Raw genomic sequence first — 69,927 nt, 5'->3', positions numbered from 1 at the left:
AGGAGGCACGGTTAAGAGAACCCCATATACACTAGCACAGATATCAAGACAACTTGAGAGCATTTGTTCCCACAGCTGATAAAATGCAGTAACCAAAATTTGACCTATGAAACAATCAGCATCCTCAACACCCCATGGTTCATGACACAGAACCATAGCTCCCTTCTGAGAGCTCTCAGTTTCCACAGAGTAACAGTGCTCAGAGAGACCACGAGAACAAGGATGCTGGCCCTGATCATGTCCTGACTAATTGAGCCCAGGTTATGCAAGCAGAACTAAATGGAAGTTTCTCTTTAATTGTGTGACCTGTCCCTCTGGATCAATACAGATCACCTGAAAATATGGTGTCCCACTGGCATCCCCAATTATGAGAAGAAAATTAAGTATTTTCCTTTATCTGAGTGCCATTTGGGACTGAATGATATTTAGAGTGCTCTCATGATAGCCAATGTTCCAAACCAGATTTATGGTGCAACCTTTTGTTATGATCATGTTCAGGCATATTGAGAAAGGAACAAGACTTACTCAATATGATGAATATGTTGCAATATTTTGTTGTGAGTCAAGAAGGAACGTCATGATGGCAGCAAAAAAAATTAATCTTTCACAGCTGCACAAAAAACAAATGAGAGTTTCAGACAGGGAATGTAAATATAGCCTATATTCTTTAAAGTAAATGTGGCATAAATAAACAAAATATGATTATTTTGATTAAGTTCTCAAAGTATGTGACAAACTGAAATGTTGACTGTTCGCATGGGAACCCTTAACTCCAGATCCTGAGTGAAGTTCCAGATTCTTCCACCTGTTCAATCAGTGAAATTAATGTCCCAGTCTACACACACGCACGCACGCACACACACACACACACACACACACACACACACACACACACACACACAAAAATGACATTTAATATTTAATATGCTCAAAGAGGGTCCATTAGAGTTAAGAGAAACATGATGCTTTTAAAATGCTCTAAATGTAATCTCTCTGTAAGAAAGTGAATTACAATGATTTCTTAAAGCAATTGTGACAGAGACCAAGAAACTCAATGCACAAGCTATACTAAAATTTGTCCTACCAGACTCCAGCAAAGTTACACATGACACATCTCAAAGCCACATCTGCCCTAGTTGCCCCCCAGGATTGGCAGAGTACTCCATGAGACCCAATCAGCCAGGAAAGGCCTACTGCCAATGTGGTGAAGCCTGATGTCTTTCACAGACATGCAGAAGCAGCAAACCGGGCAGCTCAGAGAAGGGTGCAGAGGTGCTGTGCCCAAGACAGAGGCCTTATTATTTCAGCAGCATGGTGCACGTTTGCCTTGGCTGACCTTGTACATGCCCAACCCCCCGAACAATGTATGAAGGTTACCCACTTTCCCACGTTTTTCCAGTAACAGCTCAGTGGTTCAACCGTTAGGTGAAAGGGGATGTGTGCGTGTGTAAAACAACGCACCTCTCTTACACACCTGCTGCAGCCTCCACAGCCCTGGTTTGTAACCTCCCCGAACCATACTAGGGTTTATGCAGTTTTTGGAACCACACAAAGCAAACAGCCTAATTATGCTACCTAATTGCTCCTTCATGAATGGAGTGTGCAAACTCAAACTGAAAAATAGTGACAAAATCTGTATTTTCCTGACAGTGCCTTTGAACTCATATTTCCATGCCATGGAATAACAGAACAAGAAGGAATTTTGGTTGCACTTTCCAGAAGCATCAAAATGCATTTTTTAAACGACAATGAGATTACTAATCATAACTGAGTGATCTGTAGACATGTGTTAATAAAACATCTTCATCTCTGAACATCCACAGTGTTCTAAAGATAAACAGTAGTGCAGTATCTACATGAAGCATGTACATCCTGGCCTCCATTCTCTAATTGGTTAATAATTTCCTGAGTCAAAGCAAGAACCCACAGCACAATTCAAATCCATTCCAGACTCATTAGCCCACTGCAGGGTAGTTAAGGCAGGCTATTAGAGTATTTCTTAGATAAACATAAGGCACTCCATGTATGCAAGTAATGACTGACCAATATCCCTCCAAAATGCCAGAGGAATTTCAGGTTCTTTCTGGAGTCTTTTTAATTTGGTATAAATTTGCAAACCAATGTGTATTAGTAAAGCTGACCAAGTGGTGACATGAGTTGCAAGGAAATCACTATATTAAAAATGTTAACATAAGGACCTTGCTCACATTACAGAAAGGTGAGAACACTGAACTTGAATTTTCACAAAAGGTACCAAGTAGCATTGTTTCAAATGGGGCATTGTGTTGTCATAGATATGAGCAACAAAGCTTTTTGGCACTGTCACATCCTTTGTTATTTTTCTCAGTGCTACAAACTCGTGGGTTACCCAAGTTCCACTTTTAGTATAATGGCAAGATCTGCTATCAACACTGATAGCTTTGCAACATTTTTTACTTTTGCATCTAGCTCTGGCAGTCGTAAAGAAACCATAACCCTAACACTCTGACATGCAGAACTGAACTACAGGAGAATGTTAAGCAGCCAAGTAAGCTTGAGCCTTTAAAAAATATGAGGTCCAATTATACCATGCCTAGTAAACTTGTGCATCCTCTCTTGTTAAACTAGATGGGGACGCGCGCACACACACACACACAAGAATTAAAGCAAAATCTGCCATATTAAAAAATAGATCTAAATAAATCCATTTGTTGCACTGCACTATAAAGCATGACCCCTAACTTGTGCTGCACTTGTGAAGAACTAGTGAAATTTTCAACCATTTCACAATGTTCACATTAAAGTCAATGTCACTTGTTGCTCTAGAAAATGATATCAGGTGACAGCTTTTACCACTTTGTGATCATGTATCAGAAAACAGGGAGGAGGCTGTATTAATCTGAGTGTAAATAAAAATTAAAAAAAAGCAGCCAGTGTCACCATATAAGACTAAGGTATGTGTAAGAAGAATATCACCAACTTCATAGCAGATAGACCTTAAGAATGTAAGAAGCTTGTTTACATTCATGTAGACATTACTCCAATCTCACTGACAAATTAGAATTGTATGTTTGGGATGCATCAAGTTAAAGAGATGTGGCACTGGTTAAATTCTGGAATACTCATATTCAGAAAATTCATACTGCACACATTAATAGTTAATTGATGTGCAAATGTAGGTCCAGACCTGACCAAAGTTCAACGGCAGAGAAATGTTTTCCTTCGTAAAGTAAACACTGTTTATCAGTTCTGCAATTTCTGGCCTGCAAACTTCACTATACGTGGACATAAAGTATTTTATGATAAAAGAGTGTGAAATGGCAAAAGTGAGAACTTAACATCTGTTAAACGTCTTAAAACACGAGCAATCAACAAATTACGGCGAACTCGTCAATAGGAGGCCGCAAAGCTTACTTTTTTAACCTTATGCGCACAAGGGTGAAAAATGCTCACGTCACTCAACAAGTCAGTTTTAGGCCAGCGTCCATCTTCCAAGTTTATCTGGTCATCTGGAAGAGACGAGTGCAGCATGTATTTCTGGATGGTGTGTCTGCTTTAGGTTACCTCAGCACAGTCAACAAAAGCCACCGTTACAAATCTGCCAAGTTAGCTCGATAGGTTATAATTTTCGTTTCAGAGCTTGTAAGGGGTAAAGGGGAATTCCTAATTTAAAATGGAAAATGCAGAAGTTCTTCAACTTCTCATTCTAGGAATACTCTGAAAAAAGCAAACACTACGCTTAACAAAAAGAGACGCTGGAGCAAAGAATCGTTTAGGTGCAATAATAATATGCCTGTTAAAAACTGGTTACAATAAATGCTGTAATGTTCCAAGTTAGTCATCAAAAATGTCACGCATGAGGTGTAGCCTGTGCAACGGTTCTTGAAATAAATTCATCTTACCAACTGCTGTTCTCGTTCTCCACAATAACTAGTATTTCTCTCTGTATTCGTACTTCGAAAACATTTGATATCACTTGTTTTAGGTCCTTGGTTCATACAATTCCGCACGGATTTAAGTGCCCCATTCCACATGCAGCGCACACACTGTAATTCCTAAACCTTCGCGTGAACTCCGCCTGCTCATGGTAAAGGGCGTGTTTAAAACTGCACTCGACACTCTCTCGTAAGCATTCCTTGGAGAACTATGATCCTTCTCTGGTCACACAACGCCATCAAGCTTTCTTGATAATCGACACCTTGGCAATGAAAATCATTTAAGATTTTGTAATGCTAAAGAATGAAAACGGATGATTTAATACATTTGTTGCCTTTATCAGACATGTCTCTGATTTGGTCCTTATAACGTGTATAAAAATGATAGCGTTTCTCTAAGATATAAAGTCTGTACTCAAAGATATCTTCAAAGCGGAGCTTTTAAAGTATGAACAGAGTAAGTTTTCGCGTTGAAAAACTAATATGGATTCAGTCAGGCTTGCCAGTTCCATCGAAATAATCGTAAACCGAAACAACATATATAATGGGTAATCACAAATGTTTGAGGAAACGGGTCATAGATTGCCAGTGTTTGCGATTAGTTTTTAATCTTCTTTTAATCTGTTAATTTTACTTTTCCTTGTACAACTTTGCGACCATGTTAGTTTTTTATCTTTATATCATTACGAAAGATAATGAGCGGCATTATAAAATAGATGTCCATTGAAATATTTTCACTCTCGCATCTTCCCGTCAGCTTTTAACTTTAGTTCTTTACCCGCTCGCCTTCAACTTTGAAACGGTCAGTCGGGAAGTCGCTGTAAACTAGTAACCGATGACATGAACTCTTCTCCCTCTCTGCTGGTCTACTCTGTTCTCCCTTTTTTATAGACTGAAAAGCAGCCTGTATAACTTGCATCTATATACATTATTTAAAAAAAAAAATACCAATACAAACAGTACAGAAATAAGTTAAAGTATGTTTTTCCGCCGCCGCTGTACTTTCGAGTCTCAAAAAACAAACAAACAAAAGCCCCCGCCCCAATTATATTTGCACCTGACTATTTTCAATCTAGCTCAATTTGGATGCACAACCACGAACCTTGCACTTACAAGCTCACTCTTTCCACCCTTAGTACTTTTCCGGAAAAAGAGGGAAACGTCTCCCTCTGTCGACGCCTCCACGAGAGAACAATTTCTCTCTGGATGAAAAGATTCTTTTAACTAATTTATATAAAAGGGGCACACCTACCCACACAAAATACACCCTATATTTTATTGAAGCTTTAAAAACAGAAACACATATCTTATGTACAAACAAGAACAGTAGAAATTATTTCACATGGTTTTCTTTTAACTAAATGCACAACACTATCCGCTGTTATCCAAGTATTTTTTGTTTGTAATGTTCCTCTCTTTAAATTATAACTACACAAACTGTGGTATATACAAGTCTACCATGAAAAACTGACAAAAACAAAACATAGAAATTCTAAAACAATGCAACATGTTAGGCTACCTCAAGGCCAGGCAGTGACCAGAACTAAGGAACAGATTTTCAGGCAAAGCCAAATCATATAGAAAACTTTCCATTGATTCACTTTGTGTTAAGTTCACAAAAAACAAGCACCTGACAAAACAGCCCCACATCCCATGTCAAATCAGAACTGACTAAATAAATAATCAGTTTTAACCCTGAGTACAGATCACTCAATAGCAACTTGGCAGAGCAGTATAGTAAAACTATATAGTAAAAACACTATACACATCCAGTGTTAATATACAGAGCATGACCATCAAGCTTAAAAAAGGGGGTTATGATGAGATACAAAAGTCAGTCTGCCTTACTTCTGCCAAATGACCAGTCAAACAAAAAATTAATTCTAAAAAAAATTTCACACCATCTGATAACATTCCAAAAGTTGGCTTTTGGGTGGTTAGTTGGGGGTTCCACTCTTAGTTCTGGTGACCCACTGATTTGCATGGCTCCCCTTTACTCCAACACATCTGATTCATTTCTTTAACAGCTCAGTAAATAAGCAATGAGTTGAGTCAGTGGTATGACAGTAGGCAGAACATTAAACTGTGTAGAAAAGTGAGGTCCAAGCAGTGTGGAAGGAGGGATGAATGGGAGTGGGAATCAAATGGGTTTGGTGGTGCTGTTATAGACCAGTTTTTCTGTATCCTCCACAGGAAGCAGATGCGAGCCATTGGCTGTGATGCGCTGGTGCCTCGGCTGGTGTTGCCGCTGCCTCTCCTTTAAGATGCAGTAACCAATCACAGCCAGGATGACCAGGATGGCTAAGCCCAGTGCCACAGCTATGCCAATGGATGCTGAATGAGGGGAAAGAGAAGGAATAGGAGAGAGAAACAGGACAGGAGAGGCTGTTACTGATATTTCTAATTCCATTTGTGCATTTAAGAGATGTTGAGACTTGCAGAGATACATGTCCAGTTCATATACAGTACTTGAGGGAGGGGTACCTTTTGTGGGGGGGGAGGGGGAGAAATGAAAATAAATGTGATAATTTACTGAATTTTCATAAGGTACACCTTCATAAAGCATGATTCCTAGATTGCCAAATGCTAGAATTTCAAATGCAGTTACGTCAGCAATGTAACATTCAATAAAATTTTATTAACACTATTTTATGTAGAAATATGATAAAGAACAAAATGTTTGTAAATTGTAAGGTTTTTTCACATATAGTTTTTGATAAATGAAAAACTCAGTTCTGTTAAAGTGAACCAGAGGGAACCAGATGCAACTGACCTCAGTTATTTTTATGTTCCCAGTGTATGTACATTTTTAAAGAGGACATACTCAGTTCTCTTGCTGGTCCACTTTATCAATGAGATCTCAGACCAGTTTTTGTTCATGCAACAGTTCCTTGAAAACGGAGACCACATATGTGTACCATTGAATTATGGGTAGTATAAGATGGCCATTTTTCATAAATGGCGGTTATCTGGGTATGCTACATTTTCATGAAGCGGATGAGAAACGAGGGCGAAAAACATAACTGACACGAAATACCAAAACAGTTCAAGTGGAGAAAAAGTTTTGCTTCATAACCATACAATGCCACATGCAGCCATTTTTCTCAAGTTGGTATCCATGAAAATTGTCACCGTGTATGGAAAGCATTAAGGATCGCCAAGTAACAAAGAAAGTTGTTTTGGTTTCACAATGGGCAAACTAGGCCGACTACAATACAAATCACAAAGGAATCGGACTAAGACCACCTTGGAAGGTGTTCCGAGTTTGATCCACTTTGGGGTCTGTTCAGGGGGGTCTCAGTTTTTCACATATGCAAAAGAAACCATGACTCAATGATCTGAGACCATTCGAAATGTTCAAATTGCCCAACTTTGAAAATGTCCTTATGACTGAACTCATTTACTGCTCACGGTTAAATACAGTGGGTGGTAATGTTTGCCTGCATTTTACCTGTTTTTCCCCTGACTTTAAATATGTGAACTAGAACCCCTGCAGTTCAGTATAATGGTCTATGAGATCCTGCAGGACATATAGCATAGCATAGCATGCTGGGAGAGCTCTGCCAAATGCTATAAATATATGTAGCTACTTTGCACTCTGTCAATCTCTTTCCTCTGGATGTAAATAAAGTATGTGACTATTTTCATCCAGGTGACTATTTTCATCCAGGGAAATGTCCTGCATGAATGGCAGTGTAAATGACAGAGTGCAAAGTAGCTACACATATTTATAGCATTTGGCAGAGCTACCTCATACACAATTATCAGTAGACAGCATGTGTACTCCCTAGGAATCAAACCCATGACCATGGTGTTGCTAGCACCTTGCTCTACCTGATTTACAGGAGTACCAGTAATACCATGCAAAAGAAATTCTCTTCAACATCATGTCTAAAAAAAAAATTCGAATCATCCAGACAATTAAATATGTGCAGAGAGTGCAGTTACCTGAATGTTTGCTGTCTTCCTGTTTCTCAAAGTTTGCCCTTGAAAGGAAGACATCCATCTCTGCAAGTCACAGTTTCAAACATTAGCCACAATGAGATCCATCCTAAGTGATCCTCACAGGTGGAGGTTCTTTTACATGCCTCTCAAAAAACATCCATCCTGTTCTAGGCTACTGTGACCTCCATGCGCAGTACTGTTTGCAGAACAGTTGAGTTAAAAGGCAAGGCTCCCTGGTGCCAAAAACTCACCGGTCACATCCTCGCAGACCTTCATGCAGACCTCCTCAGCTTCGAATCGGTTGTCGTTGCCGCTGCAGCCCCCGTAGTTGAAGCGGTTGCACTTTTTGTCATATGGGTTGTAGTACCAAAGTGTGAAGCTCGCCCTGCAGGGGCCTGTGAGGGGTGGCTGTGTGCAATGGGCTGCAAACGGACAGAGATTCGGTATGAGGAGTGGTGGAGGAAGAGGGCCAGAGGGTAAAAATACTAAATTGTCTGCAGCACACATCTACAGATGGTAGTGATCCTCATAATCGTGGCAGAACACACAAACCTCTCTCTTTGTCCACAGGTATGTTAAGCAAGATGCGAAAATTTGTGCCCACTAAAAAGGAAGTGAAAGCGGTTGTCAAAATGAGCTGAAGACAGAAGCAACTGCTTGCCTTCCACCTTCCGCATATTTCATTTGGGTGAAGCTCATTGCTAAAATTTTAAAGCCAAAGAAATATGCATAAAAAAAGAACAGATTCATAAGGCTGAAAATACACCATCTCACTTTATCATCTCGGTGATAATATTCGAAGTCCAAACATGTCAGAACATCAAATGCATTTTTCTGTGTTTTAGGCTACATGATTTGAATATTGGCACCTACATTTGTCGCACTGCTCCTCGTCAGAGCCATCACTGCATTGCTTAATTTGATCACATTCAAGCTCTTTGTCTATGCAGCAACCATTGGTACATGTGAACTGGTCCGGTCCACATGTTTGACCACACAGCTCAGCTGAGAGACAGAGAGTGTTAGAGACTTTCAGTGGCTCAAAAGGTATGATATCCTGGGAAGCAAACATTAATAAATAACTAATCTATTAATACAATGCTCATCTTATTGGGCCCAAAGTATTTCATACTTAAAAATTTCCCTAGCCAAAACAGATATTCAGCTATTCTGAACTCCCAGAATGCAGACCACAATGGCTTTACGGCACTGATGTAACCAAATAAAAAAGGTTATAAGAGTTATGGTGTGTGAAGATATCTACCTTTGAGTGCCATGGAATTCAATAAGCATAAATATCAACTTTCCTTCAGAGTTGAGTTCCGTCCCTAACCTAGAACACTGACTGCAGCTACTCTAGATCTTTTGGAGAGAAAACAGATTTCCAAGAGAAAGGCTGGTAACCACTGATATAATGGCATTAGAGACTTACGGTCCACAACAATGGGGCCATGTCTTCCTGTTGAAGATATCTGTGAAACTGCAACAGAAGGGAGAGCAGTTCATAAAATCTGGCAGCATCAGCAGTGGCATATCAACAGAACTACTGCTTCCCGTACCTAGCACGGGATGGACAAGAACCTTAGTATTTTTGCTATTACAATGGCATTCGCAAGGAAATACTCATACATACATTCCATTCCATTCACAGCATGCGATCCTAGTTCTTTTAGGATCTCATTCAACAAACTATATAAAGATCAAATTCAAAAATCACTTGACATTTTCTAGTGTTCAGATCTTCAGCATCACCACATATTGGATTAGTCTGACCTTCATAGCCTCATGAGTCAGGAAATGAGTATGCACTACCTGACACCTTGTTGCAGGCTTTCATGCACTCTTCAGCAGACAAATAGTTATTGCGGTTTTCTTTGCAGCCCCCATAGATGAACTTCTCGCACTTTTCTGATGCCGCATTGTAGTGCCAGCGGGGGTAGGAAGCACGGCATGGCCCCACCTTTTTAGGCACCAGACAGTGGTCTGGGAAAAGAGAAAATGAAATGTGGACTTTGAAACTAAAAACAGCCAACCTAACAAGTGCTTCAAGGTTTTTGTAATTAGGCTATGTGTGCCTCATTGCATGATCTCAAGACTCTCAATTCCTGATGATAATGCTTCAGTAATTTCACATAATATTCACCAATATACTGACCAACAACTGGCAGCGACCAATAATATGAAAACTTTTCAACTTTTATCTATTGAAAGATAGATAATGTTGACGGTTGGAAGCCAATCAATAGAGCAATGGGAAAAAATGCCACCCATCATGCTTCAGATAGGCTATACAAAAAAGGACATAATTAATACACATTACATTGAAGGAATGTGAGAAATAAGGGGGGGGGGGGGGAGTCAATTACATCCAACCTAATTATTATTAAACGTCCAACTCAATTACTAAACTATCAGTACTTTATTTTAATACATTCAGGCAACAAGTTTCATACAGGCGAGTCACTAATTCAACAATCCTAATTCAAAGTTTCATATCAAAGATTTTATACACGGAAACATTAGCAGGTCATAAATAGAGAAGCATTTCTAACCACAAGTTTCAAAAAGGAAACTGCTGGTTTCAAAGGCCAGAATCAATTATACAGCAATCAGTCTGACACCCCATCATTTCAAATCATATACTGTGGTAGTGACAGACTGGATTTCACAACAAACATAACTAAACTAATCATGACAGGAGACGCATTCCAGTCACTGGTGTGTCACTGGATGTGTTGATTGTAAACCATCCTTGGGCTTTGAGAAAGGGCCTTCATTTAGATGAAGTGGGTGTTGTAAACCTATGAAGCATTCTTAACAGTTAGGGACGACAGTGAGGAAAGATGCCCCCCCCCCAAAAAAATCACCAATTGAACATTGAGCCTGAAATTCAAGTGAAACTATGGATTCTTCTTTAGAGGAAAATGTCAAGCAAGTATTTTATTCAGCATTCACAGTAGTTCAAAAAGGTTTTTAGTCTATTTTTGTCAACACCTTGGTTTTAGCTACAGACAGTGCATGCAATTCCATGATTCCAGGCTTTCAAAAAGTAAATATATTGCTAATTCAGTTTGATCAACAGTTAGGCTAATACATCCATATAATTTTGAGACACAAGCACAGAATGCTTGGAAATCCTATACTTTACCTGGAATTATTTACAGCCCAGCACTCAATGCTATGTGACTAGTGATACGTTTCTGCACATGACCCACTTTGACTGCAAACTAGAGCATGTGGCAGGCGAGAAAAACAAAATAAAAATGGTGCTGCCTCAACATGCCAAATGAAAGGAACACCTGAATGCCCTGCAAGTTTGCGTTGACTCCTTTACAATGATTCAGACGGGTTTCAGTTCACATGTTTAACATTCCACTGAGCATGAAGCAATGGAAAAATATCAGGTGAATAATAAGCTAGCTAGGGTTACCTTGCCCTAAAACCCTTCCTATTTAAGCGAATATGGGCGAAGGGCATTTGTTTAATGAGGACAGAGAAGATGGATGTTGATCTAGAACCTTTATGTCAATATGTTCTTATTAGTGTCTAAATGCAGTATGCAAACAAATAACAATAAAACTATTATATCAGTGATGCATGCCTGACAAAATGCTGTAGCTAGCTAGCCAAATATCCTAATGTAGCCTTTACGGCACTTCAAGCACCAGTGGTTAATTTATAATTTAGGACAACACAGTGTAGTGATACATATGTTTACACTAAATTGTCAGGAATTATGGTGACATATTGGTTAATGGACATAATGTTTTAATGTTTTTATGTCAAACATTTTAAAAAGGTAAATGTCTGATGGACACAGTTAACTAGAAAATTCTGCTAACTAAAATTTTATTTAAAAATGAGAAATAGTGTTATTTATATTACAGCAATAGAAAAGTAGTAGAAAAACAAGGATAACCAATACATAGGTACAGGTACAACACTGTCAAACCAGTGACACTAGCTATCCAAACCACAATGATCCAAACAATCAAAAATGTTCTCGCCTAAGAAAAAGGTAGTAAGCAATTGTGTGTGAAGACAGGACTATGAAGTCTCACTAATGAGAAACAAGTGTCTGCTTTTGGTTCCTTCTCTTGGTTTGTTCATCCCAGCCATAAACCAGCTGCACCAGTTTTTTTTTTTTTTTTTTTTTTTTTTTTTTTTTAAAACCCCAGAAACCAGCTAAGGCAATTCCTACTTTTGTGGAACTCCGGAATACTATGTTTTTGTAAACTCAGAACTCGAGACAGATGTAGAGGCAGAACAGTTAATGACATCATCTTAAACCTCTCATCATGGGCATAAAAGTGAAACTTTCCAATGTAACATCAGTGGCCCCAGGATAAAGGTAAAGCAACTATCACACCAAAGATAAAAATAATAGGAACATGATCACAATAACACCAAAATACATAAGTTGTCTCCTTGACGACTAACAGCATGATTTATCCCCACAACAAATAGAAGGGTTTAAATCTTATTCCTAACCGCAAGCCATTAGTGTATAGGCAACAAAATATGCACAATCACCATATGGATGATACATGCAAGATGTGAGAACACGGTCACTTAGTTTAAGATAAACAAAACATTTTAAACGATTTATTTAAAAAAATAATTGCAAATGACCAATTATTAATGGAACAATAAACAAAAGTGATATTCATCTCAATTATAGTTTGGCACAATATCTAAAACTCAAATGTTTTACTCAACAGCTTAAATAAATTAAATGTAAAATAAATCACAACAGTTTGACGTTTATAATTATACATTTTAAAAACACTTGTAAACACAACTGTACATATTCTGATATAAACTACAATAGAAAAACCTGACTATTCATTTGTCATAGAACTTAAAACTTCCCAAAGCCAAGACCAACAAGCCAAATTAATGAAAAACCTGTAAACCAGTTTAGAAAAACTAGTTTTAGTTCCATACAAATCACTTAAATATCTGTGTAACTTTGCTGCACATTAAAATTAATTACATTCTTTGCTTAATTCTTCTTTTAAATAACCAGACAATGATCCAGCCATATTTGAAGATCAGTATGAAAACAGTACACATAAAAAATGAATACTAAAGCTTAGAAAATAAGTTTACCATTCACATGCCTCACTGACTTCTCAAACCATTTCTTTAAAAACAAACAAACAAAAAAAACTGATAAAGATCAACTTCAGCAAATATTCTCTGCTGCTAATCCATGGTGCAATTGCACGCATCTATAAATGGAAATCACTCCTCAGGATCATTAGCATAGCATGAGATCAACCCCAAACACATTTATATTAAAGCAAATACTCACGATGTGACTGTTCAGGTGTAAGGACCAAAACTGTGACCACTGTCGAGTCAGATTGTCCAATGCTGTCAGTTACAGTCAGGTTGAACTTGTACACCCCGGCAGACAGGTTAGACACCCTCACTTCATCTTCAAATGTTGTTTTCTGAGAATACAAGGAGTTGAAAACAATGAGCTTTGAAATCTGGTCCTCTGAGGGGACCAATTTTCAAAGGAGCATGACCTAGGTTACGACTTGGTTCTAAATTTGTGGGATGTAGGACAGGCATAACCTCGGGGCCATCTTACATAATATTGTAATAATTGTTTATGTAATTGTTTACAAAATGTAGCATGTTGGTTCAGCAACTGATGCAACCTACCAGAATCCATGAATAATTAAAGAGAAATCTAATATTCAAGCATGGTTTTAGAGTGCTTCTTACATTTTAGTCTTAAAAGCAGGTTATGTCAGGAGAAGCTCCCACCTCAATGATGGCTGAGGGGTTTCCAGACACCATCTGCCATTGGTACGTTAAATTTTTATGGTCATCCTTGCTCTCAATGCCATTAAGGACCACACTGTCATGAGGTTGAACCACCCTGTCCTGCCCTGCTATTGCAACAGGAGGGTGGTCTTCCACTGTTGCATGTAACAGGAAAACAGGAAACAATGTCATAATGGGATAACATCATATTTAACACAGAAGTAGTTAGTATAAAAATTAAAAAGGGGGGAAAAATATATGATCTACAGTAAATCACATCAGCATATGTTTGAGACATTTAGGCAGGCAGGATTCATTAGAATTTCTTCAGGTGAGTAAGGAGAAGCTTGCATAACATGACTAACAGGAACATATTCCTTCCATTCTTGTAAAATTGAAGAGGCTCTAACCTGATTAGTAATAATATTTCACATTAGCCCACAACTGTGATCTATATAAGTAATGGTTATGTAGCTTAGTGGATAGAAATCAATGCAAGTGGGAACTTACATGTTTAGTTTTAACAAGTCACGTGGGCTATTTTTCCGCTCATTTGGGAAACCCTGACAACTATACAGATGTTGATTTGAAAACCTTAACTGAAAAGTTGGTAAGCTATATAATACAAGCATTATGAAAGCGTTTTAACTACCTATAGGACAACTCATAGTATGTCGGTCGATAGAGAGAAACGTTACAGTCGAAACTCTACATCCCAATTACTACCACGTTTGTTAAAATAACTACGTCAAAACCCGTTTTATACTTACTTGGAATGTAACTCTCCAGGTAATTTCCAAAAACAGAGTTTAAAACGTAGTTGTCAAATCCATTTTTCCTTACAAATTGGCACACTTTCTTTTGCTTGTATAAACAGTTAAAAATGAAGCAAGACTTTATCACACCGTCCTCGGTCCCCCTTTCCATCAGCGCCAAATTACAGTCCGGAGCGCTGCAGCAGGCGGCAATGCAGTCTGTCCTGCGCGTGACTTGCGGAGAAGCGATGAAAGTGGCACCTTCCTTCACGGACTCATCAGTATCTAAAACAAAATCTTCTTTCCCTTGACTAAACCTTTTAAGACATTGTTCTTCAGAGCCCTGGGCCTCTGTGATTTCGAGTAGAATACTGTGCAACAATGACGTTGTGGCAAAAAACACACACATCCGACAGAAAGTCATCCTATTCCGGTAAAGTTCCTCTGAGTGTGCTGAGGCAAATCTGCCGACACAGACATCAGTTTTTCAGTATGTGTTTCGCAGACTGATCAAGTGAATGTGAAGCTTAGCATAATATTCAACATGTTGGGCAATAAATTGTAACATATAAATTAAGTACTTAAACAGATAATGAGTATTATACACCATTACCGGAGAACAAAGGGCCTCTAGGCCTTTAAGGTAAACGAAAATTCACCTTACCAATTAAACTGAATTAAAAATGTATTCCTCCTTCTTCATTTGATGTAAACACAATTCGAAGGCTGTACCAGTTTTCAGTGGAAATTACTATTTAGATCTGAATTTAAAAACTTTGTCCAGGAGTTTCAAGTTGGCAAATGGCTGTGACGTTCTCCTTTTTCAAAGGTGTGGTCCTATACCTGCGAAACAGGAAGTGAAATGCGATCTGAACCAAACTTGCGTAACTGGACCGCTCCCCTCGGACGCTCGCATGGATGCAAGTTTACCATAGTACCATAGTTACCATAGTTAGTGACTAGCAGGTGAAATATTTCTAAATATTTTGAACTAGGAGTTGGAGGCCAACAGTTTATCTGTCGCTAAAGAGTAGAATTTAAAACAAAATATTTAATCTACCAATATTTGCAGCTGTGTCGAAATATTAATGCTGCAAAGACTGTTTACTCACAGCCAATGAAAGCAACTTAGTCCAAATATATTTTAAGATTAATAATTGTACAGATGCATTTTTAACATTAATAAAAGGTTGTTTATAAGGTGGCCACAAGGTGGCAGTGATACATAAAACATTATTAATCTTAACAACTGTCATACATAAAATCTTAAAAACTACTCCGTAATGCGATGTAGCATATTTAGCTATGTATTTATTTGATAAATAAATATACACCGCATAAAAGTTAAACTACTCGTTTTGTGATTCAGCTTCGTAACGCAGCCAACTTCTAAGAGGTTACAAGATAGGACCACAGATGTGATTCACGTCAAACTTATTGGGAGGCATCTTATGAGACAATTCTCTACTTTCCCGATACTGCCAGTTTTTGCTGACACATACACACGAAAATACATTGCAGCACTATAACATGGATGACAGTGCCACGGGCCTTGCACATTTCAACTTAGTTGAATTTAAATATCATTTCACGAGATGAGGTAGGGAGCAAGAAAAATACTGAATTCTGAAGTCCTGTCGCAAAGCTTAGCTGGATTTGGACTAGTGTGTGTTGTCCGAGTTAGAAGTAGTCCTCAAGCGCATTCTGTCTGGGGCGAAGCTGCCGGGGCAATACCTGTGCCTGAGCGGGAGCCGGAGCTGGAATGAATGAATTTTTGGCCGTGAAAGTGGATCTCCCACAGCGCTCAATAATTCAGAGTTCGTAACAGACGGTACATCAAACCCGCGGATGGATAGGCCATACCAAAAAACAAAAGATAAAAAGATAAATGAAGACGTTGTTCTCGTAATCGGAATGCTAGGAGCTCCATAATCGTGCTCGCCCCCTTGACAAGCCGTTGTATCTTATTATAACTGATTGGCATATGCTACAATTCTGTTTCCAACTTGAGGTGATGTTTGGTCCCCTTTTGACACTGCATTTTCATCAATGTTTTATGGATCTAAATTACTATAGGTGCTTTGTCACGCCATTAGGCCTACCTTTGTCTCGTACATAATTTCCTTTCTCTGTGCGTGGTCGCGTCCTAGCACACGTGGTAACGATAAATGAACATGGACGGATTTTAATGCATGTCAAAGGGAAGTCCTTTATCTTACGGGGAGGCACACGTACTGTCACTCGTAGCAACTGTCAGTATATTCCTTTCTTTATGCACTTGTACAATTGATACAGTCACAGCAGTAAGCGCCAACAGCCATTATAAAAAGCATTTAGGGCTTTATTAATTAGCTTCTCAGTGTGACAAACAACAAACTGCTATGAAAAAAGCTATCGAGTACCTGTATACAGATTAAATAGTTAGTTATTCTAAATTTAATATCATTATTGGTTCTATATGTCTCTTACACTGAGTATGATCATACTAAATACATTTGATGAGGTATACGTGTTTTTGGTTGAAATCAGCAATCTCCTTAGAGATGGATTATGAATGTATGGATAACTTGCTAAAAATGTTCCCTCTTCTGGAGATGTGTATAGTGTGTGTCATATTAAATATCACCAAAGCCCAAAACCAACCCTTCACTGTAAATATGTTTTCTGCATAGTCAACATTAAAAACGAATGCTGTTCTGTATACACCATGATTAGTTTTGATACTGGGAAAATTCCTATAATTATTGGCTAACACAGAACTCAATTTGCAGTAGGCATCAATGTGCACCTCATAATAACGATGTGGTTTGCTTACCCATCAGCTTTCATTTGCAGAAATACATTCTCTCTGTGGGACTGATTTCCGATTCATTACTCTCCGCTGCTTCCCAGCATAGTGTATTAAACCTGTATAAAATGCTATTAGCTCTGAAAATTGGACAAAACCTCCAAGATAATATTGAATACACTGTGCACTGTGGGCATACAGAGTAAGCGGAGATATTGGAGAAACATGCAACATTTTCCCCTTTCTTAAAATCTCTGCAGTTTTCCTATGTTTCCGTGTGACCTGGAATATGGTGGATATAACACAAAGTCCTCAGTGCAGTGGCAATATATACATAAATAAGTTTCCGTATGATCCTGACCTCTGTCACTCATCTTAAACTCTTTATCAGTCTCTGTGTGATCTATGCTCACTCACTCTCTTAAAACACCCTGGAAGAGAAGCCACACACACATACACACACACACTCACAAAAAAGCCGTCTTTCATTACAGCCGTCCACTGGGAGCAGGCAGCGAGAGTATAGTGGAGGGAGAGAGGGTGGAAGAGTGCTGAAACAGAGAACCAGCTACAGGGACTGTTGGAAAAAGAGTGAGGGACGGTTGTGTTAGATCCAAGCAGAGAGACAGAGAGAGAGGGAAAGAGAGAGAGACGGCTTCCCGACTTCTCTCCTCGTGTTGTGTGTGGCCGTGGCAGGCATGGCGTCGGAGCCAAGCACCCAGTCCAGGGTGATGTTTCAGACCAAAGAGGAGGAGCCCCCCCATCGCAAGCTGGGCAAGCTAACAGTGAAATACAACCGCAAAGACCTCCAGAGGAGACTGGACATTGAGGAGTGGATCGACGGGCAGCTGCATCTACTTTACGACTGTGAGGTGAGATGGAGACAGGGAGAGAGCGTGAAAGACAGAGAGAGGACGCTGGTATTGTGTGTTAGATTGGTTTCTATTGGTCCTGAGGGTGCTGTGCATTTTCATCTGGTTTGAGTCCATCTTGAAATAGGGAAGGTGTTCAGTACTCACTCAGAGAAACATGGCAGCTCCACTTCTTGCCAATGAGTGATTCACTGCTAGTTTGTGCCAGTATAATTATGGATAGCTGAGACTAATTATTTATTACAGCACCTTAAAGTTTATAGTAAAGACTAGTATTGATGCCATATGGCATGTCATGTTTGATATTTGAATGACCCTAAAATATGTATGTTCAGATTAAATTTGATCGTTATGCGTTCTTAGAACATTTATTTTCCAGCAAATCCAACAATGATGACTTAGACAGAGTTGATGCCACTTTTAAAGTGACCAAATTTATGAAAGTCTGTTTATAGTTATTTTACAGATGATTAAAACAGCTCATTCTCTTGGCTAAAGATTAACAGTTATCCCTGGGGTGACTCAGGTCCAGACATACTGTAAGTAATTCCTATTGCTGATGTTGGAAGTCTGAACCCATCAAAGAACTTGAGAAGTTTACTGTTGCCATTTCAGCAGATTTGCCCATGTGAGTGATCATTTATACATAGACACAAACAGCATTTACTTGTTCCCTTTCATGTGTTTCTACATATTTCTTGTAACGTAGAAGTTAAATGATTTTTTTAACACTAGAGGCTGGATCACAAAATCGCTCCATGTTTCTATTTGGGGAGGTGAAAAAAAAGAAACCCATCTAATCATTAGAGCTGCACCAATGCACCCAGCTGTCTCTGGGGATACCATGGCAACAAGTCTCTGGCTGCCATGTGAGACAGACAAAACAGATGCACGATGGGGCATGGAGAGCACAATGACTGCTGTAAGGCATGTGCGGAAGATGATGAAGACAACAGAATGCAGGCAGACACCTTTTCTTACTCTCAACGCACAGTACAGATAATAACATAACATAATGCACAATTTGCTATTTCAAAATGCAATTTGGCATTTTAGAGCTTGGACCAGGGCAGGAGGGTGGAATTCTGCTCTGAACTCCTACATGGAGCTGTGTTGTAAACATCGGCTTATCTCGCTTCGCCTCCCCTACTGGTGATTACTGGCATGCTCTTTACAGACTGAAATTGCTACGTAGGCGGGCTTGTGCCAACGGAATGAAGCTGCCTGCCCACTGTAGGTGGCCAGGCGATCAGGGTAAAATTTTGTTTGGAAGAGAGATGGACAGAATGCTTTCTGTGGTCTGATAAAAGCTGGATGGCTTCAGTGAGCATATATCTTTTTAAAACAGTTTCCCTTTTGTGACTGATTGAAGCAGGTATTCATGTAACATCATTATTCATTTTAGTCTCTCTTAGAGAGGTCTATGTTTTTGACACTTGAAATTTTCAAAGATATCCCCCCTAAGCATTTGTGACAAAGTTTAGCAACATCTTTAATTGTGTGTGTGTGTGTGTATGTGTGTTTGAATATGAAAATAACCTTGAATTGTATGGTAAATTTCATAGAAAACATAATAACCACTTTACCACAATATGGTAACTTCATGGTAACAAGATAAAAAAGCATTCAGGATAGTGCTCTCAGCTAGAGGCTGTCTGAGGTTTGGCAGGATCCCTTTTCTCACTGATACCTGTGCGGTGGTCCAGACCACTCAGCTGCTGCTCTGGCAGACACCCACCCTCTCCCCAGCTCTGTGTTCCCCTGGCCCATGCTCTGTCGGCTTCTCACACCTGAGACAGGCCCGACTGATTTCTAATAAACACACACTGGAGTAGCCCAGAAACTGTGCCCAGAAACTGAAAAACACCATGCGCCCTTAGCTGTGGCATTAAAATGAAGGCTTTGTTTGTACCCTACATACAACCAGAGGCACACTGAACCTGGGAGGCGTTTTTGAGTTCCTCCCCTCAAGGATGGCATATACAAGTCATTTTGTTGTAGGCAGAGTGCCATTCTTTGTTGTACTGTATCCCATCATTAGGATGTTCTTTCAGGCCATATGAGTAAGGACTTCACTCCAACAATATGATTAAATGTTCAATTTATTATCAGCTTAATTCCTATCAATATAGTGCAGTCAATATAGTGCATCTTTTTATTATTTTTAGAGGAAGATTGTATGCTACACAAAATGAACAAAGGCAAGTTGTCCTTCACACAGTACATAATATAATTGCTGTAGGCTAAGAATAACCTTCTCCCAAACACACACACACACAACCGGGGGGGGGGGGGGGGGGGGGGGGATGCTGCTCCTCTCCCTGTATAATAACAGCTGTAATTAACTGTTGAGAGCTAATCCTGTTTTCTACTAAGAACACTTAGCTAGGTGCTAACTCTGCTTGCTAGTCATAGAACAGGAGTGTGGCCATGTGCTTGTCCACATGGTTGGTAAAGTTGCTGAATTTTGCATGGCTTGGCTGAAAGGTTACGCAGTGGCTCTGCCAATTCTTCTGTGTGGAAGGGTTTACAGTCAGCCCTCTGTGTCACCAAGTTAATTATTCATGTTCATCTCCAATGTATGTGGCCACTCATTGGATCTCAAAGCAGCTCTGTGCATCTTAGACATCACTAGCATACCTCAACATTAAAATGAATAAATCAACAATATTAACAAAGAAGAGTTCCTACTTGCAAGGTCATTAGGAGACATGGCAATATGAGAGTATCTGGGTGGAGACATTTATAAAAGTGCAGTTAAAAGGCACTCCATTCATCTTTATTCAAAGCATCAAACCTAGGAAATGTCCTGTATTCTAAACATCAATATTGTTGGCACCCAAAAGTGCACTTGTCAATATGGAGCAAAGGGCTACTATCCCAATCCCCATATCAGAAATTATCATTGCTAATGGAATGAGAAATATAACCTTTGTGCCCAGTGATGATTCAGTGGCAACACCCTCTGATTCGTTGCCAGGGAGTGCTGGAAGAGCCATGCATTTAGTAATGGATCCACTTGAGCCAGTCACCCTTGCCCAACTTCCCATGTGCTGTCATTCAAACACTGAACAAAGACAGTGATTAGCCAGTGATTAGCCTCTCTGGCTTGCTTTTCCTGATAAACAAGGCAAGTGCTGCGGTTTGGTACCATTCCACAGTGCCATTTCATGGATTCTCTCACTGGAGATTTTTCTGTTGAAAATCTTGTTTTAGCTGTGGTAGCAGGTTTCCTCTTAACTGGCTTTAAATAGCTTAATCACTAATCATGGTGCATAAAGGAATGAATGGCAGAACCTCAGGTATGTTTTTCAAGGGTGCGGTGGTAATGGCTGCTGTATTACCTCAATAGCCAGCTCTGTTTTGCACAACAAACAAAACTGCCTTCAGAAGGTGCTTAGCATTGTGTTAACACAACAAGTCTGACCTCTCAGACTGCACAATATTTGCACAGTATTCAGGAATGTGAAAATAGAGCTAACATGACCAAGTAGAGGTTGCAACTCTCTTGCTCATGAATGAATAATGAATTAGATCATAACTAGCTACAATTTCCAGGTACTGGAAATTGCCTGGAGAAACAGAGCCACTGCCAATAAATTAGCCCTCCGGTGAGTAAAGGGATCATGTCACTTATGTTGATCATGTTCTAATGAGTAAAAACAATTATGAACTACGAAGTTATGACAATGTTAGATTACTACTTTTTTCTTTGGGTACACAATCAGTATATGTGTATATACTGTATATGTGAATATAATTTCTGGAGACTGGGCAGTGGTAGCTCAGTGGTTAAGATACTTGAATTGTAGTCAGAAGGTTGCTGGTTCAAACCCTGGCACTACTGAGTTACTGCTGTTGGGCCCCTGAGCAATTGAGGGTTAAGGGAACCCTCAATTGGTCAAGTTGTAATCAGTCATAATTGTAAGTTGCTTAGGATAAATTTGTCAGTTAAATGCTGTAAATGGACACCTCAAGGACTTGTTGAAGTCATAACCACTCAAGGTTTAAAGAAAGACTGTCAACACTTTTATTTTAATATAATGTAGAGATTTGTACAGCTATGTTGTATAAAATATCTTTTAGTGAGTCTAAAAGTATAAGAATCTGTAGCATAATTTCGCCTGACTGCTGCCCTTTGGGTCACTTAGGACTCAGTGAAGCTTCTCTCTAATTGATTCCCTCTTCACTGAGCCATAGAAGCTGCAGGCTCAGCCATAGAAACTGTCTAACATGGAATACTGCATTAAACTCACTGGGTTTTGAAATGGGCACTTTCCCTTAGGTCAGTGTACTAAGTGTGCTGACTGAGGATTGGGGGTTGGGAAGTAGTCATAAGTTACCCATTGATGTAATCAGCAATGATTTTCAAATCCAATCATCCAAAATTCCTCTTGAAAGGGTGAAAATTTCTCAGTCAACCTAAGAGTCAGTTCAGAATAACTAATTTAATTAGAGTATGTTTTACTAAAGCATTTAGCAAATATGAAACCTGAAAATAGATATGTTATATATGATGGCTGAGGAGGCTTCGATCTTTGATGAAGCCACATTTTAACACAGATTAAAAAGCTTTGATAAGTCTCCTATTTGTATACAGCTGATATGACTGATTGAGTTAGTGTATGAATGAATGCTCCTAAAACTACAAGTGAATCTTAATGAGATTAACTTAAAAATTAGGGGGAAGCAGCATGTTTCATAGAATTTCAAGCAGCTGCACTGTGGTAATAATCAAAAAGGTAATCTAATCATGTAAAAATCTTTTCCTTTATATTGTTGGAAAAAACTGGTAAATTGCAATCCAGTTTTGTAAATATTTTATTATGTAATGGGTTCCCCTTTTCAGCTCTCAGGCCATTGTAACTGAATATATCATGAATTGAATGGTATTCTAGAGTTGTTTTCAACCTATTGATCAATATGCTTTCCTAGAGGTTGATTTTTTTTGTGTGGTGTTTGAAGTAAATTTTTTTTTTCATATTTTAATTTTCATTGGTAACCTAATGAAAGTATGAATGTGGTAGCCTAATGTAAAAAAGCAGCATTCTTCTAAATATAAAAAATAGTGAATTTAAGAGTAATACCGATTTCCTTCCAAAAATGGGCAATTTAATTTAATCACATAGCTTTTCTGCATAATGTACCCTACAATGCTGCACTAGAAACTCTGGTTTCTTAATGGACCATCTTAATGTTTAACATTTAGCTTTATATGGCATGCTGCTTGCATCAAGGTGAAGTATGTAAATATCTGTCTGTCTGTGTTCTGATGGATATAGAGGAAGTAGGCATTGCAGAGGTTGTAACAACTGCAACATACCTCTACCTTACAAAAATATTCATGTAGAATAAAGTGATTTAAGAAACACAACAAAAAATCAGAATGAAAAGGCTGTGCTGATATATAACCTTGTTAATATTTAGAAAATATTTCCAATACTATATTTAAGCACTTTAACACAAAAGGTAGATGCTAACCTGAATCACACAATTAATTAATCGAAACACCAATCTCATAATTTTATAGAAATCATGAGAAAAATTGCACCTGAAAATATAACCACTTCTAATCTTTCATACAAGTTGTTTTCAGTGATGTTCTTTCCTATGTGGGACATTGTTGGGAGAATTAATTCAATGTGTAAATTCCAAGTAACTAATCATGAGTAATTTCTTGCAGATATTAAGTATAGCCATTGTTACTGAGTATGTAATTATTACCTTCTTTTCAGGAGGAAGAGATTCCTGAGCTAGAGATTGACATTGATGAGCTTCTGGAGCTCTCAGATGAAGAACAGAGATCCAGACTAAATGTAAGTTCTGAATTTTTCCTACATTATGTTATTCAGAAAGAAGCAAAGCATCTGCTACAAAACAAAAATGCAGTGGACAATGAATATACTTTAAAACATTCAAATTTCAAATGTCAAACACATAAAGAACACTCTAGGATGTAGGCATAGACTACTATATAGAGAAGAGTCCTTCAGCATAGCCCCAGAATTGCCTTTCCCCACAAGATACAAACCAACAGAAAGATGTAAGCAGTAAGCAGATCACCTTACAGTAGGGCAGTGATTTCATACATACTGCTAAAGAAAATACTTAAAAATAATAAAAAAAAAAATCAAGATTCATAACAGCGTGTGCCGTATGGTCAGGTTAATCAGTGAGTTCCGTCTCCGCAGGGCTGAGATGATGGTACAGTTTTAAGATGAAAGCATTATTTTATTTTTTTTTTTTTAAATCCCCACCAGGAGCTTTTGCAAGAATGTGGAAAGCCAAAAGAGGTACAGTGCATATTCCCACTCTCCAAATTAAGAGACTCAGGATGTCAAAGAGAGTAAAGAATAAGAACCAGAATGCTGTTTTCACTTGTTTATGTTGGTGTCTCAAATTCTTTGAATGCAGAAAAGATATGAGAGAAAGGTTTAGTATGAGGGAGAAAACTTCAGCATGCCTACCTTTGGGGACGTTTCAATGTACAGCAAACCTCAAGTCCATTTTTAGCATTCTTCAAATACACTTGTCTCTTCGTCTTCCCAGGATTTTATCAATGGGTTGCTTTATCGGATGAAAGGCCTTCGCAAGATGTCAGGACCTCTCAAGAAATAATCCTAGGTCAAAGTCTACAAGCTGTGAATAACTCCATCCTCAACCCATAATGCATAAAGAATTGAATGCCTGTTGAATTATGTAGAGACACTGAATTCCCCTGCACAAATGGGTCAATAAGGGAGCTGTCCATAAATGTTGTTTTTGTGTATTACTATTTATGTACAGTTCTTATACTTTTTTTCCAGCAGACATAGGGTTGCATTATGGATTATAATGTCTATTATTCATTTTTTGTGATTTGTACATTTTTGGTTGCCTATTTATGTTTTTTGTTCTGGAAGGATTATGTGTGATCATAAAGAATATCTTTTCAAGTGTACATAGGTGGTGGTGTTTAGCTATATGTAACATTTTTACTTGGTTTAGTCATTAACTGTTTAACTCTGAATGATCTTCAAACCTGAAAGATCAGAGAATAGACTAGTCTCAAATATACAAGGAAGTATGCTCTTTCGCAGAGAAGACAGGAAGCTTGTTGCTCTTTCCAAATTATCTGTAAATTTTTTTCTTACTCGTTTTTTATGTTGCTATATATTTGGGCTTTTGTTAAAGTTACCACAGGCAGTATGGAAACTGAACAGAAATGTCATTGTGCCCAAAGACTCAACTAGAACTATGTGTAAAATACTGCTTGCGAGATGGCATGGTCTTCAGTAGATTTTACATTTATGTCTTAATGTCTGTAACATTCTGAAATGTCACTGCTTCATGAAAGCACCCCTAATGTCTTGTTCTTTCTGAGCATGTAAGAAGCTTTCAAAACTCTTAGAAAACCACTGACATTTTCATACAATGCAGTGACACGTCAGCCATTACAGAATGAATGAAGTTACGATTAAGGACAGACACATTACTGTGGGTCCATAAAAGGGTAATTGTGTGGAAGACATTACAAAGTGGCAGCATTGTTCCAGTTTTCAAGACAAAGTTCAGTGTGGACAGTGTGTGCTTGTTTGCAGATATTTGCATGTCTTGTTCTTATTGCACAGGTATAAAAGACAGGTTTTGTTCTTAGTAAGGGTTCATGGATGCTCAGTGTTACTAAGAATACAGGAATTCATGAGCAAATTCAATACATAACAGGTAAACCAAGGCAAAAATCATCTGCTGACAACCAGAGTTTTGCTGGAAATATCTGTTCCCCAGCAATCTCTCAAAGTGCTTCGCTGTGGACCCAGAACATATACAATCCATAATGGCTGCATCTGTACATAAGCTATGTTCTGTTTAATGCCACAGTGTAGGTCTGACCCGAAAACAACATGGAACAGGGTCTTAATGGCCCACTCTCTGTAGCTAAGCCCACTCTATATGTCCCCAGAGTCAGTGGATAATGTCTGCTAATGCTGACACACTTCCTATACTTATCTCTCATCCTTTCTTCAGCTTTCATTCTGCCTCTTTCTACCCATAAGGGCAGATCTCTCTCAAACACCTTTGCTTCTATTTAAGCATTTGTGACTTAAGTGAACTTGCCAATACAATCATGACACAATGTAATTAAGCGTACAGAATTCAATAGCTACAATATGACATCTTGTTAAAATCTCATCTTTTAAAAGGTATGATGTGATTTACTGTGTTATAAAGCAATCCTGGATCAGATAGGGGTCAGAAAGCGAGAGGAAGAGAGACAAGGGCCGTGGCTTCCTTCAAGTGAGTGTCTCAGTTAGTGGGAGTGACTCAAGAGCCTATAGGTCTGCTCAACATAACACCGTAAAGCAGCCAGACCATTCACCAGACACTGGCTAGACACTCAGACACACACTATGCCACTCGGAAATTCAGTAACCTTTCTTTGTCACCTGCAGATAATGTCAGCAGCATCTGTGGGATAGATACTGTAGATTGTAATAAAAATGTGTATGCCAGACTGCCATACAAAGACAATCCACAATGTTTCAGTGACAGACATATATTATGTGTCATAGCTTGAAACATATCTAAGCAAGGTAAAAGGAAGTCTGGGTTGAAAAAAGAAACCCTCAGACACTTAAGAGTAAATAAACACTTAAGATCATTGTGTGTCCCAAGTGAAAGAGGTAAAATGGAAGTGAAGGACTGAGGTGAAGGATTTATTTATTATTTATGCATTTTCCAGAAACATTATTCAACAAATAAATAATTTTAACATTCCCCCATTTTAAGTCCTAAAACCAAAACCCAGTGATAACTCATTAACCTAAGACAGACACTAAATATTACTGAAGACTACTTTGCTCCTGGGATAATTACATCAGCTGTGATATTTTATATTTACCAGACTGAAAATACCTGAAATACATATACGAAAGAAATACATCAGACATTTTCACAACCCATGCCATGATTTTTTAGCAAGTTAATAATTTACAATACCTGCCTTCATCAGTCCTAAAATGGTGGTTATCTGTATGATACAGTTAGCCAAAGAAAATATCAGTGTTCCTGAAGTTATGTGCTTCGCTTGGCTTTCTTAGGGGCAGTGTAACTTGATGTACGGTGCTCTTCTCGATCATATCTGTCATGGCCTTCCCTGTGAAGGAGAAAAAAATGTTTATATTATATTATATATATAGCACACACACATACATACATATATACATACACACACACACACACACTTCCATGATGTATCTTATGCCATCATGATTGTGTGTGCCTGTCAGACATATACACCACCCCGCTCTTTATCGTGTACACACAGGGATGTGTGTGTGTGTGTGTGTGTGTGTGTGTGTGTGTGTGTGTGTGTGTGTGTATGTGTCTATGCCCCAGTGAACAGGCCCAAAATAAAGCAACTTAACCAAAAAAGGCATATTATCCTTAGTCAATATTTAATCAAAAACACTTCCAAAAATTTGTTTACAGCTCAATTACATATACATTCTGATCCACAAATAACTATTCTTTCTGCATGAAGTTTAAAGGCAATTTCCTATGTGCCATAATACCTACTTTAATATAAGTGCACAGTAAAGTTCTGTTTAACTAAATCATAAGAAGCAAATTACTACAAATGGTTAAAAGGTTAATTTGTCTGTATTTAGTTCAAGTTCAGTTTATTTGTCACATACATAGGCATACATAGTATAACTTGCAGTGAAATGGTTTAATTGGACCAAAATGTACTTTAGCATATCCACTAGGCTAGGCTGTCCTGATACTGTACACATCAATAGACAATATTGAAATCATCTAAATGGGAAAAGTGTTTTAAAACAAAACAGAAGTTATTTATTATTTTTATCATGGATTCAAACAGCATTTTTAACTGGTCATTTCCTACCTAAAGCAACGGTTGCAGTACAGGTCTCGGTCGCATGTGTGGCATCGAATGCTGGCATCCTGATTACATATGCAGCACCAGGGCAGCTCTTCCTCTTCATCCTCCTCCTCACTGTTTGAGCCAAGGCACAAAGTGGCGGTAGCTTGAGGCTTGGAATTAGACGACTGAACTCGGCTCTTCAACAAAAATACACATCTGATTCTTACTTGAGACCACATACTATTATTTAAGCAAGCTCAAACTGACTTATTTGACTTAACAAACATGTACTTACAAGAGAAGTGCATCAATTTATTTTCTATGAATGTTTTCCTTACATGTAATATTCTAAACACATTGCAGATAAGGGTCTATTAAGTTTATAAGTGTTGCATTGAAGTTGGTGCCCCCTCATGGAATAAGCATGAACTTTATACAAACTGAACATGAAACAAAATTTCTTAACTATGGGTCTTGGTTGTGCCATACTAACATGCTTCCTGTTGGATTTGGGTTTGTGTGTCTCTATGTTTTCTGGGCCACTTCGCTCTGGAGGGATGTTATAACCACTGGCCTCATCTAAAGCAGCCTCTTCTGACAGCTGAAAATCAGATCAATGTATGCATGTAAAATGCACAGTATGACAAATGTATTTAAAAAAAACAAAAACAAATATACTATGATAGGAAAAAGTAAAAAATGGTTAAATAAATCACTAAAGCTGTGCATAACAATGCTCCCTATGCTTTTGCTGCACGGCAGTAAATTTCACTGCACTTTCGGTGCACTGCATTAAATGGTCATTAAATTATAAGAGTGTACTAGTACAAGTCATCATAAATAAAATTATGTATTAATAACTGGAGCAGAAGGAATGTGGGAAAGAATGTCATTTTAATCCTAAATAATATTTAAGCTTAATGTTTACAGACCCTTTTTAAAACCCTGCTGATGAATTCTTCTTCTGTCTCTTCTTCACTATCGGGTTGCTGGAACTCTGTCATGGTAACTGAAACAAAAAAGACCTCTGTATGTATAAGTATATGAAGCACCCCTTTTGCTAGGTTCCTAAATAGGTATGCATCAAAACAATTCAGTAAACCAGTATCTAATATAAGTAATAAAATGATGTCCATTTCAAGTACATTAGGGTTGGATTTTAGCACCAAGTATCTTAGAACTGACACCAGTGCAATATTGATAGAGGAGTATGAGGTTACCATGGTCTGGGTTATGTCCCTGCAGCAGGGCCAACCTCTTGGCCATCAGAAGCAGCTGCTCCTGGCTGTGCTCCTCCTGGCCAAGCTCCTCCATGGCTTCGGCCAGCATGCGGCTCTTCTCCTCCTCTAGCCACTTGACAGTCAGCCGCTCATCATCCAGGTTCTCATCCATGCTCCCGGCATCGCGTTTGTTGAGATTGTTCAGGGAGCTGACTGAAGCCTCCGAACTATCAGCTAGAGGAGAGCAGGACAGTGCCATCAAAAGCACTTAGTGTTAACGCTCCACACCAACCCTGTTTCTGTGACAATTATTCTGAAACTGATTCCATGTTTTTTAATCTTTAATACACCTCACCTTCCACTTTATTAGTTATTTATCACAAACACCTTGTATCTGACCTCAAAGGAGTGATTAGCTAGACATTTTGGAGGTTGACCACTCTCAACTCAACAGTGACACTGATGCACGTAAAAACTCCAGGATCACTTATGTGCCTAATACATTCATACTAGCACAATACCCATCACCACGACACTACTACGTTAGAGTGATTGCTGTGTTGAGAATGATCGCCCAACCAAATAATACCTGGTCAGCAATGATATTGTGGTCAGGTACTGCAGGGAGTGGCTTAGGACCTGTACACTTTAACAGATGAGCTCTGTAATTGTGCATCTATAAAATGGGTGTTTCTAATAAAAAAGGTGATTATCATAAACAGACAAACTTCACCTAAAGTTTTTGGAATCAGGCTAAACTATGAAACTAAAAACTGAGCTGAGGTGAAGTGGACTAATTTTACACTGGCACTAGGTATGGCAGTGTAATAAATACCCTCAGGATGCTGTTGGTTGTCAATGGCAAATTCCTCTGTCATCTGTGTGATTAAATCATTGGCCTGTTCCATCTGAGTCCTGGTATCAGGTGGCTGGTGAACCTGCACACACACACACACAATCTCAGTGAAGCAATGTTTTATGGCATAAATAATAATTAATAGCTTTTTGTGTGTATTGTATGTTTGAATTTTGAATAGATACTGTATGTGGCTGCCATTTTGGTTTTAGATGAGTGATTTCATAACACACCCAACAGCTGAACATAAATCATAATGATAGAGCAGATCTCAGACTTTGATAGGGATAGAGAGAGGAACTGTGCTCTCCAGTGGTAGTGACTGGATGTCTACCTTAGATAAATCTGTAGGTCCATGTTGCATCAATATTTCTTTTTTTCCAGGTATATTCTCATTAGAAAGCAATAAAGGATATAATGCACAAACCTGTAACCAGCATCTCTCCTGACATTTCATATTGTTTCATATTCTACTGGAACACTGCATTTTGTGCCACTGTTGGAATACACACAAGCACACAAACACAAACAAACAAGTGAGTACACAGAGTGTACTCACAGGAGGTGGTGCTTGGGAAGGAGCTGTTCTTCCTTGCAATGTTGCCAAACGGTCTTCTATCTCTTTAGCTGAAGGCACCGGGTGGACTGGAACCTTCAAAGCAGCGAGGCGAGACTCAATCTCCTTTTCCGTTGGTACTAACTCTGTATATGATGGAGAAGATGATACATGCCTTGCTGGTCTGCAGCAACATATCTTAATCGTGTTAACTGTGGGATACACTCACTTGGCTTGGTATCCTCTTTTAGCTTCTGGAGTCGCTGTGCAATGGTCTGGTCCTCCTTACTTAAGCCTTTGGTTGGAATAAAAGATAATGTGCTATTCTTTCCACTTCCATGATCTGAAGACTGGTTTGTAGCTTGTTTGGCTTCAAGAGCAGCAACCCGCCTGCAACACAAGACTACTGACAAACCACAGTGGGGGAAGAAGAAACTTTCACAAGCAAAGAGGTCATCAAACCTTACTTTTTGTAGTTTTCAGGTGGGGACCATCTTGCAGCATCATTCTTTTTTCTTCCACTGCATGTACAAAACGCCACTTCATTTAAACGCTTCAGTGACAATATTATTAATCAGTCTATTTACACAAATTATGCACAACTGGAGTTGTCACCTTGTGAGATTCCCGTGACACTGCTTGCAGACTTTCTGTTCAGTATTGCCGTAACGTGACACCAATGCACTGTATGTCAGGCACCCACAACAGAACGAGCGCCCACAGTTTTTGCAACCCAACTGCAACACAATTAAATACTATTTCGTAAAACTTAAATCTATTACCACTTTTACAATATACAACAATACTAACAAACCAACCTCTTTTTTGAAGATATTGAACTTGGAAGCGCAACCATAACATCGATTATTCATAGTGGGCCTCCTCGTGGGACTGTTTCTGCACACGTCTTACCGTTGAAAATAGTTTATTAATTCTCAGTATTTAATAGAACATACAGTGCACTTAGTAATTAAATTTATCTTTAAATTACTAGCTAAGAAAGACAAAATTGCTTGCTACGTAGATGTCGTGATCAGCTTATATGATTTACCTGTCAAGGAAGAAAACAGGAAGAACAATAGATCACGGTAATTGTAGTCCAGGAAAAAGTACTCATACGTGATATTCACCTGAAGTAACTTATTCGAATCGAATTCGAATTCAGACTTTTAAAGATATAAATAACTCGGATATGTTTATTACTTTGTGGCAGATTAGTTGTCAATAATACGTAGAAACAAAAAGTTTAAACTGTTCTCCAAACATCATTACCCAGCATACTTTATGTACTGATACGCTCCGTTCGTTTGGGTCGTTGCAGGAATTAAACTACAAAGGTTAAAACTTTGACGTGTTTAAATCGAATAAAAGTATTCAGTCAAGAATATTTTAGCGATATATCTTAATGTATAAAATAAATTGGTATTTTGGGGCAGCGTACTTTCTTCTGTCCAGGCTAACGTTTAGGTTGCCTGAACAGCGTTGACCAATCAAAATCACCCCAGTTTCTTCGCGGTTATCGTTCAAATGTTTTGAGCACTATTTAAATAGTCTACTGACGTTACAGAGACGGGTTCGTTAAAATATAGAAAGAATCTCGGATTATAATTTATATAGGTTATAGACATACGTGAAGACGGAGAAGCACTTCCACTGCATTAAAGGAAACGAAGTAAGAATTTTTTTTACTGTTATTCTAATTTAGCTAAAGGCTACCTAGGTTAACTTAACTAATGTAAAATGACGTATAAAATATTTGAAACAGTAAATTTGTTATAATATCAGTAAATATACAATATAAAATGTTTAGAATACAAATCAAGATAAGTTAGTTTAATCAATAAGTTTAAGATGGCTAGCTAATGTACGCTTAGTTAGTTAGCTAGCAAGCAATTTCCATATATGCACAATATGCTTAGCTAACGCTAGCTAGTGTTAGTTACCTAACGGCTAAATAGAAAAAAATTATACAAACACATGAAGTTGCAATTACCGGGTTGTAATGCTATGTTGAATTAGAGATCCTCTATGTGCAGTACCGGTTGCTAGTTAGCCGTTTGGCAAATACATCGTGAGGAGGCAGTGATGCCATTACTGAGCAATCTAGTTTAGCTAGCTAACCCTACCTAGTCACCCCTGTTTGACTCGGTCATTCTATTCAGAACCAGATATGATAATCTAAATAACTAAGGTTAGCTAGTTAGATATCTACGGTTAGCTTCAATTTACTAGTTATAATCTGGCTAGACTTTGTGAGGCAACATTTTAGGAGGCTGACTAGCTGACAGTGTCGACTACTTACATTTGACATTTAGCATTATCTAGTTGATTTTTGATTTGATGTAGCGTTAGTTTAGCTGCACTTTACCAGTTGCCTAGATCCAGCCAGCTAGTTAGCTAGCTAGCTAAAACGACACTAGGGGAATTGCGTCTGAACGCGATACCTAACCAGCTAGCTAACTATCTTACTAGATAACGCAATCTAGGTGGTTTTAACCAGCTATCCATCTAGATTAACTAGCTATCTAAGTTAATGATACGCCCCAAATCTCCGAGTTCCCCATCTCACCCAAGTTTAATTTAGCTAACCGCTAGCTACCTAGTTAGTGAACTTTTAAAAGGATAGGTTAGCTACCTAACCCACGTCTATTCACCGCATGTTTTACTTATCATTTATTGGTTTCGAAGTGTTGGAATTTTGCAAGTGATTTTAGACTCGCAAAAGTGGCCCATTCTTCAAAGCACACGTGACGGTCACATAGGATATCTAGGTTAGCTAGCTAACTAATTAGTTATTACGAAATAATTTATAATTGCTAAGCTGTGATCATTGTGTAGCCTATCATTTCTGTGGGTTGTGGCGGTTGTGTGTACATGCCTGGAGTAGAGGCTTAAGCCCCTACCAAAGCGGTCATTTAATTTTCTGAAGCCATGTCCCTTGCTTACAAAGGTTTAACTCGCTCGTCAGTTCAGGACTAAACTGTTGAATGATTGCCACTGAATTTGTTTTCCAGCTCTCCAGATGTTGTTGCCCTTTTAGTCAAGCCTGTCTTGTCGCAAACGTTTTGTTCCAGTCAGATAGGTTGTCTCTTCTGATTACCATATCACTGATAAAGCAGTGTTTGGCCATCAGGTAACAATGGCGGATGGCGAGGCAGAGTGGGAGTTATGCAAAGAGAACATCCAGCCACTGAGACATGGCCGAGCCATCTCAGTCCTACATCAAGCACTCTGCCGGCAGCAGGATGGGTCCAGTACTGCTCTGCACCAACAAAAACAGTAACTGCTATATTTACATTCTGTACTTTAAATTTAATGCATTCTAATTTTTTATGATGGGAGCGTTATAGCTCAACATTACAGTTCAAATCCACTCCTGATTTTAAAAATTCAATTATATTTAATATCAGTTATTTGTATTATTTATTTGCCTTTTCTTTTTGTGTGTAAACTCCTAGGGCATTTGAGTCAGAGCTGCGCATGTATACAGGAGATGACCCTCTTGATGTTTGGTACAGGTGAGAGTTAAAATGTGTTAACATTTTAGTTACATCAGTGTCCTTGTACTGCAGGGTTCTTGGGGATTATTCTTTTCATGCACGTACCTTCGCACTAAGCAAATTTGATAAATTTTGTTGTTGCAGGTACATAAAATGGACAGAACAGACTTATCCACAGGGAGGAAAGGACAGCAGCTTAACTATTCTTTTGGAAAGAGCAGTAATGAAGTTCACAGAAGAAAAGAGATATCACAATGATGTCCGTTATATTGATCTTTGGATCAGATTTGTAAGTGCTTTGGTATCTCTTTCACCCTCACACCCTCAAATTCTTGTTTCGTCCTTAAACTTCCAATTTAATGTTGTACTTTATCACCTGTTTTTAACAGGCTGAAGGCTGTTCTGACCCTCTGGATATCTACCGGTACATGCAAGCTCAGGGAATTGGGACAATGCAAGCATCGTTCTACATTGCGTGGTCTGAAGAATATGAGAAAAGGGGAAATGCATGGATGGCTGACAGTATATTCCAAGATGGTTTAAAATGTGGGGCTGAACCTTTGGATAGACTCCAGCAGTTTCACAAGTATGAAGTATGAAGTATGAAGTGTGTGTGTGTGTGTGTGTGTGTGTGTGTGTGTGTGTGTGTGTAATATAAATAAATAATTTATGTATTTAGTGGCTGGTTAGTGCAGTAACGCAAATGGGAAAAAATTCTACTCGCAGGGCTTTGCAGGCACGTGTGTGCAGGCAGATGATTACATCAGTAGCTGATCAGGAGAAACGAGATGAAGAACTTCCAGAGCCTCAGAGGATTTCCCTGGTGGAACTTAAAGCCAAGGGGAAAAGAAAAGCCGTTGCTCCTGTTAATAGGGTGGCTGGCTCCATTGGCTGTAAGTAACAGCACTTATCTTGGAGAACTATTTTTAATTTCCTGGTAATGTTCACAAAAGAACATGTCTACAGCATGGTCTTCTAAAGCTAAAGTTATCTCTCAAGGATGTTAACAAGATCACACGTCTGCAGGCCTGACAATTAAGTTGATCTTAGTTTATGCAGATGAAAGGGGAGCAAATGGGGGGAAAAAGTCCTGCTAATGCCTAAATACTTTGTTTTTCAGGTACCCGGGGTTTGCTCTTTAGGCAACCTCTTGGGGCAGGCCAGAACAGTCAACTGATGATATTTGATGAAAATAAGGAATGCCTTGAGCCTCAGGAACCTAAGATAGAAAGATGGATGGCCCCTCCCACTGCTAAGGCCAAGGAGAACGAACAGAAACCTGATAAATGGACCAATGTTAAGGTATGGTTTGGTGCTTGCTTTTAAAAAGTGTATTGTGGAAATGAAAGACCCTGTTCAGTGTCGGCTGTGCTGTTGGTTTTCAGAATTTGCAGTGAGTTTTACTGCTTTGCATGTATGCAGTTACCAGTTACATGGTAATCCAAAATGTTTGTGACAAACCAGGTCACAAACGATCCTAAATTGAAACACTGCTCATATTCATGGTCAGTTTTTGACTATAGGACCAAAGATAACTGCTCTTATTTTATCTCCCATTATCAGTTGCCCCAGAAGTCCAGGTTTGGCCACACTACAGTGGTTCCACCACCAAAGCCAAATTTCCAGCCATTTGTGGAGGAGAATGATCAGCCTCCTGCAGTGTGAGTGCTCTGAGAGACCACTGTCTGTTGGCCTCCTCATGCTAACACATGGCGATTTAGGCCCCAAGCCTTTGGCATTTGATGTGCATTAATTACTAAATGATTCATTTCTACTTTATCTCTCCCATCGCTTTATAGGACACTGTACTTTGTGGGTATATTTGGTGGACATGCTAAAATGTCTGTCTAGAGCACACAGCATTTAACCCTTATTTTGTGTTTTACTGATTGTGTAGCAAGTTATTACCCATTTCTTAATCAGTCCACTTCTGATAATAGTTCAGGTTTGCACAAGGTTTCCCCACTCATGTTTATGCAACTGAATGTTCCCAGTTGTGTTGCTCACTCTGACAGGACCCCATGCAAGATCAACCCTGCAGTGAACCCAGTGCTGTCGGCTAGGAAACCACGGCAGGAGGAACAGACTCCACTCAAGAGGCTGCAGGAGCACATGCAGCTGCAGCAGGAAGACGAGGCCCAGGGCAGAGAGAAGATCATGTACTGCATGGATCTGCTCTACAGCGGTGCCACCGAGTTCTCCTTTGAAGAGCTGCGTGCTGAGCGCCACCGGCTGAGGCAAGCCCCAAGGCTGGATGCTGTCAGCAGCAGCCAGTCCAGTCAAACGGACTGACAAGTGAAGAGACTGAAAAGGGAGGAAAGCGTGGCTAAGGATGTTGATTCTGAATGTGTTGATTGAGACGCTAAAGTGGGGTGGGACTTGGTGTTAGGTGCATGTGCTGTGTGCATGTTTTGTCTTGTAACTAGTTGTTCCTAAAGGTTTAATCTGATTTATGCATCTAAATTTGGCAGTGGTTAAGTTGTTGCTTTATTGCCTGAAACTTGCAGAGGAAGTTCCCTCGTGCTATTGACTGTTGCTGTAGTAGTCATAGGCAATATTTCTGTATATTCTTGGTCACCATGTTCAAAATATGCTATTTGATAATGGGCATTCAATTCTACTGTGCTCTGTACCTATCCCTGTGTTTGTACATATTTTTTGTTGTGGTCACTGCCTTGAGACTAGCTGAACGAACATTTTCACTGTATTGTGAGTTTTGCACACTGTTGTAACAACAGTTAAGTGTAAAAAATGTGTTTAAGTGTATGGCTTTTGCCATTAGGAGGGAAGCAAATGTGGTCTGAAACATATTTAACAGCACCCTGTACCTCAGGCAGGATTGGCCCATGTGTGAACTGACTTATTCTTTGTAATAAATTGAGACACTTTTTTTTTTTTTCTTCTTCTTCTTTAAATGGGATTAATTTTGACTGTTGACAGTTGGATTATACGAAAGAAGTATGAGTTGGAAGTGCTGAAAATATGTAGAACATCTCTAAAGAGAGCAGTACTTGGAATCTCTTCATATTTGCTATGTTTAGCATTGTTATCCATTAGGCAGAAGAGTAGTCAGGAGTGACAGGTACGGTTACAGAGGTGGACATCCTGTATCGAGAATTAACACAATCAAGGAGCATTTATCTTCCCCCCCTTCACAAATACTGCAATGTTTGGCTCATCTCATTTACATGGATAAAGTAATAAAGACCTCCTTGCAAAAATCATGAGACATGATCCTTGCAAAGAGTAGTGGGTCAGCATGCAATCTAATACGGTCCTGTCTTTAAAATGAAGGGAACTACAGTATGTTAAAGTATCTTAATTGTAACCTGCCTTTCTGGATATTTATTTTATTTGTAGTGCAATTTTTCTTAGTTAATTTAGTTCCGCCCAAAAAAGGCTGACTACTTCATTTATTAGATGAAAATAAGGTGCTTTGTAGCTTTGCGTTGGTAGACTTTGTCTGCCCTATATGATGCAGGTCATTTTACCTTTTCTTGGCAGCATGGAGCTGCACTTCTATTGTTTGCTTCTAAATTGCCTAGCAGTGGCCTGTTAATCTTTTGCAGCTTGTTACGTAATCTGAATTAAAAGTCACCTTAAAGTCTACCATAAACTGCAATTGCCCTTTAAGTAGTTGACTTGGGGAAAAAATTAAAATCGGTTATCTTCGTTGTCTTGCTTGTTGCAAAACATTTTCTGTATTTGAGAAAAGCATTTATTTCAGTTAATCAATGGTATGTTTGGAATTGTGTTGTTATACTTACGCAACACTTGCAAAGTTGCTGTGGCTTCTTTATTCCATGGAAGCCACTACTAACTGAGCCAGATAAATATGTCTGCAGACAGAAAATCCATACCTCTCCACCTCAGAACAAGTTGTTGACAAGTCCTTGCTCAGTGTGCTTAATGTGATCATGAAACGCTCTGTTTGGTTACAGAGCAATTCTTTCATTTGTATTTCATTTCTAGCAAACATTTCTAAATGATGTTTCTAGTCATGTACACGTTGGCTGGCCACTAATGACTAGTTGCTAAACTGATCTTTGCGTTGTTTTTGTTCTTTATATTAAAATATAGGTATTGCTGAGTAATCTGAGGGTATAATCTGTAGTCTGTTTAATAGATGTGATGTCTGTTGTTGAAGTCACTGCTGCTTGGACTTCTTTAATTCTTATCAGCAGCTAGTCACAGCTCCATGCACTCCCAGCTTGGGAGCTCTTTTCTTCTTCTTTTTCAGGTTTCCTGTAATGGAGTAGGAGCACTTTAGTTTCAAATATCTGCTTTTACCAGGGGAGTCTGAGGAAATATCTGAGGGACAAGTTTGTGACACACTGTGGATTACTTTTTGATGACCTTTCTATATAATCTTTTATCCAGTTTGATTGCATACAGCTACATCAGATTTATGTCCTCACCCACATAGGTGGCCCACATGCGCTTGATAGGCTCAGCCCTCCACTTTGTAATCTAGTAAGGACTTGGGCTTCAGTTACCCTATAGAAATGGACAGAAGTTACTGATGTTACAGCTCTCATGTGGGTCTAATCACACATAGCAACATGGCAATGCACAGAATGGAGGTATGTTCATCACCACCTGTAAAAAGTTAAATCAAACAAAAATGTAGTTTGGTATATACCGATTTCTCCCTTGTGCAGCAATATGCAGTATTTATATAAATATTGTACAGTGGGGAGATACAGCAGGAACCAAACAAGAAAAAAAAAATCACAGTAATGCTTTCCTCGTTTTTGTGAAATATTTTTGATGAGTCATGCAAGTATTCTATTGTGAAGTATATCATACACTAGACAATTTCACATTACAGATTTATTTTAAAGAAGTTATCCTATTATAATTCATTTTTCCTATTAAGTTGCCTTTTTGTAAGTCCTCTTCTAATATATAAACTGCATTTCAAACAAATATTTGTTCTTTAAGTGGAAGAGGAAAGACGTTCATTTGTGTTAATGAACACAAAGACAGCTAAAAAAGCCTTTTGTTATTCTGTTCTTTGAATCTGTTGATGTCCATAGACAGTTTTTGGCTTTGTCTTCAGCTCCACATTTGGAGTCCACCTTAATCCTGAATCACAATAGACCTAGTGACCAATAGTGTTATAATACAGTTGAAATACAGCAGTCAGACACATCAAGTTGCTTGTTGCCAGGTCAAGGTATATTCAGCATAACAGCATAATGTGGATAAGTTCAAATTCAACACAATTATTTTAAATGACATTTGCAGGCTGTATCAAGTACCGTTACAACATTTGTGCTGGATAAAGGTTAGACAGTTAACATCCTGCTGGGGGGCACCAATGAGAGCTATAACAATGACAATAAGATCAAGTGGGGACTGGGGTGTTATTGTACGAGTCTGGGGGGGGGGGGGGGCAGTAGAGTTCACATATGCCACACTCTTTAGTGGAGACAATGGAGTTATTAAGATGCAAATGAAAACCTCCCCTCTGTGAGTAAAGCTATTGATAAAATGGGCAAGTTAATTTATAATTAACTTGCTCAAGGTGTCATGAAAAGCATGTGGTGTTGCATTTGCTGTAGTTGGCTAGGAGGAACATATAAAAGAAGATATAAACTACCAGTATTTCATCCTTTGTCTAATAAGTCTTAATTATTAATTTCTAACATACTGTATTTATTCAGAATATATTGTAAATTCTGCTAACTGCAGCTCTTTGTTCTCATGTAATGGAAGCCTCCACTGTCTCCCATGGTCCTAATAATATGGGTTTTGGATTTTCCTTATGGACTTTGTATGAGCTGGCCATCTCTGGAGCACTTGACACCTCATAGGTGCGGCTGTCCTCGCTGTCTCGGTTTGCTTGCTCGTGTGCAAGGTTCACTACAGAGGGGGCGGGCCTGGCAGCTAAACAGTCTCCCAGGTGACGGGCCACTTGCCTCGGCTCCGTCACGGAGAAGCAGCGGAGCGGACGTGCGTGCTGCTCCTACTGAAAGGCACTCGGCAAAGACCGCCCACAGGGAGGAGGGAGGGAGTTGAGAGAGAGAGAGAGAGAGAGAGAGAGAGAGAGAGAGAGAGAGAGGGAGAAATAGTGAAAGAGAACAATATAAGGGGGGCGCAAGAGTGAGAAGCAAAAAACAGAAGGGAGCAGAAGGCAAAGCACGAAGCCATCTCTATGAGGTGGCTGTGTCCTCTGGCAGTGGACACTATCCCTTTCACTCAGCATGGCCGCATCCTTGATGGTGTCTGTTGCGCTCTACCAGTAGCGGAGCTGGCACAAAGTGGGATCGGCTGCGCATGGAGGCCTGGGCGACTCATCTCCAACAAAGAGGCTCTGCGATGGCGATAACGCTGGAGCGGACGGGTGCCCGGAGGAAGCAGCGCATCGGGCTTTCTTGGGCAAGCGTCAGTCTGCAGCGTGAGGCTGCTTGAGACAGCCCTCCTCCCCTCTGTGTGTGTGTGTGTGTGTGTGTGTGTGTGAGCGCGTGCACGTGTGTGTACGCGCTCACATAGCCTCCTCTCCTGAGAGGAGAGAACCTTCAGCGTTCATTGCAACGGCAAGGTAAGCAGACTTGCCTGCTTCTCTGTTTTTAATCCTGAGTTCTTAATTCCCCTCAGATGGTCCCTTTTTTCCTTTTTACTTGTGTGATCTTATGGTGGTTGGGAGTGCGGGGTGCATGCTGAGGCTCATTGATGAGGAGCGGTATAGATCAATGCTACACTAGGCACACGGACATTGCCAAGGAGGAGGGAGAGAACAGAATGCACCAAGTCCAGGTGGTAATGAAGGAGGGATAGAAAAGACAACTGAAGCACTGCACTGCTGTGGAAGGGCTTTCACCTTCCCCTCACCCAAGCTTACCCCCACCCCCTTCTCTCTCCCATTACTCATTCTCTCCTTTTGTGGTGCCTGCTAGTGGCCACCCTGTGGTGAGGCTGCTGCTTTCGGAGACCGAGCCGAGTTCTCCTCTTGCAGTCTCCTCAGGCAGCTGGGTGAATGGCAAGTGGAGGTCCCTGGGGTGTGTGCGTGTGTGTGTGCGTGCGTGTGGGGGGGTGTTCAGGAAGCGTAGCATGGAGAACTGGGCCAGTTGTTGCTGTCACGGTGCGTTAGCTGCCGGCTAGAGGCTGCATGCTCAGGTGTACGGATCCAGGCAAGCTGGCAGCAGGCTGCACTCATGCCGAAATGCTCCCTGAAACGGCCAGAGTGAGGTGGCCTGAATAAGTCCCCTTTTGCATGGCCATGACCAAATTTCCTACTCCTATTACGGAGGCTAATATTCAGATCAGAGCTGTAGAGCCCTGGTGCAGGGTGGGCATGAGGCTAGAAACTTCTAACTTGTGTTGTCGTCACTAAGAGAAGAAAAACAGATGCAATTGTTTACTGCTCCTTCTTCCATTTGACTATTTTTGCATACAGGTTCAGGCTGATCCATTGAATAAGGTGGACATGTGGAGGGATTTGTGTTTAGTGATGTTGCCAAATAAATATTTGTAAAACTAGTCTGCTTTTGAGCAATGGCTTCAAATATGCACCCAGCTGTCAGTGGTTAAATTCACAAGTTCCAACAAAGCTGAGAATCACAATGCAGGAAAGTCTTTTAGGATACCTGTGTTCAAGTGGCAGACAGTTTTGCTTTCTGCCTGATTAAAGCTCAGGAATAAAGATCTGTAAATAACAATTTAAAGGTATTCTTTCATTTGAGTTTGTCCTGTTTACTAGTTTGCCACCTATACCATTATATACGGATCTTTATTTGGTCCTGATTTACAGAATTTGAGTTATGCTTTCTGGATTAATCATAATAGATAATAATAATATAGGTGATTTGGCCCTCTTGTGTAAATATTATATGTTCCTCTGTATCCATGATACAAAAATGCTTGTTCCACTATGTTACATGCATACAGTGCATTGACAGAATGTCTTATCTTCACTGAAGAACAAATTAAACAGGTTGAGAAGAAACCATGACATACAGTATTCATGTTTTGACAAGGCTTAATTAATTGTCAACAGTCCCTGGGCTGAAATTTCTGAGGTTCATAGCTTGCCTGTCCTTGCAGGAGAGCTATAGGATAGCAAAATGAAACAAAAGAAAGAAAAGGGAGTGACAGTGAGGGATGCGAGGCCTGGGAACTAGATTGTGAGCCATCCAGACGTTATTTTTTTTGTCAGTGCTGATCTCTTGCTGACCCCCAGGGCATCTGCGGTCATGTTTCACAGTACGTTTCATTGGTGGTGTGTGGCGGTGTGTTTTTTCTGGATGGTGTGGGCCCAAGCCCTGCTTCCACACAACCTAACAGGACTGCCCAACAAACATCTCTAGAGAAAGTGTCCCCTGTCCCTTTACAACCACTGCACTGTTTGCCTGATTTATATTAAATGATGCCTTGTACTAAATTGCACCGTCAGTGGGCTTTCTCCATTAAAAACCCAGGACAAGGCTAAGACCATGTACAGAAAACTAGCCCTAAAAAAGGTAAATACATTAAGGGCTTAAAGTGACAGACACCAAAATAAATAAAATAGCTTTTGATTTATAATGTAAAATAAAAAATTCCCAGGGAAGGCAGCTATTAAACCCAAAATAAGACCAAAATGAATAGCTTTTTTATCATCAGTGTGTGCATGCTTAAAAAAGAGAGGCCCAAAGGAGTGATTAACCCAATAGTAACCAGAAGCAAATGTTGAAAATGTTTTTGTTTGTTTTCGTCTGAGTAGAGGCATACTGAAGACAAAGGGTAAAGAACATGAAAGTATGCTACAGTAGATCTTGGAAGGGAAATTCACTCTATCAATAAATTACATAATGAAAGCTTGTTTGGCTTGTCTTATTGGACGAGCATGATATGTCATTTTTGCTGAGAGGAGAGAACTGAGTAGAAGCCAGGTGATAATAATGAGCACATCTGCCAAAGCAGCTAAGGACAGAGGTGACACTGTCTCAGACACATAATTTCTACTACAAGGCCTTCTCAAGGTTTTCATGGGATACTGTTAGTGAAAATATATTTGCCATAGAGCTAGACTGGTTTCTGTAGTCAGTCATTGCACCCCCTGAACTAGGTTGTGGCATATGTTTGACATCATACTTCCCTAGTTTTGTGCATTCATGAGACAGGAAAGAGTTGAAATTGAAGATTCAATTAAAAATCTAATATTCTTTTTCATAGATATTTGTAATCAGAACTGTAGATGACAGTTGGAAAACTTGGCTCCGGTAAACTTGCATTTGTTTGATGCAAAACATGGCAGGATCTGCTGCTCTGATATGTCTAAGCTCTTTAACCACACTCATTTCTCTCTCAATTGAAGTGCTGGATTACAATAGTGTCACTGGAAGTTTGAGGGATGTGTTTGCTGACAGAAAACTCTGCTCTTTCAGATGGCACAAATTAGAACAGTCAGTGTATTTCACTTTCTAAAGGCCTACTTGAGCTCCAGTTTGGATAAGAGCAATTTTATTCAACACATTTTGCATCTGGAGTGTTGTGTATCACAGAATGTTGCTTAGCCATTGCATATAAAAAACCCAAATATGTGTGGACACACCATCTCAAGAACAGAGACTGTGTAAATTACAAGTGAATAATGGAACTGAATAGCACTAGTGAAGCCTGTCAGGTGTTTGACTTCAGATTTCATTCTCTTTCTGTCCTCCAGTCAACTTCATAAACATGTAGTCAGGAAGAAAAATCCTCCCAGTATCATCAGACAACACCTTTGGTAATTTTGGCATATCAGCCATTAAGTGCGATAATATATTTATTAAGGCACAGTAAATAAATATCATTTTTAGTAGAGATTTGTAATGCAATAAAAAAGATTTATTGAAAATGAGCAGAGCAGAACATATCAGTTTCCAGTGACTTTCCAGTAAAGTTTGCCAGCTCCACAAGTCCACAATATCATACTAATGGTCTATGATTATGTTAGACAGGATAGTTGCATAACTCACTATATCTTGTTTAAAAGTACAGTACTGTTTTGAAGGATTATTATATACAGCCAGTAGTTCCATTTTGAATTAAAATCCAGGCCACAGGAGCAAATAATATATAACCTTGTAAGACTGTATGATACAAAGGCAGAGCAATTAGATGAGAAGCAACTTTGATTCACCTATTTATTTTAATTCCAAGGTCAATAGGTGAATAAAGCAAACTGTATGTGTGTGTACGAATGTGTGCTTGTGTGTGTACATTTCCAGAGAATGCCCCCATCACACACCACACACAATGCAGTGTCCTTACACTCAAAGAGCAAAACGTTCTCAATAATGAATGTGATGGAGTTCCTTTGCTATCTCTGTAAATAACTTGATTGTGACTCTTGATTCTATCCATGCCGCTAAACAAATCTATCTGTGTAATTTGGCTCAGATTATGATAATTCTGGCCTACACATACATTCCTTCCACATAGTATTCCTTCCACCTGCAACATGCTATCCAACATGAATTCTCCATGAAACAGTGAGTGGTAGTCCCAGAATTGGATCATCTAGAAGGCACACTCCCTGCTAATTCCCCATTATAGTTCCTGCCTGCAACATGGGTAAACATGAATTTTTTTTTAAATTTTGGCTCCTCTGCAGTCAGGCATGGAGGATTGTTGTGCAGTATATTCATACCCCTCCCCCACACACTGTCCCATGGACATACATGTGTTGACTTTGTGCTTAGGTATTCTGACCAATTTTATGGCTGCTGGGACAAAACCTTAAGATAAGAATGGCCTGAACAACCATCCAGGGGGTATCCCGAGAGAGACATCTCTCAATTCTCCTTATTGTGTAGAGGACAAGCCTGAAGGAGGGAGACAATTTGGTATCATGTTCTGATAATAATAACTGAGCATCCAAAACTATGCCATGGCTGTTGTGCTTTCTTAGAACAAGGCATTCTCAAAGTAACTAACCAGAGCTTGGCCTCTGCATGTATTACCATGGGTATATACCAGACCTGTCTTCTCGGATTCAGTTTTAGGTGATAGGCAACCATCCAGGAGGGGATGTGTGCCAGAAATAAGAAGGTATGAGACAAAACCAGAAAATCTAATAAGGAAGGATGTGGTGTGTATGTCATTAGCAAAACAGAGGTAGGAGAAGGCATAAAAAGAGATCGCCAAGAGGGTTGATTTAGAGAGAACCAAACAGTGATCCTTATGGACACCATTGGGGAGTCTGTATGGAGCAAACATGGATGCTCTCCATGTGTACTGATAAAAGTGTCTAGGTAGAATGCAAGCCACTGCCATACTGAGGCTGTGATGCCTGGTGGAGATAGGCAGGAAGAGCTTATGAATTTGTCGAGGATGCAGACAGGTTAGAAACAATCAGGGTCAAGTACATTTTGACTGATTTAGCTATAACTGCAGAGAGGGCCGTTTATTGTAGAATATGCTGGTTTTAAGTTAGGCTGGTTAGAATCCTGAAGTCTTTTCTGGGTATGAAAGGGAGATGACTGGTTACAGACAGCATGCTGTAGGTCTTTAGAGAGAATGTGAAGAAGAGATACCAGCTGGTATCTGTTGAGGTCAGAGGTGAATAATGTGGGCTTTTCAGACAATGTGTATAACCCTGGCTGTCCTGAAGACAGCAATGTAATAAAGCACAATACATACATACATATATATATATATATATCCTGTGTTTGCTGGTCACTTTATGTTTTAAGCTTTGACTGTTGTGGGTTCTCTGCCCTTGTTTCTTAGTCTTTGCTCATGTAAGTTGTGTTATTCATTTTAGACTGTTTCCTTTTCTGTTGTCATGTTTTATTAATTATTTTTTTTAATTATCTATCCTGAAACTCTGAGTTTGTAGATTGAACCTGGACCATGAATATGGCTCTGGTTTTGTATTTGCCACTAATAAATCTAGCTGTTGGTTCACAGGGAATTGGCACTTCTTTTTAGACTTACTTTTAAAAGTCCCTCAATGGAACTCAGTGACATTAACACTAAAAATATAATTAACAGAAAGAGAAATGACCATGTGGATCATGTGGAGTATCTCAAAAGGCCAATGAAGTAATGATCAATTAATGGTATAAGCACCATATAAAGCTTGGTACTGTAGTTACCAGCCATAAAAGTACAGTGCAATGAAGTGCAGTATTATATGGGCCCATTTATTACCTCCTCAAAAAGGAATGTTTTATTAAATGCTTATTTATTTATAGTGGATGGGCCGTTACATATTCATGAGAATATTGAGTTATTTTAAATAATTAATGCATTACTGCTAACCTTGAAGAGGTATCAATTGTTGGAAACAGCAGCCTCACAGAACAGCCACTGACACTTTGCTAAAGGGAGTGCTTGATTACAACTCATTCACTATATTCACATTTTCACATTTTCTTTATTACTTTCTCTGAGGTAAAATGAGGTATGTAAAATCCAAATCTAAGTCTAATATGTAAAGAGTTTAGCATTCTGTAGCTCTTGCAATTTGTTTCATGAATTTGGGATGCTGTATTTTGATGGGGTAAGGTCAGTACTCTAGGCCATATCTGAATGGATTACATGAAAGCCTATGTTGACCACAGGTTTTCAGCACAGCAAGAAAAAAGTATAGTTAGGATATTTTTTCCATATACACTCTATTTAATCTATGATTTATTGTTTTGAAAAGGGTCTTGAACTTGAACTTATGTGCTGTTGAAAACAGCTCAGTAAGATTAAAGTGTGTAAATCGATAGTGCTATCAAATTTTCAATTAACTCAAGAGGACATGTATTCAACACTGTTCAAAATCCAATTGCACTTCTGCAATGTCCTTTAAGAAGACCTTTAAAACACTGTAACACCAAGCCAGAGTAGTTTTCCTTAAAAGTGCTATGTGAGTTTTTAAAACTCCCAAGACTATGTATTGCATTTTTAAATGACAACATAGCCTGAGGTTTGTCCTAAATGTGTCAAGTCTCAGCTAAACACAATGATAGCACATCAAAAACGCTTGCTGAAAAACGTTTAAATATGTTATGTGATGTGTCTCGTAACAAAGCAAAACAAAGCAAAAAGACCAGCACACATTGTCTGCTCACCCAGCATGACTGTAAGTAGAGAGACTCCAACCGTGGCTGGGTGGTCATATCTCAGAATAAATCAATACTGGGAAAGACCACAGTCCATTTGGAGAACATTGATTTGGTTTCGTGGTTGTTTCATGTTGGCACTGTTATCACTTGTAGCCAGAGTGCAAACGGGCTTAGATTTCATCCTCCCATAAATACACATCAGTCTGCTTGTACAGGTGAAATAAACCAAGGCAAAATATTTAGTCTGACAGTGTTGACATTTGTTGACACAGATAACATTGGTCCCCATCATATTACCTCCCTATTAACTATGAAATATGTAAACTATAATCCGCTTGAAGTCAGTAATATAAGGCTTCGTCTGAAAAATGAATTTCTTACGTAAAATTACGATAAACACATTTGACTAAAACATTTGTGATCTACAGCTTTAAGAAAAGCCCAAACTACCTAACTTCCACTTTTTATGCTTCAAGAAAGCCTAACTCCAAAGGTGCACTCCATAAAGTGAGATTAACTATATGTTACAGGTTTTAAATATTTGATGTCTTTATAGGGCCAGGGCACAGTTAGATATTAAAAACAATGTATCTTGTGTATTAGACATAGCACAAAATTGTTGACTTGTCAGCTTTTATCAAATAATATACCCCTTGCTCTTCCACCAGCAAAATTCATGGCAGCAAAAAAGCATTTTCATGTTTAACAAAGGAAAAAAGGCCTATAAAGAAGTATAGGCATATAAAGAAGTATAGGCCTATAAAGAAGTATAGGCATATAAAGAAGTATAGGCATATAAAGAAGTGTGGTTTTGTTCTCTCTCTCTCTTTCTTGTTTCTTTCACTCTCTCATTCCTCATTCTATCCAGCCCCAACCTCCATGATGTGAATATCGAATATCTTATGCCATCATGATATATATATATATATATATATATATATATATATATATATATATATATATATGTGTGTGTGTGTGTGTGTCAGTCACTGGGTACTGATCTGAAGCTGGATTATAACCATGTATCATGATGGTGTCCTGCTGGGGAGTCAGCTTCAGATGCACCACCACTAGTGGGGTCTAGAATAACCTTGTTCAGTTGCTTAATCACTTACCTATTTTTTATAAATTTCACTTCAGCTTTTTGAAGCCTTCCTTAGGGGCTGCATGCAAAGGGAAGAAATAGCATGAGGTGTGAATTTGTCTGGTTACACTGGAAGGCAAAATGTAGTCCAGGATTTCCTAAGGACAACTTCAGAGTTCTATTTTTGAGTATTAAAAGCTTGCTCAGTTACATCATTACATAATGTACAGCTCAAATCTAGTTTCATTTTCTTTTTCCAGGTCAATCTTCCAAGTGCTGTATCTGAGTACCAGTACTAAATCCAGATGTTAAGAATTTAATTATTGCTGAGGTATCCTTCATCTTCTGTAAGACACCTAATAAAAACACAAAATGCTAAAGGTCAGTGAATGTCCTATGAAAATAATAAATATAAAACAAAGTACAAAACCTTATTGGTCTTATCGGTTGGTTTCCTTGGAAGTCCGAGAGAGAAAGACACCTCTGCAGCGACTAACGGACATTTGGGATGAGGGAAGGTTGGCTCCTCTGTGAGCCTTTTCATTCCACTAATGCACTCATAACCCTGGGGCTGGAGCCAGAGCTCCTTTGTAGGCTTTCCATCTGTCACTTAAAGGGCAGGTGCGATGAGAAAGCCTTAATTGAGCAGCTATCCTTCATTTCTCACGTGAACACAAATGTATCTGACTCTCTGCTGATAGAAAAAAAGAAAAACAAAACTAGCCAGGCTAGACAAAAGGGGGATGTGCACTTCATATGAAAGAACATGAAGAAAGCCTGTAATGCAGCCTGCTAACTGTCTTTTGGAACCAGGACAAACACCTGTATGGGATTGATTGATTGATTGATTGATTTCTTCTCTAATTATTTGTGTATGTGTGATTATGTGTGTATGCAGTGTTCTGCATGAGGTTAATTCATGCATAATCCTAAACAATGGTTTAAAGATACCCTTGCTGTAACGTGATGAGTTATAGAAGGATGCGGGGACGAGTCATGTTGAACATAAACACACGTTTTTTTTGCACATATAACATGCACGTCGTAACACACAGACTAATGGGATTAAACACTGACAACACAAATGCATAAACGACAGATTTTTATACATATATGATAACGACACAATGAGGAGCAGGTGTGAGACACAGGGAGGGTGTGGCCACATTGATGAACACACACACACGAGGAGATGTTTGGGGGGAGGGGCCGTACCGTGACACTTGCCCTGCCATTTAATTTATAAAAGGAGGGCTAGATGTAGCAGCCAGGAAAACTTAAAACACACAATAATGTATTAGCTTTTTCTTGTTTTCTATTTTTTTCCTTACTATTATAAATAACAATATGTATCCCTGTAATGTGGTAAATAAATTATAAAAGAGTACAAATAAATTGTCTTCAAAGAAAATTGCAAATACACCATTAAAAATGGCTTCATATATATTGAAAGTGTCTTTAATACTGCATTCATAATAAGCAGGGGTAAACTTTTTCTGTTTTTGTAGATAGTTTGGGTTTTTTGCATTAACACTAAGCTTTTTTTTGGACAGGTTCCAAGTGTAGGACCTGAAAATGTTTCGCAAAAAGAAGAAGAAGAGGCCAGAAATATCTGCACCAAAGAATTTTGAGCACCGAGTCCATACCTCTTTTGATGCAAAGCGTGGAGTTTTTGTGGGCCTACCAACACAATGGCAGAGTCTCATAGAGAACCTGCGAAGGCCCAGACCCATGGTGGACCCCTCAAGAATAACACCAGTGGAGCTGAAACCAAAGAAGGTGGGAGTATTGCAGCCCCTTCATCATGCAACCTTATAAAAATATTTGAGTATGGCCCAATACTCAGTGCAAAAATGGAAAACAATAATTCAATTAAATTACATTCTTGGAAAAAGTAATCAGTGTAGTGAACATTTTCCACGAAGACTTCACACACATTTCTAGCCTCCTAAACATAAAGTATAATTATCACTTTTTCAATATGACTGTTACATCCAGCAGTACATCTATTACATATATACACTGCCTGGCCTAAAAAAGGTCACCAACTGGATTTAACTAAGCAAATAGGTAAGAGCCTCCCATTGAATAATTACTGCATGGGTGATTATGTTTCAGCTGGCAACAAGTTATTTAACCCTAATTGATGCAGTGAGTAGCTTCACATTTGTTAAACAACCATGTCAAAAGACATCCTGTGGTTGTGCAAAAGATGTTAATCTGTTTCAGAAGGGTCAAATCATTGGCATGCACCAAGCAGAGAAAACATCTATGGAGATTGCTGAAACTATTAAAATCTGGTTAAGAACTGTTCAATGCATTATTAAAAAGTGGAAGAATGGTGGGGAAACATTATCTTCAAGGAAGGAATGTGGTCAGAAAAAAATCTTGAATGATCGTGATCGGCGATCACTTAAACATGTGGTGAAATCAAATCGTAGAAAAACAACAGTAGATGTCAGGGATATGTTTAATAGTGAAAGTAAGAGCATTTCCACATGCACAATGCAAAGGGAACTCAAGGGATTGGGACTAAACAGCTGTGTAGCCTTAAGAAAACCACTTGTCAGTGAGGCTAACTGGCAAAAACGGCTTCAATTTGCTAGGGAGCATAAAGATTGGAAGAAGGTCATTTGGTCTGATGAGTCCAGATTTATCCTGTTCCAGAGTGATGGGTGCATCAGGGTAAGAAGAGAGGTGGCTGAAGTGATGCACCCATCATGCCTAGTGCCTACCGTACAAGCCTGTGTGTGCAGTGCTATGATCTGGGGTTGCTGCAGTTGGTCAGATCTAGTTTCATGTGCCCAAAGAATGAGGTCAGGTGACTATCTGAATATACTGAATGACCAGGTTATTCCATCAATTGATTTTTTACTTCCTTGATGGCATGGGCATATTCCAAGATGACAATACCAGGATTCATCGGGCTCAAATTGTGAAAGAGTGGTTCAGAGAGCATGAGACATCATTTTCAAATATGGATTGGCCACCAAAGAGTCCAGACCTGAACCCCATTGAGAATCTTTGGGATGTGCTGGAGAAGACTCCAAATGGTAGTTCAAATCTCCCACCATCGATACAAGATCTTGGGGAAAAATTAATGCAACTCTGGACAGAAATAAATGTTGTAACAGTGCAGAAGCTTGTGGAAATGATGTCACAGCAAATACGTGCCGTAATCAAAGTTAAAGGTGGTCCAATGAAATATTAGTTTTTTTTGGCCAGGCAGTGTATATATACATGGTAATATGGATAACATAAAAGGTAAACTATAAGATAGAAGTCTAACTCCAGGCCTACTTGTTTGGCTTAGTCTCTAAGCTCAGCAGAGTTGCTTTGATTGACAGTAGAAGGGGAAGAATGAACCTCTGCTGACCTAAAACAAGTCACTTTGTGTAGACCTTGTTGGCCTAGTAAGGCAGTCCATCTACGAGAAGGACTCTGATTTAAAATCTGTCCTACTTCACTGCTCCTTTCCATCCATCAGTGTCATGGAGTGGAATGGGGGCATGCTAGATGGGCAACACACCTGGAGCTTACAATCTGGAGAGGGAACTCCAGCATTGCCTGTAGCATTGGCAAATCAGGGGGCAAGTTACTAGTTCTTAGTCATTGCCCAATTAACATTGGTATGAGTGTGAGTGTGAACCAGGGGTTGGTCCAGATGATGGCATGGATCTTTGGATCTCAATGGACAGCAACTGCCTGCCTTAAGTTGAGCAGTCCCCAGCCAATAAGGTGCTGTCCTGCCATGGTCTGCTATTCTCATTGGGTGCATGGTGATTAGGAAGATTAGACTTCAACCACTGCTCTAAGCAATAACACAATGAAAACATTCAGGACATCTGTGACTCCAGAAAAACAGCTGTCATAAATTATGAACTCAAGAGAGTGCATGTAGACATCACTGCCCTTCAGGAAACAAGGATGGCCAATTCGGGCACACTAAAGGAGAAAGACTATATGTTCTACTGGCAAGTAAAGGGATCTGATGAACCCAGAGAATGCAGAGTAGGCCTTGCAGTGAGGAACAGCCTGCTGGGCTGGGTAGAATTAGGCAGAAATGGCTCAGAGTGTCTCCAGATTCTGACTCAACACCACCATCTCTCCATCTCCCTTGCCGGCATTTACATCCCAACACTATGGCCATGCCAGACGCAAAAAAGGGAATTCTACACAAGCCTCACATTCATCATGAACAGCATAGCAAACAAAGAAAAACTTATTTTCTTGGGTGATTTTAAAGCCAGAGTGGGCACTGACCATGACTCATAGCCATCCTACTTTGGACAGTTCAGCATAAAAAAAATTAATGAGAATGGACAATGACTGCTAAGGTATGCACATACCATGGCCTTTGAATCAATAATTCCTTATTCAAGACCAAACCCCAACACAAGGTTTCCTGGAGACATCCACATTCAAAGCACTGGCACTTCATGGACCTCATCCCTGTGAGACATGCTGCCATCAAGAATGTCCTATCATAGTGCTAACTCTCTGGTGTGTTGTAAGATCAGGCTACACCCAAAGAAGTTCCATAGCACCAAGAATCAAGAAACCACTGTATTGTTTTCAGTAAAATGTCACAACCAGATCTCATGGAGCAGTTTGCAATGACTTTAAAGAGAGAGAGCTGGGTAACCCGGGACACCACCTATCTCACAACAATGACTATTTTTGGAAAGAAGACAACATGACACCCATCACTGAAGCTGAAGTGTGCTGTCCTTACTGAGTATAAATGGTCACCCACAACTAGGAACTTGCAGAAGCTCAGGGCTGCCAAGAGCAAAGTTCAAAGTTCAGTGATGGAATTTCTCCCAATCTGATCAAACATAGCAAAAATAACATACTTATTCCACTACATGAATTCGTGTGCCAATGCTGGCCAGAAGGAACTGTACCACAGGGATTCCAAGATTGAGGGAGAAATAAGTGAATACAACAACTACAGAGGCATCTTCATTGTCAGCACAGTCTTGATCTAGTCCTGTTGACCTGCCTACAGAAACTGGCAGTCTACCCGGAGTCACAGTGCGGCTTTCGAGCCAAAAGGTCTACCCTAGATATGATCTTCCCACTTTGTCACCTTTAGGTGAAGTGCAGACAAAAGCAGATGCCTCTGTATATCACTTTTATTGACCTCACAGAGGCATTCCATCTGATTAACAGAGAAGGCTTCTTTCAGATTCTGCCAAAGATCAGCTTCCCTCCAAAACTACAGGGCTCGTTTCAATAGCACTTCAATTGTACAGTTAAATGGCAGCTTCTCCGAGCCCTTCAGCATGTACAGCAGCATTAAAAAAGGCTGTGCTCTTGTTCCAACACTTTTTGGGACCTTCTTTTCCCTGCTCCTGAAGAACACCTTCGGCACCATGTTAGGATCTACCTGTGTACCAGAACAGATGGCAGGCTCTTTAACTTTGCCCATCTCAAAACAAAGGCAAGGACATGTAAGGTTCTCATCAAAAACATGCTTTTTGTTCCAATGTTCCTGTTCAGAATACTGATGCACCACCAGATATTAATATTGACAATTATGATCTCTGTCATGGAACGCTCGCCTCCCCCGAGTCACGTGGTTTGGCCCGCCACGTGCAGTGGGATGGCAGTTTTGTTTGTAACCACACCTGTACCTTGTTCGTCTAAATGTATATAAACCCGTGTCAAAGTGTACAGGGTGTTGGTTATTGTAGGCGTAATGTGTGGATGTTTCGTGTTAATGTAAAACGTACTCTTGTTTCTTGTATCTGTCTAACGTTAACCGTTTCATGTTCCTCGTGTGTGAATCTTGTGAGTGCCGTTAGTGTTCTATGTTAATAAATGTATGTCCCAGTCAGTGGAGTCTGTGCGTCCTGCCCCTCGTCTTGCAGCACTCGGGCCACCGCACGTTACAATCTCGAGGTTATCCATCATTACCGGCAACAAGAGGATCTGGAAGGCAGCCACAACACTCACCTATTCAGTACATTAGTACATTGCTGTATGGAAGTTAGTCATGGACCAATATGACAGACAGCAGTGAAGTCTCAGCACTTTTCACCTGCAAAATATCCACCATATCCTAGGCATATCCTAGCAAGACACAGCATCCTGTTGTGTGCTGGCCTTCTCAGCATGTTCACTTTCCTTAGACAGCACAGGCTGAGATGGCTGGTACATATCCACTGCATCCCAAAAACATTCTCTGTGGAGAACTGGGAGGACTACTGGCTGGTCTCAACTGCCCTACAAGGACATCAACAAGAGAGACATTAATGTACTTGCTATTTATGCTGAATTCTGGGAGAACTTTGGAGATGATCACCCAAGGTGGTTAAGTATTTTGATCCAACACCGCATGGCACGGACTGGGAAAATGATTAACATTGCAGCAGACAGGCAGTTATGCAGAAAGAAGTGCAACACATTTAAAAGACCAGAGGCTGCACATAGATGCATATACTTGCATATACAATGGAAATAAGTGCAGCACAGCAATGCTATTCAAAGCTATTTTACAAAGGATTCTATGCATTCATTTCCAGATGAAGTAATTTTGGACTGCTGAAAATTTTGTTTTTTACGAGAGTAAAAACATGCCTTATCTAGCTGCTGAGATGGAGGTACAAATAGCACAACCACCACTCCATCTCCCTGCCCCAGTGAAAGTGCCCTCACATGAAATCAAGCGCAACTTTGCTTCAAGATAGAGTAACAGGCCACTGGGCTTTCTTTTGACAGCTTAACCAAGTCCTGAGCCATTGTGGTGCATACTACCTTCTTTCGGGGTCCTTTTATATTTATTGTCAAGGACAGTGCAACTGAAGCACATGGCAACTGACAGAAAATATCTTTTGTGGCCAGAAACCCTTGTAAACTTGTGTTGAAATAGAGGTCAAAGTCAGCTTCAAAATAAAAGCTTCTGAATGGAGACCTATAATAAAATAAGGGAAAGAATGTACAGTCTTTTAAACCATTCCCCTCCACTGTTGTCATTTATTTTTGCACCAGTCAGCTCTTTTTTGACCATATGATAAAAAATGTAAAAAGTAATTTTGGAAAAATGACTCTCTCTCCATCTCTCTCTCAGACAATCGTGCGTGGGAGCTTCATTGGCCATGGCGACTACATCTCTGCCATGCTCTCAGACATGAGCCGCCTGTCGGTGAGCAGTTCCAATTCACTGCGCAAGACTAGCCCTTCGGCCCGCAAGAGGGCGCAGTCCTTAGGCCGCCTCGGAGAGGTGGCCGAGGGTGATGCCTACCAGTACGAGGACCTGGAGTGCGCCGAGCCTCACCTTGATCCCAATGCCCACACACAGTGGGCAGATCAGGTGCGGAATGTCCACAGCGAGAGTGGGACGCCATACATGGGTATAAAGAAGAATGTCACCCTCCAGCCCAACGGTGTGCTGCCCAGGGCCAAGTCCACGTATGAGGTCAGCATTGGCTCCATGGAGGGGCGTGTGGGTCCCCCTACCCTGCCTGCCCCTCCCCCACCACCCTTCCCTGTACCACCCAGGCCCGTGTACGTGGGTGGGGATGTGGGAAGCCCCAATGAGAGGTTGATGATGAGGAGGGAGTTTCCCATAGTACTGTCTCACAATCCAAGGCCTATATCCTGCTTCTATAGTCCCACTATGACCATGCAGAGGACCCCAGGAGAGAGTGGGGTTCTCAATCCAGATCTGAGGACTGCAGACAGGCTGCTGGTTCACCCACAAAACAGCCCAGGCAGACCATACTCTTCTTATGACCTGAAGGTAAGCGTTAAGTATGTTAAGTAATGATCTGAAAAAAAATCTTTAAAAAGTCAAAATAGCTTGAACTAGCTTGGTTTGACTGTTCAGCTGTAACGTATATATTTAAAATAATGTAATTATAGTCCCTGTCAAGGTATTGTGCTCTTCTAGGTATTTCTATGCTTGAGATAAAAATACCTTCCTGGCTCCTACAAGGATCTTTAAGATTCATTACAGCTCATGCTCAAAAAGATTATCATGTGCCAAAGAATGCAATATGTTATCAAATAGAAAATGTGGAAAAACATACCTGCATTTGTGGAAACACATACTCTGGAATTAATGTTCATGGTAGTCCTCCACTTTTAGCTATTATGAGGCTCTAGAATATGGACATCATTTGCAGAATACATGTGCAAATATCTTCATGTAGCCATAGATAAGATATGCAAGTGTGTCTGTATTAGGTCAGGGAAGAGCAAATAAGTCATAGAAACATGATAGTAAATATGTATGAGCAAATGAGAGAAGAATACCTGTGGCTATCTAGCTGCCAACAACCCTCTCATACTGCTTCTTGAGGAAGCTTTTACTCATGCTTGGTTAAGACTGAAAGGGTCTGCATGCATGATCTATAGAGCCTGATATCACAAAGATGTGATGCTGCAACACTGCATCATTTCTATACCATTTTTTTCTCACAATAGTTGCTTCTTTTTTTTAACAATAACTACAGAAAGTCTGCTATCAAAAACTGTAAGTTTCAATTATATCACACAAAGAAGTAGCCAAAAATACAGAACCTCTGTGAAGCAATGTTTTATAGAGGTTCTGTATTTGGAATTCCCCACAGGAACAACAATAAACTCTAAAATAATGATATTATATTATATGCCACATAATTGCATAAGATATATGTAATAAGTTACACTAAGAGAATGTATACACAGATTCCATTAAACTAAAATACAGACATTTACAACATAAATGTATAGTCACCTTGTCATTCTAATCTAGAGTTTCATGTATTGATGAAAGAAAGCTTCAGTCCGTATCTGTTATTTATATTGCTGGTGTCTCTAAAGATAAAGTAGGCTGGCACACTCCCCAGTCTGCATAAGCCTGTTTAATTAATGTTGATGGTTTCTCAAGGTGATAAAAAAGTGACATAAAGCATTTAGTCCTGCAGTGTCCCTGTGGTGAGGAGCTGCTATTTTCAGAAGCACTCATGCTCCCTGGAGTAAACGTTCTGAGCACGCACAGCATGCTTGCAGAATTCACCGGATGGTGACGAGCAGGGGGAGGAAAGGCTACATTAGCATGCAGAGTACTTGGCCCTGGGGCACCAGCCATCATTTTCTTTCTCCTTTGCATAGCTGCAGGCAGACGTGGCTCTGAGGCCCCAGCCTGGCTTGTTCCACAGCGGGGCAAGTAGCCCTCTGGTTAGCAGCGCAATGCCACACCGCGCCATCCGTTCCTCCTCCAGCTATACCATTGGCCTCTCACCCAATATTGGCTTCCGACCGGGTGGACCAGAGCCCTTCCTGAGGCAATCAGGCTGCCCCAACCCAGGCCTCTACCCCCGGCAGGACAGCCCGTTGCAGCCTCGGCCCTCACCCACTGGCTCACTGGCCACCAGCCCACCGGGCACATGCTCACCCGCTTTCAGGCCGCCACAGCTGCCGTCGCCTCGTCCACCACCCGACCCACCCAAGGTGACTCATGAGCAGTTTAAGGCTGCCCTGCAGATGGTGGTGGACAAGGGTGACCCACGCTCATACCTGGAGAACTTTGTGAAGATCGGTGAGGGGTCCACGGGTGTAGTGTGCATTGCACGTGAGAAGCACAGTGGCCGCCTGGTGGCTGTCAAGATGATGGATCTGCGGAGGCAACAGCGACGAGAGCTACTCTTCAATGAGGTCACATTTTCTTTATATAAAACTTACAGGGCTCCCACATGTCCCATGATAATATGGCAATTACAGTAATTAGGTAAACAGCAAATGCATTATGTGTAGATTGGCTCTGATGTGGTCTGCATTTAAATATTTATTCAATATAAGTAGAGACACAATTTTTTTTTGCCTTGCTGCATTTGCAGGTAGTGATCATGCGGGACTACCAGCACAGGAATGTGGTGGAGATGTTTAAGAGTGCGCTGGTGGAGGAGGAGCTCTGGGTCATTATGGAGTATCTACAGGGAGGGGCTCTCACTAACATAGTGTCTGAAACCAGGTATGCAAATTAAAAGCAAACATCCCCCCACATCCCCCAAGAAAAAAACAAAAATCAAACAAAAATCTTGCTCTACCAGCATAAATCATCAATTTATCAGTATTCAGAGCATTGAAGAGTTCTCTGAGAAGAAATGACATTATTATATTATTTAGTAGAGCAGATAGAGTAAGGTGCTAACAATGTGTCATCTGTTTGATTCCCAGGGAGCTGTCAAAGTAATAAATATATGTATGTTGCTCTGGATGCCAAACGTGTAAATTTATATTAAACGTTTTAGCCATTATATTTGAAAATTGGACAGATTTAGCTTTAGAAAAAACTAATGCATTCCTTAAGGCTTGTTTACTGTTTCCAAACTTCAAAACAATTTAGCTCAAATCAACTAAGTCTTGATTCACTTCTTTTACCTCTATGAAAAGGGAATGCTTTTTTCCTTCTTCTTTTTAAAAAAGATTTTGATCTGTGTTACAGGAAGTTTAAGATTTTCTGTATAATGATGTCATATTGCAGGGTTTACTTAAGTTCTGGAGTCATGCTCTGTAGCATGTAGCATCTTATCCCAACCACAAGGGGGGAGTGTACTGTTAATTCAGCATCTGATTACGCAGTAACTATTCAGTCCATCACACACAAACCCTGCATACTTTGGGAGCATGTTCAGATTCGGTTATATAATTGAAATTTAGAGTGCTGTGATAACATGAGGGAAACATAATCTGAAAATAAAATTTATCCATGCTAATGTATGATCCATGGGGTTCTCTTGAACCAAACAAACAGTCATTTCTTCTTATCCACTCACCTGCTTTGTTTCTCTAAATATTCAAACTCCAAACTGGCTTTGGCATCTCAATTGGACAAATGCTCACCTAAGTGTCAAGTACTTGATTGCAAATTATATACTATATATATAGACCTTGGCATATATTATTTACTGCCCATTGCTTTGAATTTAGAGTGATTAATTTCTTGGAGCTTGTTTTTAGTTTGCTCAAAAATCTAAAAAACCTTTTTTAAACTACATGAAATAAAAAGGAATTTTTCAACATGTAAAGAGACATTAGGAACTGAGAAAGTAAAAACTTGTATAATTTCTGTAGATGAGTTATTAAGAATCTTTTACATGCATAATGAAGCTCTGCTCCAGTTAGAAGTTGCCCTTTTACTGATGCCTGACCACTTCAAAACACACAAAAGCACAAAACTCAATTCAGATCAGTTTTAAGGGGATACAGAGATATAAATTTGAAAAAATGTCAAATTTAGAATGTTTTTACAAATGAAAATTGGGAGTTATCAAGCATGCGCTACATGACTTATGTGCACATCAGGAACAATTCATCCATGTGGTGGAAAGTGTGATGGTAAAGTAAAGCAGTTTGGCTGGTCCAGGGTCAGGGGCTAGATTTCAGACCTTGATCTGCTGTGCTAACTGAGCAGTGTGACTTGTGCAGGCTGAGTGAGGAGCAAATTGCCACAGTGTGTGAGGCTGTCTTGCAGGCCCTGGCTTACCTCCACTCACAAGGCGTCATCCACCGTGACATTAAGAGTGACTCCATCCTGTTGTCCTTGGACGGAAGGGTGAGAATCCACCCTTTTCTCTTTTTCACACCTTTCCTCTCTTCCCATCCATTTGCTCTTAGCAGGAAAGTTAATAATGTAATGTATCATGCTAAGGATGGAACAATGATTTTTCCATGTAGCCTGAGGGTACAATGCAGTGCTTCTTTCCCATACAGATCAAGCTGTCAGACTTTGGGTTTTGTGCTCAGATCAGCAAAGATATTCCGAAGCGGAAGTCACTGGTGGGGACACCATATTGGATGGCCCCTGAAGTTATTTCAAAGTCACCATATGGCACTGAGGTAATGAGTCACAGTATAACACGGTACAGCATCAAATCAATGGCTATCATTTCTTATTATCACTCAAACATCCAAAGCCTCAGGCTTACATTTATTATACTCCTTGGTTTCTGTGGTCTATTTGAAGGTATAACATTGTTATATCTTACTCCAGGTAGATGTGTGGTCTATGGGCATCATGGTAGTGGAGATGGTTGATGGAGAGCCTCCTTACTTCAGTGAAACCCCAGTGGCTGCCATGAAGAGACTGAGAGATGAGCCAGCACCCACCGTTCGAAATGTTCAGCAGGTAAACACCCCCACCCCCCATATATATATATATATATATATATATATATATATATATATATATATATATATATATATATATATATATATATATATATAGGGAGATTGACGTACACAGAGATACAGGAGAAACAGGATGTTTCGGACAGATGTGTATATATATATATATATATATATATATATATATATATATATATATATATATATATATATATGCTATATAAAACACATATCAGATTCTCTATATATATAATTTGAATCTGTTATACTCATGCATTCCTCATCTATATTCATTCAGCTCAACTGTTCCATAACTTCTAAATAGCCTTACAAAGTGCACAATATCTGCCCCAGCCCATACTGTTGAATAATTCCCTTCTCTTGATCCTCCATGGTCCATCATGCTCTCCTCTGACAGGTGTCTCCAGTACTGAAGGACTTCCTGGACCGCATGCTGACCAGGGACCCAGTAGAGAGAGCAAGTGCCACTGATCTCCTTGAGCACCCTTTCCTCCTGCAGAGCAGCTCTCCGCAGTGCCTGGTGCCTCTAGTGGAGCAATACCGCAAGCGCATGTCTCATTGCTGAGTCCCATCCCCTCTTCCTCACCTCTGTGCTATGCATCCCTGTAGGCCACTCCTTTCCAGGGGCGCCCTTCTCCCGGAATCCCCGGGCCTAAATGCCCCACAACAGGGTGTCACGGATGCAAAGTGGTGAGCATAATAGCCTGCTATGCAGCTGCTGTGAACTTCAAAAGGCACAAGCTACAAGCACTTTTTCCCAGTATGAGCAGGACGAAAACAACTGGGGCTGAATGCTGACATCCTTGGAGTCACAAGGAATTGCATCATAGGTTGTTGATAAATTTTCTTCTTCAAGAGGAATTCATGCTGGGGATGGAAGCTTCGATAGCAGCCTGGACACTATGATAGTGTTAACATTTTCAGCCGTGACATTTAAAGTCACTCCTTTTAGTTAAAGCAAATAACATTACTTATTATTGCGATTCAGAATGGCGCAGGATGGCCAGATTAGGTTGGTACTTTACCAGTGTTCTTAGCACAGCGAGACTATTGCACCTTGTCAAGGATCTTGCAGACCTATACAATGTAGGCTGATTTTAAATTTGTGAAAGGACTTGACTGTCATTTAAGTACTGTGGCTGCAACTGTTTTTAATGAGCCATTGGAACCAACTGAATATATCCTAATTATTCAGCTATTTATTCTTGTTTGTTTGAACTTTTTTTTTCACCAGGTGGACTAACTCACCTACTTTTCTTAAAGTTGTTGTGAATTGTTTGTAAAATGTGGAAATTGTAAATACTGCATCTCAGCTTGAAAGGATTTTAAATGCATAACTGAGGAAAGAACAATGTACATACAATCTCATTAAAAGTTGGTACTGTAATTGCATTCCCAGTATTTTAACTGAATTATGAGTGAAATAAGGAACATCCTATGAAACAGGTAACAGGAGGATTCAGTGTGTTTGTTTACAGTGTGCGTGAATGTGTGTATGAGAGTGAGAGAGAGAGAGATAGTGAGAGAGAGAGAGTATGTTTACACTTGGGACATAATGTTCATGTTGGCATTTCCATATCCAGCCTGTTGTACTGTGACTTATTTTCTTAACGATTCATGTATTTTTCAATGGGTGTCTGAGTGTGTATGTGTGCTGCTAAGGAACATGAGACTGTGATTGTCATTAAGCTAGTGTAGGTAAAGCACACTGGTTATGTATGGTTTGATTCATGCTGATTGGTCTCTCACCAGCTGAGTACATTCTGTACATTATTTTTGAATTCTTTCAGAAATTCAAACATGATTCATTGTGATTGTATTTGTATGTTAGTTGTTCATAACATGGAATTAAATTTTAATTTTGTAAAGTGAATAAAGGATGCATATTGAATTTCTCTCTCTGTTGTTCACACACACACATGCACACACATCCACACACATGCACATCCACACACACACACACACACACACACACACACACCTACACACACCTACACACACCTACACACACACCACTGAAATCCATTTCCAATTAGGTGACCAACAGTGAAGAGCTGTTTTCACACATACAAAACCACACGCGCTATGGCACACTGTACACGTATTTATTAACTGTCGTTCACAGGCCATAAATGATTGACATTCGCAATATGCATAGTTTAATGCGCAAAAATACCACAGGTTCACGGCTATGCAAATACATATATTTGTTTCGGTTAAATTTATGTGTTTATTTTACATATAGTATTTCTCGTCTGTAAACAAATTAAACATACATAAAATAAAATGATTCATCGCATTAATATATTAATACGTTTAAAGCCTTGATCGTCTCGAATGTAAAGATAATGGATTGTGTAAGAAGAATATATGAAGGAATATTATAAAATGTATGACGTTGTATAACAATTAGAGGTTTAAACAAAAGTGTAATTTCAAAAGAATGAATCACACAGTAATGCATCTACATTTACCATAAAGCCAAGAACAGACTGGGTAAACAGCACCCAGAAGAGTCCAAAATGTACATGTTGCTTTATTATTTCCTATTCGTGGAAAATTCATGGTCATCTAGTTGTTTAAAGTATCTTATTAAAATAAGCACATGATATCCCCGTATAACTATTTTTTGAGCATAAAATAATGGTCGATTAAGCGCGAGTGACTGGAGGACTACCTTCAAATTCGCACCTCACACCGCTTATGCTGTCGACGCTTGGCTGACTGTGAACTATGTTATGCGTATGCGACAGCGGAAAGGTCTCTGACCGAGCAATTTTCCCCTTACTTAACCCCGGGCCAGAAGGACAATCCCTAACCAGTCTCATGAATTCAGGCGCTGTGAATCGTCGCAGTAATCTGGTTCTGAGTCCCCCGAATCCAGGCGGGCGAACTTTAATCCTTTCTGGTGCTATCTCCTCCCGGGTGAATAAAAGTTTATTCTGTCTTCCATTCTTGACTGTACTGCCGGATTTTAGCGATTCTCTTTTTCCTTTGGCGTCATCGTCGTTCTGTGTTTTCGTGCTGTCGTTACGTACACTTGCAAGCGGTCTGACTCCGTTCATAAGTTCTCTCGGTGTTCTAACTGGTTTGTCTGAATCATTAGTCTTTATGGAACTGTTGCCATGGCAGTAAAACTTCGCGATCAGAGGTTTTTCGTCCTGAAGAGAGGCTCTTTTGAATTTAGTGGCATGAGCGACATCATGCACTTCACCCTGGTAGGACTGTTTTCTGCCAGTTTTGAGGTCTAGGTTGAATGACTTTGCTTTCCCCCAGAGAGGCATATTTTCCCTTACCTCATGCTTGTCATCCTCCTTCTGGAAAGATTCTGAGATAAAGTTTATTTTTCTTGTGGTGCTGACCTCTCTTAGTGTAGAATTTTGGATCTGTTTTGAAGTGAAGAAGGTGTGTTGCTCATCCTCTGTAAAATGCCCTTCTGAGAATCTGGTCAAAGTTTTGTAGCAGTTCGAGTTTGTTCTGTCAGGGGACTGATGCTGACTGAGGTTCCTCTTTTGAGCGTCCCCCTCTCCAATCCACATATGCCTCTGAAACAGCACTGGCAGGGCTTCTTCGTTCTTGCTGTGGGACTGCTTTGAGAACCTCTCCAGAATCTGCTGTGGAAGGCGGTTGGGTCTGGCTGCTTCTCCATGACCTTCTCTCCCCATTTCTTCTACCTGCTCGACAGAGCACACTCCCTTCCTCACTGTGGTACTTAGGACCTGAACGCACTGGGTGTGCCCTAAGTATTTGGCCACCTGGGTGGCAGAGTGGCCTGCATGGTTTGTATGCTCCAGTTTCAGCCCGAGTCTCTTGAAAGCCCTGATGAGAAACTCTAAGACCTGGCTATGTCCCCCATAGGCTGCATACATCAGGGCACTGTTGCCCCAGCTGTCAGTGAGTTCGGGGTCGGCGTTGAACTGCACCAGGGTCTTGACAGCATCCAGGTGGCCCAGTTCACAGGCCAGGCTAAGGGCCGTGCGCCCGTGCTCGTCCTGCATGTTGACATTGGCGCCTCTCTCCAGGAGCAGGTGTGCAAACTTGGCCCGGGCGGTCTGGTCCTGGAGGCAGGCGGCATGCATGAGTGGTGTGCGTCCTCCTTCAGCCCGGGCATTGACAATGCGCCCATCTAGAGCATCCAGCACGAAGCGGGCCAGGTGCACTTTGCCACTGTTCATGGCATCTAGAAAGGTTTTGGTGCCAGAGCCCTGGCATAGGTCTTTGGGCCGCAGCATGGCAGAAGTGCCTCTTCTCCAGATAAAGGTTTGCAGGGGGGTCAGCGCGAGCACGTGCTGCCTCGCTTTCACTGGCAGGTGCCTCCGGAGTTTCTGAGTCTCAGCCTGGGAGCACTGGTCGCTTTATACCTTCCTCTCACAACAGGCCCGCCCCATGTTGCTATGGCAACAGCCATTCAAGTCTTGGTGCTGCTATAGCATCCATTCAGAATCTCCTCCTCTCCTTGCAGGCAGGAGGTGTGAGATATGCTGCTCTGAAGGACATAATAACTCAGCAGTGAAAAAAAACAACAAACACTGCACCATGCTCTAAATCTTCATAATAAAGAAGCAGCCATGCTTTCATATGGAGGACTATTGCACTCCTTTATACCTTGCATGAGGGAAAAATTAGTATGGCATGAATGTTCAATTTAAAACCACTCAAGGTTAAAACACAGGCCTTTAAATGTTTATGTAGGTCAGTGATGGCTATGGATGTATGAATATATGAGTAAGACCTAAAGACTTATGGACTCAGAGAAGACATACAAATAAACTGAACAGCCTAAATCATATATTTCTCAAATGTAGGTTGCTCATACCATTTCAATAACTACCAGTCAGGTTTCACTATTTAAAAATCCCAATGATAAACAGCATATATGTAAATACATAAGATAGAATAGAATATTCTCTAAATCAAGCTTACTGTCTGAAAGTATTTGTCTGTTTATCAGTCTCACTCATTTTACTCATTTCAACATATTGCTTGTTGGCAATATTTTCTGTCATTGTTCTCTGTGCATCCAGGTCATTAGGGCTATATTATTTTATGTGATGTTTGGATTTTTCTCATGTCAGAATCAAGGATTAACCGTTTGGGGAAAGTGCCACAAATGGCTACTTCAGAGTTTTTAACTCTTTCATACTAACCAAATGTTTTCACCCAGTTTATTCAGTAGTTGGAGGGTGTGTCATGGTTGAATGACTTCTGATATACTAGACTCAAAAAGAGCCTTAACAGATGCATCACACAAAATGTTGTAGGTGCTGTTTAGATTAGCCATATTCAGGATCAAAGGGAGAAAAGCCATATTAAAGCTCATATAGTCTACATTAATGGATTGTGTGTCAAATACAGAAAACATATACAGAAAGTTTTAGAATTAGTCAATTGTTACCATTCAAGAAATGTCATATGCTAGTGCATAAACATTTGGTAAGCATTGGATAACCATTAGTTCTGTTGTGAATTATTATAGTATAGTATAGTATTATAGTATATATTATATACTTATAAAACATTTTTAAAAGATTAAACCTAGATGTACATTAACCAGATGGGAGCGGGTGATTAAATATTAACATACAATAGATTGGCGTATTATCAATAATAATGGCCCTGGAAGCACAAAGAAAGAGTGAAACTGAACAAACTGTATTTTAGAGCTAGACACTATGTGAAATAATGTCTATGAGGTACATGTTTTGAAAGCTGTGGAGGACTAATATTGGACATTTTGGTAATACTTTTATGATGCCTTACCTAATACTATGCACTTAGGTCTCTCACTCTGTTGTTGCTGTGATCAAAAGGAACACAAATAGGCCATTTGAGGTTGGGATGCTACTAAAGAAAGGTAGGGTCAAGAAAAAAAGCAAGTTGGTAGGGGGTTTTACTTACCAACTCACTGTGTTGTGCATGTAAGAAGAGTTTTTTCAGCCCAGTTAATGCCATTAGCACTGATTCTCATGAGTCTGTTCTTTGAATTCCTCATATGACTGTTCCATACTTTTTATTGTCCAGTAATATCCAACCCAGTATAATTTTGTTGAGTATTAACTGGAGGTTCTACTTACTGTAGCTCTAGTTTACAGCACAGCAAGTGAAAGGTGCGCTCGGAGCAGGGTGTATCTGAGGCGAGAAGTCGCCAGCAGTGCTCTTATTTGGTCCTGCCTGACCATATGGTGCCTGTTATTAAAGCCAGTCATGGGACCATTGAGATTTACAGGACGATTTATCCATGTGTCAAATTTGGACTGGCAGATATCATAAAGACATAACCAATATTTTCATAATCATAATCTTAACCATAATTGTAATAAATTCTGGGTGAACCTAGGAGATATGTAAAGCAAACTATATGTACCTGGTGTGATGTATTAAAAGGCAATCACCCTAAATAATATATCAACGCATGTCAGTCAGATTCAAAGTCTTTGCTCATATTTGCTCGTACTTTTATTTCATGAGAATAATTGTCATTGTGTTAAACAATCATATCTGTCTCAAGAGGGCTCTTCTGAAGTCTTAATTAATCTCCTGTCTCAAGAATAAAGATGTTTAATGCTTCAATATCCTGCTCTGAAATTGATTCACCGTTTTAAACCTTAATCGTGTCAGTGATCTAATGCACCCAAACCTTAATCTGTCACAGTTTAGGCTAAATTAAGAGATTTTGTCCAACTGCTTTTTTCACAATTGTAGTAATGCATAATTGTAGTTGTGCATTAGAAGTACTGCTTAAGTTTATTAAGTCTTAATATCACTACAGAACAACGAGTTACAGGACAATATGACTACATTACAACGGGTTACTCTGCTTCGGTTTAATTGCAAGGATTCTGGTTTTGTGTGAGACCTTAAAAGTCTTTAAAAGTCTTCAAACGTCTTTAAAATGGATGCTTAAGGGAGGTGTTATTATGGCTTTATGCCTAATTATTTTGTGCTGCCTACCCTTGGCAGCAATTTTAGCTGTCTGCCGGTCCAGAAATAGATCTCTCAGTCCTTGAAGACAGTGTTGTTGCTCGAAGTGAGTTAGAGTGTTGGGGCAGTCGCAGATAATTCATGCTTGAAGATAGCGGCTTTCGGGATACGCATGTTTCTATTTTAGGTTACAAGAGCCTAGAAAAAAATGCAAAGCAGTCCCGAGGATGATTTTTCCCCAGACACACAGATATCACGCACGCGTAGATTCATTTTTATTCACCTGCCGAGCAAACACGACAAAATGTAAAGTAAGTCCTGATTTATGAGGTGGGGTTGACATGGCTTTAATTCGCTTCACCTTTCGATAATTCAACAAGAAGAGGGAGCGTAATAATCGGGTTTTAAAAATATCTTCCGCATTATGCAAACTACCTGCAAGAACTGCCAAAGAGGGGAGCGAAGGGACAGCAGCGGGATGTCGTAATTGAGCAGACGCATGCGGAAAAGAGAAGTCACCATAAATACCGAATTTCCCATTCGCCACTCAGCCTTCGTCCGAAGCAAGCTTCGGGAATAGCTAATTAGACATTAAAGCTCGTTTCAAGTTAATGCGCGAACATCAGTCAAAAGCGCGTCTGTTCGCAACGAGTGGATATTTCTACTTACCAAGCTGCATGGCCGTGTCTCTCAGGATTTTATAAAGGAGCCATTAGAAAGCCCTCTACTGTGTTGCTGGGGCAAGATATAATGGAAGGATAAGCACTGAAAGGTAGCTAGAGTGAGGCCACCTAGACACTGGTAACTTTTTAGCAGCAATTTTAGACAAAGCCAGAAACACATCTATACATTTGTGAAAAAGAACTAATATGATAATCCTGTCAAGGCATTATTCTGACCAGGTACATTAAATGTTTGTCCATACTAATGAATTTGGTGGCTATCACAGTCTAATTTGTACTAAATGTTGGTTCCAATATGGCTGCTTCCTTAGCAGCTGATGCCAAAACCAGTTATGTGGAAAATAGAACCAAACTGTCAACACAACACAATATAGACCTCATAGAAATTCTCACAAGCAACAGCACTGTCAGGCTTTTCCCAGTGTGTCTCTAATCTCCATGTGATCTGCCCCGTCTAATCTGTCAGCCATGTCTCTTGTTTTTGTTTTGGTAGCTTTCTCTACTGTTTGTTTTGCTCCTCACTTGTCATTTCCAATTTATCACTGACCCCAATTAATTTGTTTCAGCTATTCCTTGTTTCCCTTACCTGTATATATACTCCCCTGTTTCTGCTGGTCTTTAGCCAGCATTAGCTGTCTTTTGTGTATGTAGGCATCAGTTTCTATTTTATGCTCTGTGGGATTTATTGTGTCTCTTCATAGTGTTATGGTTTTTGTTTTGTGGTGTCTTTGTGTATAAGACCTTGTTTGTTCTGTTGGTTTTCCAGTTCTTAGGTGTTCATTTCTTGCGCTACCACACCTCTGCTTGAATATGGAATTAAAGACTGTGAAAACATGTATCTTGCTTCTTCATCTATGTTGGTTTGTTGGTTTTCACAGAAATGTTATAGTAGAACTATGACTGCTTAAGTCGTAGTTGACTCAAACACTAATCCTTAACTTTCATACCAGTAGGTTAAAGAGAATGCTTATTAATTTGTGAATATTAGACTGCTGATGAAATAGAGTATGTCTCTCATAGTACAGGCTCTGTGATATGCATGCTTGCAAACATGTACATACACCAACATGCATGCACACACATTTGTTTTTATACATTGTCAAGACACAAGGTCATGCATATGCATCACATATGTATTGTATAAGTTAACCCTACCTATGTGTAATAAGAATTTTCTAATTATAGATGACCCTAATCTAGGTAGGTTATCCCTGTTTATTTGTAGCGCACAAAATGTTAAAAAACAAGCAAACAAATGCAAACAAAAACACACCCATACAACTACTGTTTCCATTTATCTGGAATGAAATGGTCCCGCCTTTCTCTCTTTGGTGCTAGGATAGGCTCTGGCCCCCTTCAACCCTGAATTAGATTAAGTGGTCTTAGAAGATGAGTGAATAGATGAATGAATGAACTGAACTGGCAAAGCCGTTTATCAGACTTGGGATAGGTAAACCTGAAGTAGGGCAGCACATGCTGGTGCACAGTAGGACTACTGTTACTGTGTTCTGATTTTTGGAATGCTGTGATTCTCTTCTGTGTTCTGTTTTTTGGAGTTCAATGATTCTCTTCTTCCCTAGTCTAGGCCTACAGATCTGGTACTATCATGCTGTTTATTTCCTTTTTATTGGTAACTAGCCACAGTAAACTTTGACTGTATTTGAGAGCATAAGGCTGACTACAGAAAATCAAAAGAAAGAGATCAATATCAAGAGACATAATAACATTTCTTCACATGCAGACCATTATTTCCGTTGCAATGTAAAACGTTTAAGGATACAAAGTTTAGTTTTACATAGTTAATTGAATTTTCTGTCCCTAAAGAACTCTGAGATACATAATTCAAATTATAATACACAATGGCTTGTTGACACTGACCCATAACATGGCAACATGTTCATCAGTGGAGCAGCACTAATTTTATTTCCATAGAAGGCACTGGTTGTTGATTACAAAAGTAGAAGGGAAACAAGGTTTTGGGTTCTGTGCTGTTCTAACCTGTGGGAATCCCTCTACAC

General features: G+C 39.7%; 7 protein-coding genes across 22 annotated transcripts in view; 3 read left to right on the top strand and 4 right to left on the bottom strand.

Annotated features, from left to right (window-relative positions):
* Positions 1-4,052, bottom strand: part of LOC113571348 (pleckstrin homology domain-containing family G member 3) — a 37,166-nt gene extending 33,114 nt beyond the window's left edge. For 3 of the 8 annotated variants that reach the window (XM_027000222.3, XM_027000223.3, XM_081721904.1), the window contains exon 1: positions 3,882-4,051. In XM_027000222.3, the coding sequence (XP_026856023.2) occupies positions 3,882-4,013 (132 nt within the window). In that variant the 5' untranslated portion in view covers positions 4,014-4,051. Of the gene's footprint in view, positions 499-525; positions 613-771; positions 836-3,393; positions 3,489-3,881 lie in introns of those variants that run through there. The other 5 variants (XM_081721900.1, XM_081721901.1, XM_027000224.3 and 2 more) reach the window with 5 other exon arrangements.
* Positions 4,053-5,176: 1,124 nt separating this feature from the next.
* On the bottom strand, positions 5,177-15,236 carry spint1a (serine peptidase inhibitor, Kunitz type 1 a). Of its 2 annotated transcripts, XM_027000188.3 has the most exons (11): positions 15,060-15,234; positions 14,411-14,859; positions 13,641-13,795; positions 13,177-13,318; positions 9,672-9,842; positions 9,292-9,339; positions 8,733-8,864; positions 8,412-8,462; positions 8,111-8,281; positions 7,863-7,922; positions 5,177-6,248 (listed from the first exon to the last, which is right to left on the bottom strand). In XM_027000188.3, exons 2-11 carry the CDS (start codon positions 14,817-14,819, stop codon positions 6,055-6,057), a joined length of 1,533 nt encoding a protein of 510 aa, XP_026855989.1. In that variant the 5' UTR covers positions 14,820-14,859; positions 15,060-15,234; the 3' UTR covers positions 5,177-6,054. The 2 variants fall into 2 exon arrangements, with proteins under 2 accessions (XP_026855989.1, XP_081578337.1); XM_081722211.1 differs by lacking the exon at positions 8,412-8,462 and having other exon boundaries at positions 15,060-15,236.
* Positions 15,237-17,639: 2,403 nt separating this feature from the next.
* ppp1r14d (protein phosphatase 1 regulatory inhibitor subunit 14D) lies at positions 17,640-24,995 on the top strand. Of its 2 annotated transcripts, XM_027000249.3 has the most exons (4): positions 17,650-18,055; positions 23,791-23,871; positions 24,316-24,348; positions 24,605-24,995. In XM_027000249.3, exons 1-4 carry the CDS (start codon positions 17,882-17,884, stop codon positions 24,671-24,673), a joined length of 357 nt encoding a protein of 118 aa, XP_026856050.1. In that variant the 5' UTR covers positions 17,650-17,881; the 3' UTR covers positions 24,674-24,995. The 2 variants fall into 2 exon arrangements, with proteins under 2 accessions (XP_026856051.1, XP_026856050.1); XM_027000250.3 differs by lacking the exon at positions 24,316-24,348 and having other exon boundaries at positions 17,640-18,055.
* Positions 24,996-26,738: 1,743 nt separating this feature from the next.
* zfyve19 (zinc finger, FYVE domain containing 19) lies at positions 26,739-31,615 on the bottom strand. Of its 4 annotated transcripts, none has more exons than XM_027000245.3 (11): positions 31,374-31,613; positions 31,171-31,292; positions 31,023-31,076; positions 30,785-30,945; positions 30,559-30,701; positions 29,979-30,081; positions 29,144-29,377; positions 28,856-28,932; positions 28,417-28,524; positions 27,945-28,120; positions 26,739-27,191 (listed from the first exon to the last, which is right to left on the bottom strand). In XM_027000245.3, the coding sequence occupies exons 1-11, from the start codon at positions 31,425-31,427 to the stop codon at positions 27,110-27,112; spliced, it is 1,314 nt and encodes a 437-aa protein (XP_026856046.2). In that variant the 5' UTR covers positions 31,428-31,613; the 3' UTR covers positions 26,739-27,109. The 4 variants fall into 4 exon arrangements, 3 of the variants coding, with proteins under 3 accessions (XP_026856046.2, XP_026856048.2, XP_026856049.2); XR_014125608.1 differs by having other exon boundaries at positions 27,162-27,191; positions 27,945-28,055; positions 31,374-31,615; XM_027000247.3 differs by lacking the exon at positions 31,374-31,613 and having other exon boundaries at positions 30,785-30,850; positions 31,171-31,295.
* Positions 31,616-31,983: 368 nt separating this feature from the next.
* Positions 31,984-36,946, top strand: bub1bb (BUB1 mitotic checkpoint serine/threonine kinase Bb). 2 transcript variants are annotated; one of them, XM_081721874.1, is made up of 9 exons: positions 31,984-32,227; positions 33,675-33,834; positions 34,014-34,073; positions 34,200-34,344; positions 34,445-34,641; positions 34,782-34,948; positions 35,176-35,357; positions 35,619-35,716; positions 36,071-36,946. In XM_081721874.1, coding segments are annotated over exons 1-9 (1,287 nt in total). In that variant the 5' UTR covers positions 31,984-32,226; the 3' UTR covers positions 36,348-36,946. The 2 variants fall into 2 exon arrangements, with proteins under 2 accessions (XP_081578000.1, XP_081578001.1); XM_081721875.1 differs by having other exon boundaries at positions 31,986-32,227; positions 33,689-33,834.
* A 3,100-nt stretch (positions 36,947-40,046) lies between these two features.
* On the top strand, positions 40,047-62,196 carry pak6 (p21 (RAC1) activated kinase 6). Its single transcript, XM_027000187.3, has 9 exons — positions 40,047-40,602; positions 49,721-49,946; positions 55,243-55,914; positions 57,270-57,812; positions 57,995-58,128; positions 59,586-59,712; positions 59,871-59,996; positions 60,151-60,285; positions 60,703-62,196. The coding sequence occupies exons 2-9, from the start codon at positions 49,743-49,745 to the stop codon at positions 60,868-60,870; spliced, it is 2,109 nt and encodes a 702-aa protein (XP_026855988.3). The 5' UTR covers positions 40,047-40,602; positions 49,721-49,742; the 3' UTR covers positions 60,871-62,196.
* A 206-nt stretch (positions 62,197-62,402) lies between these two features.
* On the bottom strand, positions 62,403-67,427 carry ankrd63 (ankyrin repeat domain 63). 3 transcript variants are annotated; one of them, XM_081722114.1, is made up of 3 exons: positions 66,204-67,427; positions 66,066-66,102; positions 62,403-64,791 (listed from the first exon to the last, which is right to left on the bottom strand). In XM_081722114.1, exon 3 carries the CDS (start codon positions 64,535-64,537, stop codon positions 62,957-62,959), a length of 1,581 nt encoding a protein of 526 aa, XP_081578240.1. In that variant the 5' UTR covers positions 64,538-64,791; positions 66,066-66,102; positions 66,204-67,427; the 3' UTR covers positions 62,403-62,956. The 3 variants fall into 3 exon arrangements, with proteins under 3 accessions (XP_081578240.1, XP_081578241.1, XP_081578242.1); XM_081722115.1 differs by having other exon boundaries at positions 62,403-66,102; XM_081722116.1 differs by lacking the exon at positions 66,066-66,102.
* Between the last annotated feature and the right edge of the window lie 2,500 nt (positions 67,428-69,927).

The sequence above is a fragment of the Electrophorus electricus genome, chromosome 10, assembly GCF_041902795.1.
Source record: "Electrophorus electricus isolate QZ-2024a chromosome 10, ASM4190279v1, whole genome shotgun sequence".
Lineage (NCBI taxonomy): Eukaryota > Metazoa > Chordata > Actinopteri > Gymnotiformes > Gymnotidae > Electrophorus > Electrophorus electricus.
Note: the sequence above shows the minus strand (reverse complement) of the source record. Positions and strands in the feature narration are given on the sequence as shown.

Bases quoted from the DNA above. Each gene is read 5' to 3' on its own strand.
- spint1a (XM_027000188.3), bottom strand. From the start codon at position 14,819: ATGACTTTCTGTCGGATGTGTGTGTTTTTTGCCACAACGTCATTGTTG. The intron at 9,843-13,176 runs GTGAGTATTTGC...CTCTTTTCCCAG, and splicing joins TACACCTGAACAGTCACATC to ACCACTGTCTGGTGCCTAAA. The intron at 6,249-7,862 runs GTAACTGCACTC...CCCCTCATTCAG, and splicing joins GGAAGACAGCAAACATTCAG to CATCCATTGGCATAGCTGTG.
- bub1bb (XM_081721874.1), top strand. The intron at 34,642-34,781 runs GTATGAAGTATG...TTCTACTCGCAG, and splicing joins AGACTCCAGCAGTTTCACAA to GGCTTTGCAGGCACGTGTGT. The intron at 35,717-36,070 runs GTGAGTGCTCTG...TCACTCTGACAG, and splicing joins AATGATCAGCCTCCTGCAGT to GACCCCATGCAAGATCAACC.
- pak6 (XM_027000187.3), top strand. From the start codon at position 49,743: ATGTTTCGCAAAAAGAAGAAGAAGAGGCCAGAAATATCTGCACCAAAG. The intron at 58,129-59,585 runs GTATGCAAATTA...TGACTTGTGCAG, and splicing joins AACATAGTGTCTGAAACCAG to GCTGAGTGAGGAGCAAATTG. The intron at 59,997-60,150 runs GTAATGAGTCAC...ATCTTACTCCAG, and splicing joins AGTCACCATATGGCACTGAG to GTAGATGTGTGGTCTATGGG.
- ankrd63 (XM_081722115.1), bottom strand. From the start codon at position 64,537: ATGCTGCGGCCCAAAGACCTATGCCAGGGCTCTGGCACCAAAACCTTT.
- ppp1r14d (XM_027000249.3), top strand. From the start codon at position 17,882: ATGGCGTCGGAGCCAAGCACCCAGTCCAGGGTGATGTTTCAGACCAAA. The intron at 18,056-23,790 runs GTGAGATGGAGA...CCTTCTTTTCAG, and splicing joins ATCTACTTTACGACTGTGAG to GAGGAAGAGATTCCTGAGCT. The intron at 23,872-24,315 runs GTAAGTTCTGAA...AATCCCCACCAG, and splicing joins AACAGAGATCCAGACTAAAT to GAGCTTTTGCAAGAATGTGG.
- zfyve19 (XM_027000245.3), bottom strand. From the start codon at position 31,427: ATGAATAATCGATGTTATGGTTGCGCTTCCAAGTTCAATATCTTCAAA. The intron at 29,378-29,978 runs GTATTTATTACA...GCTCTCCTCTAG, and splicing joins CAACCAACAGCATCCTGAGG to CTGATAGTTCGGAGGCTTCA. The intron at 27,192-27,944 runs GTAGGAAATGAC...TCTCCTTCACAG, and splicing joins TACTGCAACCGTTGCTTTAG to GGAAGGCCATGACAGATATG.